The following is a 72089-nucleotide window of genomic DNA, read 5'->3' as shown; positions in this document are numbered from 1 at the left end:
GTGTTGTGTGAAGCATTTTAGGCATCACACTTGGGGTGCTATGCTCACAAGGTTTCAAGGAACATAAGCAACAACAAGGTAAGTTATTCTATCTCTCATTCAAGTTAGAAATTGTTCCCCATGTATGCTAGATAGGAATATAACCTTGGAATTCAACTTTGCATGATAATTAGACAAACATAGATCCAAGGTTATTAGGGTTGCATGTACACTTAGGAAGTGTTAGAATGCTCAAAACCCATCATTCTTCACTTGCTCAACTCCTGAGCATTTGAAGGTTTGGTTCGCGCTGAACCAGCTTCGCTTGGGAGCGAAGGACTGGTGGAAGTTTGTGATGGCACACTTTACGCCTACTGAGCTTGCGGCAGTGACCTGGGAGAGGTTCACTGCCATGTTCCGAGATGAGTACGTTCCCCAGGTGGAGAGGGAGCGTTTGTCCTAGGAGTTTCTGACCCATAAGCAGGGTATTGAGTCTGTTACGGCGATTACCAGGATGTTCCATGAGAGTGCGATGTTCTGCCCTGAGCACGTGTCCTCCGAGCAGGCACGTATGAGCCAATATCTGAGTATTTTGAGGAGAGAAATTTGGGAGTTCGCGGCGAACTCCTCGTACCGGACATTTGCCGAGCTTCAGGCAAATGCCCGGAAGAGGGAGATTGAGATAGAGACTCAGGCTAGGGAGGAGGCGGAGTCTCAGGGGAGGGATTGGCGACCGGCACAGTCTCAGCCGGCAGCCAAGCGGGCCAAGCCCGCTGATCCCAAACTAGGGAGCCAGAAGGGCCGCACTTATGGGAAGTGTGGCAAGGGTCATGATGGAGTATGTAGAGCGGGATCTTGCTACAAGTGTGGCAAGGATGGGCACATGGCCAAGGACTGCCCCAAGGTTTTTGCGGTGTGTTTTCACTGCAATCAGACCGGACACCGGAAGGCAAAGTGTCCGCAGTTGCGAGGATCATCTCAGGGAGCACCTCAGGGATCTTCCCCTGCCGTCATCAGAGCTACCGAGAGTCGGCCAGTGAAGGTCGAGGCGCCGAGGGCACGAGGAGAGCTTTTTAGCTGACCGCGGAGGAGATCCGCGCAACACCCGATGTCGTGGCTGGTATGTATTCTTTCGTGTATTTATTTTGGTGTTGAAATATTATGCTTATATTATGTTATGCGTAGGTACTTTTCTTGTGAATTTTGTACCTGCCTTGGTGTTATTTGACTCGGGTGCGATTCGGTCTATTGTATCTTTGGCTTTTAGTCAGCATATCAGTGTTAGTCGTGAGGCGTTGAGTCGGCCTCTGACAGTTTCCATAGCTGACGAAAGGGTGATATATGCCATGGAGGTTCTCCGAGGGTGCGTAGTCGAGATTTTCAGTGTTGAGTTCCCGATTGATCTAGTTCCTATTGCGATGGGTGATGTCTGTGTCATTGTGGGCATGGACTGGTTGAGTAGATTCGGTGCGGTTACCGACTGCGAGCGACAGCTGGTGACCATATGAGACCCTAGTGGGGGAGTTCTTTCGGTGTACGGCGAGGGTACACGTTCAGGATCGGCGTTTTGTTCGGCCGCTAGGGCGAGGCAGTGTCTACAGCAGGCTGTAAGGGTTTTGTGGCGTATGTGATGAATACGCGGGTGGATTCCGAGAGACCGAGGTCAGTTGAGGAGGTTCCGGTAGTGCGTGAGTTCCCGGATGTATTTCCCGAGGATTTGCCGGGTGTGCCTCCTGTGAGGCAAGTGGAGTTCAGTATCGATTTGGTTCCGGGGGCTGCGCCTATCGCTAAGGTGCCTTATCGCCTTGCAACTCCAGAGATGCAAGAGTTATCCTCGCAGCTTCAGGACCTGCTGGGGAAGGGGTTTATTCGGCCGAGCAGCTCGCCGTGGGGAGCGCCTATCCTGTTCGTCAAGAAGAAGGATGGTTCACACCGGATGTGCATTGATTACCGGGAGTTGAACAAGCTGACGGTCAAGAACCGTTACCCGTTGCCGAGGATCAACGATTTATTCGATTAGTTGCAGGGAGCATCTTGGTTCTCCAAGATAGATTTGAGGTCTGGATATCATTAGTTGAGGGTGCGGGATGAGGACGTCCAGAAGACAACGTTCAGGACGCGTTATGGGCATTATGAATTTGTGGTGATGCCATACGGGCTCACCAATGCCCCGGCAGTGTTCATGGATCTCATGAACCGAGTATGTAGGCCGATGTTGGATCGGTCGGTGATTGTATTTATTGACGACATTTTGGTATATTTGAGATCTAGAGAGCAGCATGAGGAGCATTTGAGAGAGGTTCTCGGAGTTCTGAGATCGGAGAGGCTTTATGCCAAATTCTCCAAGTGTGATTTCTGGTTGCGGGAGGTCCAGTTCTTAGGACATCTCGTTAACCAGGAAGGGATATTGGTCGATCCGGCCAAGGTTGAGGCAGTGATGAGTTGGGAGGTGCCGAGGTCACCCTCCGAGATCAGGAGTTTCCTAGGGTTGGCAGGGTATTATCGTAGATTTATCAAGGACTTCTCTAAGATCACAGTGCCACTCACCAGGTTGACCCGGAAGGGTGTTGCTTTTTCATGGGGCCCCGAGCAGCAGGCCTCCTTTGAGACACTTCGCCAAAGGTTATGCGAAGCCCCAGTGTTACCCCTCCCGGAAGGGATGGAGGAATTTGTGGTATACTGTGACGCATCGATTCTGGGATTGGGGGCGGTGTTGATGCAGAGGGGGCATGTGATAGCATATGCGTCGAGGCAGCTGAAGCCTCATGAGATGAGATACCCCACCCACGATCTTGAGTTGGGGGCAGTGGTGTTCGCCCTCGAGATTTGGCGTCACTACCTGTATGGGGTTCGGTGTACGGTATACACGGACCATAAGAGTTTGAAATATTTGATGGATCAGCCCAACCTAAATATGCGACAGAGAAGGTGGTTAGATGTGGTCAAGGATTATGATTGTGAGATCCTATACCACCCGGGCAAGGCTAATGTTGTAGCCGATGCACTGAACCGCAGGGCGGAGAGCACCCCGCTGCGGGACGTATGTTTGAGATTGACCGTGTTAACTCCAGTGTTGGACGCCATTCGTGGGGCACAGGCCAAGGCTGTGCAACCTGAGATGCAGAAGAAAGAGCGGGTTGTTGGTTTGGTTTTAGAGTTCGTTACCGATGGTCGGGGGCTTATGACATTTCAGGGGCGTATCTGGGTGTCGTTTGTGGGAGGAACGCGTACCATTTTGATGGAAGAGGCTCATCGGTCGAAATTTTCGATCCATCCTAGGGCCACTAAGATGTATTTGGACCTGAGAAAGGAGTATTGGTGGCCCTGTGTGAAGAGGGATGTTGCGTGGTTTGTTGAGAGGTGCTTGACCTGCCGTGGGGTTAAGGCCGAGCACCAGAGGCCGCATGGTAAGTTGCAGCCATTGGAGGTTCCCGAATGGAAGTGGCAACAGATCACCATGGATTTCATCACCAAATTGCCAAGGACTGTCAGAGGAGTTGATGCAATTTGGGAGATTGTGGACAGGTTGACGAAGAGCGCTCATTTCCTTGCTATCAGCGAGAGTTCTTCAGCAGAGAAATTGGCAGATGTGTATGTGAGGGAAGTGGTATCTCGGCATGGGGTGCCGATCTCTATTGTTTCAAACCGTGATGTGCATTTCACTTCCAGATTCTGGAGGAAGTTTCATGAGGAGTTGGGTACTAGACTGCATTTTAGTACCGCATATCATCCCCAGACAGACGGTCAGAGTGAGCGAACAATTCAGACGCTTGAGGACATGCTCCGGGCATGTGTGTTGGATTTCGGGGGTAGCTGGGATGCATATTTGCCTTTGGCAGAGTTTTCCTACAACAACCGCCATCATTCGAGCATTGGTATGCCGCCCTTTGAGCTGTTGGGAGGAGGTGTCGGACCCCCATTTGCTGGGGAGAGGTTGGACAGCGGGTGATGGGCAGTACAGAGATCGTGCTTCAGACGACATAGCAGATCCAGCAGGTCAGACAGAGGTTGTTGACCGCTCAGAGTCGTCAGGATAGTTATGCAGACAGACGCCGGTCCGAGCTTGAGTTTCAGGTCGGCGACCTTGTACTCCTGAAGGTCTCTCCTTGGAAAGGAGTGATTCGATTCAGGAAGAGGGGCAAGTTGGGGCCCAGATATATTGGCCCATTCCGAGTGATCGCGAGGATAGGCCGGGTAGCCTATCGTTTGGATTTGCCAGTAGAGTTGGGGCAAATTCACGACACTTTTCATGTGTCGCAGCTGAGGAAGTGTATAGCCGATGAGTCGGTAGTGGTTCCATTAGAGGATATTCAGGTGGATGCGAGCCTGAATTATGCTGAGAGACCAGTGGCCATCAGAGATCGAAAAATCAAGGTTCTGAGGAACAAGGAGGTACCCCTGGTTTTGGTTCAGTGGCAGCATCGGAAGGGGTCCGAGATGACTTGGGAACCAGAGCGTGAGATGCGTGAGCAGCATCCAGAGTTATTTGCAGAGCGAGACTTTGAGGGCGAAGTCTAGTTCTAGTGGGGGAGAATTGTAACACCCCGGATTCCCAGGTATTATTCATTTTTATATTTTTGGTAAATTGTGAGGAGACTCGGCGAGTTGGAGCCTAGACTCGCCGAGTATGATCGCGGATTTGGACGCGGGTTCGCGTCCGGACTCGGCGAGTCCATGCTGTTTAATGAAACCCTAATTTCCCGGCCTTGAGCCCAATTTAAAGGACCTTATACCCCTTCATTGCGGCTACCTTCGACCTTGAGAGCACCAGAGCAGCTGAGAGTACTTGTGAGTGAGATAAGAGGCCATTGTTCACCATTTTTTGTGTGTATTTGCAAGAAAGGAAGAGGAATGCCAAGCTAGGAGAGTTGGGGAGCTTGGATCTACTTCCATTTCGGCAGAAGAAGCTATTTGAGGTAACATTCAGAGCTTATCCTCGTGATTTTCTTGATATGGTCAAATCTAGGGTTTCTTCATGCCTTGTTTGCCTTGTATTTGGAGTGTGAGAGGTCCCATGGGGAAATGGTACCTAGATCTGGACCTTAGTAGGTCCAGAGAGTCCCAAATGCTCTGCTTTATGCCTTTCCTTTTGAGTTTGGGGCTTAGGTTGCCATTTTAGATGTCATTTCACCAAAAGAAGCCTTGTAGGCGTTGCATGGTAGCCAAGATTGTGACTTTACGTGATGAATGTGCTTGGGAAGGCTAGATCAATGAGTTGTTAAAGTGGATCTGACCTCAGGAGCGAGATTGAGTTGATGCATGGCATGGACTCGCCGAGTCCGAAGAACAGACTCGGCGAGTAGCATGAAGATTGTCCTTAACCACTCAGCGAGTGGTCTTGCCGAGTTAAGGGTTGACTCAGTGAGTCAGGGAGAGTAGGAGAGGGTTGACAGATGAACTGAGTCGAGCTGGAACTCGCTGAGTTGTTCTTGAGACTCAGCGAGTTGAGTAGTGGTGGCCTCGCGATTCATGCCAGGTGGAACTCGTCGAGTCAGGTAAGTACTCGACATGTCAAAAGAGGATCCTAGGGAGTCAGTGAACACGTATAGACTCGCCGAGTCGCTTTAGTGCACTCGCCATGTCCGGTCAAAGTTGACTGTTGACCGTTGACCAGAGTTGACCATTGTTGACTTGATAGGGGTAGTCAACCTTAGTTGAGAAAGTGTTAATTAGAGATATATTGTGTTATAGGAGGATTATAGCTCGGAGCATTGAGCGCGAGTGATTTCCGGGATTTGCGAGTTATCGAAATACGCAAGGTGAGTCTTCTGACTATACTTTACCTTGAGTAGGTAATCAGAGTTATGTGATAGAGTATTTGTATGTTGTATGTATGTTATGTGTTGTACTGCATTATTTCTATGTGATTTATGCTGTGCATGTGTATAGAGTTGGAACCGGAAGGTTCCCAGAGTTAGAACCAGTGGGTTCCCAGAGTAGGGTCTCCGGACCCACAGAGTTATAGCCTCGAGTGGCTAATATGTGTTATGTTTGGTATTTTGGGGAACTCACTAAGCTTGGTGCTTACAGTGTTAGTGTTGTTTGTTTCAGGTATTAGTGATGACCGTGGGAAGGCGCTGGCTTGATCTGTACACACGCATGGGATTTTTATGATATATGATCTTGGGAATTTTGTATGATATGGATTGGAGTTTTAAAACATTGATGTTTTATGAAAATCAAATGAAAATGTTTTTATAATATGCGAAAAATTATTTTGAAATTCACGGTGTTACAGTAAATGGATTAGCATAAACATTACACCATCAAAAATAAGTTTTATAACACCAAAACAGTTTAGGGTAATGTTTCTAGTTCATTTCCAGTAGCAAAAGTCGAAAATCTGCATTCTGAGGCTCCTACTCGGCGAGTGCACGAACCTACTCGGCGAGTAGGATGAATTTACACATGAACTCGGCGAGTCCCCCCATGGACTCGGCGAGTTCAGCAGGCAAACAGCACAATATCGACTTTTTCAACAATTTTGCACAAATAACAAACAAACAAGCCTAGGATCTGATACCACTGATGAGTTATGAGCATTCTAACACTTCTTAAGTGTACATGCAACCCAAGTGTTGTTGCTTATGATCCTTGAAACCTTGTGAGCCAAGCACCCCAAGTGTGATGCCTCAAATGCTTCACACAACACCAAATGTAAAGGAGTAAACTTTGAGAGAATATTACACTTGAAAAAATCGGCCTAACCCTCACTTGTTCATGTGTAACCGATTTTGGTGGAGAACATGTTCTTTATATAGTGTTGACACATCTAGGGTTACACCATGTAAACCCTAATGTGTGATGACTCTTCATTTCCAAGACCCATGGGTTTGTAACTCTTATGGAGCATCCATGGAGCATCCTATGGGTTTAATCCAACTTGATAATCCATGGAGCCTCTTAGCCCACTATACAAGTTATGGATGATTTACATAATCAACCCATATATTTAATTAGTTATCTTTTGATCACTTAATTAATTCTTGATCAAACTAATTAAATAATACTATTAATATATTAGAACTTATAATATATTAATAAACCACAAGTGTTATTTCTCTCATTTAGTCTATCCAATTGCATGGTGCCATGCAACCCAAATGGACCATGCCGGGTCGGGTCAAGTACATACCAGAAATAGTTATGGACTTAGACACCTTATCCAACAAGAAGAACTTCCTCTCGTCCTATGGTCATATAGGACAACTACAAAGGTGTACTCCTTGCTGTTTGGAATACAATTCGTGATCTCTACTAAAGTAGTAATCCCATCGACAAGATATCAATTTCAGGATCAAGAGACTAATGATAGGATCCTAGCCCAGGGTCTCAACACTATTGATGAACTCAAGGATCTTGCCAGGATCTGCATTGCTGCTCATCAACAAAGGACCACTAAAGTATATAACAATAACATCAAGGTTAGAAGGTTCTAGTTAGGTGAATTGGTACTTAGGAAAACATTCCAAAATACCAAGGATCCTAGTGTAGCTAAATTGGTAGAAAATTAGGAACGATTGTATCTCATTGATTCAAAAGCAGGAAAGGGGGCATATTGGCTAGCCACCCTTGGAGCTAACATTCTGCCAAGATCCTGGGATGTCATCCACCTAAAAGTATAGTTCATGTAAATTATGTTGACCATTTTTAAACAAACTCAAGTCATACTCTCTAAACCCTCTACACTTATCTGATTCTTTTTATTATTATGAAATCCAATACTAATGTAAGCATCGGAGGGGATTTAGCTAGGTTAACACTCAACCCAACCTAACATTTGCTTTGATCAGGAAATCAAAGATCCTAACATCTAATGATCCCAACATTCTAGGATCCTAACAGGTAGAGATCCCGACGTTCAATGATCCTGACATTCGAGGATCGTAGGATTCAGGGATCCCAATAGATACATGTTTCTATAGTCTTGACGATTGGAATAGTTACTTATCCAAATAACTACGAATAGAGATTGATCATCTCTTCTATGACTAAGGGTACTTAATCCCCTCTAAGGTTTAAAGATTTAATTACCTCTTTCATACGAGTTAAGGTTTCTACTCCTCGCTTGGACACACAAAATACTATTGTGGGATGTGAATAAGGGGATCATTTCACACCTTAGAGACTTGGAAACCCTCTTATTTCTGAACATATGTCGAGATCCTAACATTTAAACATAATTTCTGTAACACTTACGTGCTATCTTCAGTTGGAATCTTCCCCAATGATTTCTTAAGGTTAATAACGCTTACTGTTATCCAAAGTTGGGATCCTCCCAAGAAAAACTTAAGATTTATAACATTTTCATATTATCATCTGATTTGGTATTCTCCCCATTGATTTACTAAAGCTTGTGACACTAACGTGTTGCCTTGAAATTGGGATTTTCCCTAGTGATCTGCTAAGAACTATAACATTAATGTGTTGTCTAAATTTAGGATACTCCCCTAAAAATATGCAAGGCTTGTCACATTATCATACAAAACAAGAGTTTCCCCAGTTTCTTCTCCAAGATGGAGGTATTTCCAATTGATTCTTAAGGTGGGATCCTTCCCAGTTCACTAAGTTAAGGATCCTCCCTGATGAACTCCTAAAGCAAAGATCTTTTCCATACGGAAGCTTCTAGACTTATCATGAGTCAATTAGTCGCAAATTCTAAGGATGACCTAATCTTATCTATCATTTATAATTATATTTCCTACATCAAAAGGTTTATTATCCTAAAAGATCTTAATTATTTTAAGATCACAGTTTGATGACTAATCATTTCATGATAATCAGATCTTAAAAGATTCTTGTAAGATTTGAACTTTTTAGGATCCTAACTATGAAAGAATCCTCAGAAATCCTACAATCATATCAAGCAAATTAACCATGCAAGTAGAGAAGTATGAAACAACCACATACAAACAAAGAAGTGGTACATCAAATCCATCAGAAACAGACATTTTCTTGTACAAAATCATGCAAAATATTCTTATCTAGCAGGCTAGGACCTTGGCTTGGTCATCATTGTCTGGGGTGTTCTCCTCCTCACGTGCTTTCGGCTGCATCCCTATAGGATCCTCATTGGTGTTAGCAGGACCACCCATTAATTTGGCTAAGGCTGCTTGCCACCCAGACAGATTCCAGGATCCTGCATTGGCCACATCTTTGGCTAGTTTGACCTTGGCCTCCCAATCAACCAAGGCAGTTCTAGCCTTTACCTCGATGATCACCACCGCCATCTTTGCCTCGTGCTCATCCTCTTTATCGACCTTCTCTTTTCTCAAGTGTTCCATCCTTTTTAGGAGTTCCTCATTGGTTGCTTTCTACTTCTTCTCTTGCTCTTTGAGGACTTTCTTGGCCCTCTCAACCCGAATCCTAAGATCAGCAGAGATATGGTCAGAGGCCTGAAACAAAAAAGATATTAGAAGCAATAAAAAACAAAATGTGAAAAGAAAAATCATGTAGGTACTTACAACCTGAGAAAAGGAAACCATCTGATGGAGTGCATCCTTTACCCCGAGATTCTCCAAGCTCAAATCCGCAGGACCGACGTTCTTTTTCTTTTTAGATACCTGAGTTTCCAACGATAGATCTATGGGAAATCTCGTGATAGGAAGTGAGGATCAAGTGTTCTCTTTCTTTACCACTATTTGACCGTTGGACATGGTTGTATCCAGGTCAACAAGGGAGAAGTGGCAATCAGAGTGAGTACTCTTAGATGATGAGCACGAAAAAAGAAACACTATGAATTCAGGATCCCTCATAAAAAAGGAAAATGTAGGAAGGATCCTTACCTATCAACATGGAGATAGTTACAGAGGAAGTTTCTTGATGATTAAAATGACCAAGTTTAAATGAACTCTTTGACTCGGAAAAGGTTAGGAAACTCTTGATTCTATCCTCGATATCTTCAGCGAGAGGAACTAGCTCATCGAACTTGAAGGTAGAAAAACTTCAAACAAAATAAGAAGTGTGAATTTCATGTTTCTTAATATAGAAAAAAATGATACCCTATCCTTTTTAATCCAAGATTGTTATTGAAGATTTCCATCTGGAATCGAGTCATGTTTCACGAAGAGATATCTCACTTTCCAAGTACTATCATTGTGCTTGGATTTCAACACAAGGAAATTTATCAGTTTTGACCTTCAACATGAAGCGATAGTTCCCAAAATTTGTAAGATCACAAATATAGGCTAGCTCATTTAAGCCAATGGTAAGATCCCTAGAGTGGTTCAAATGATTGATCCAATAGACGATCCTCCAAACCATTGTCATGGCTTGAATGTACGAGATTTTAGTGATCTCAAAAAAATCATAAATGATTCCATAAAAGGAGTAAGAAAGCCCTATGGGGAAAGGATATTCGGGAAAACAAACCCAAGAGGGAGAGACAAAGTCAGGTTGGATCCTAGAATCTGTTGAGTTATTAAACAAACTTGAAGATCGATTAGATCTTTGTAACAGGTAGTGCGAAGAACATAAAACAATAAACAAGACAAGATTGAATCACAATGTGTCGAATGATTAATTCAAACAATCCTCAGCAAAGCTCGACTAAGAACTTCCCCTGTAGAGGATTTAGGGTTACAAGAACGATAATAAAACTTCTTTGATCAATCTATTCTCTCTTTTCTATCGTTAACCTAAGATGCATGCAAGCACCTATATTTATAATAAACCCTACTATACTCACGGATGGTTAGGCCCATACCGGAGATACAAAAACAGACTAACAAACGAGCCCAATAGACGTAACATACAAAACACGACCCAACAATCTCCCCCTTTGCGTCAAATTGGAGCGAGACTACTTCTTCTTCTTGCTTGGGCCAACAACGGGAACTTTCTTTGTGGTGTCAAACAGACGAGTGATTAGCGAAAGGATTGTCTGTCTGAACCGAATGTACCAGTGTATCATGTCATCGAAGTACTTGACATCATCCGCTGAGTTTTGCTTACATCTGTGGATGATCCCCAAAACATGCTCTAAGCAAGTAGTAGTGTACAGATGTTTGTCAGCCAAGGCAAAAAGACATTTCTGTCCTTCGTTCCTGGTGAACATGACCGAATTCCTTCTCGAGTCAATTTTGCCCATCTGCATTTGGTTCAGATTACTGGCAGAGCCAACAGGAGATATTGTTGGTTTCTTCTTAAATACACTTGCTATCTCCTAATCCATCAGCGCAAATTCCATGATATAGCACACGAGCATCCTCTTGAAATGGTCTATGATCGGACCGTATTCAGCTTCATTGGTTAGAAGGATGTTGTGCAAGATTATCCAGTCATGGGGATTGAGGTTCGGAAGATCTGCAAGAGAAATGGCATGTTCGGTTTTGGCAGATCCCCGAAGTACCTTGAACCGAATGTTGATGAAGTTCCCTTCACTGTACGGCTTCAAGACCCGAACGTTTACAATTTTCTAAGCGCTCCAAGTCTGATATTGAGGATGATTGGCCTTCAGATAAAAATTGATCAAGTCCCGATCAACCTGTGGATGAGGATGAGGGAACTCTGAAACGTTGGCGAAGGCGTGAAAGATGAACGACTTTCGGGTCAGAGGCATGTCGAATTGAGAGTCGACAGTGTTGGAACAATCAAGCGATATTACAGTTTCCAGCCACAAGATACTTGGAGTGTCGATGGCTTCTTTTATCATCCTCTCGAGAGTCCAAGCAGGAAAAAGAGTTTTCCTACTCTCAAGAAGGTCGTGGGCTTCCTTCTGTTTTCTTTCTACTTCTTTAGCTTCTCTAGCCACACGAGCACTGATATTAGCATCATCATTTCGACGTTTTCGCTTTAAAAGATCAGCGATAGTCTCTTCATCTTCATCTTCAGCAATGTTCTTGCCTTTATCTTTCACACCAGAACCGGAGGCTTGGCCTACTGGAGGAGGTTCGGTTGTGTGAGTTGCCTTTGAGGATGGAGGTGGTTGAGACATGGAGTGCTTCACTCCCCCTTGTTTCGGAATGGACACGAAATCAAGTAACCCTTCAATTTTGCTTAGCAGGGCAAGGGCTGGAGCGAGTTTCTCTGCAAGATCACTCCTCACAGTGTAGTTAAGGATGGGATCATGTGCTTCGAGGATGTTGGAGATGGCAGAGTGGACATCCGAAACACACGATTTTATCACCTCCCTTTCGGACCGAAGAGAGTCAATCTCCTGTTGAGAGTGAGAGAGTTGAACACTCTTGACCTTCAGAGCAGTGGTCTTCTTGGCTAGAACATCCATCAAAGAATTCTCAGCAGCCAAATCTTCTTGTAGCTTCAAGAGACGCTCGTCAATGGTTGCACGAAATGCTGAGTTGTCGTCGGAAAGCGTTTGACGAAATGAAGTGAAGGACTTCAACTCAGTTGAGACAGACGTTGTCAACTTTCGAACAATTGGTTCCAACGTAGTCTTATCAACATTTGCACTCTCCTGTAAAGACTGTAACAGGACGGAGGCATCAGAAAATAGTTTATCGACTTTTTCGGTCGCATCCTGACAAGCTTTCGTTGAGGCGTCGATGGCGGAGGTGGCAGAAGCAATGGAATCTTGCTGAGCCTTGGAGAAAGCATCAACAATCTTCTGAACTGCATCTTCAGAAAGGGATGACTGAGTAATGGAAGAGGAGGCGATGAGCAAGTCAATCTTATCATGAAGCTCCTTGAGATGTCGCTTGGTTACGGGAGCATCGTCATCGTCATCACTCTGAACTTGAAACGGACTGTAGTAGACCGAGTCAAACGTCATATCCTCTCCGCCAAGGAGTGTTTCTTCTCCTTCTGAAGCATGATCAGGGGGTGGGGGTGGTGAAGCTGAAGTATGGGTAGGTTCGGGTTGGTTGGTTTCGGGCGTTGGTGTAGGTTCGGGTGCTTTTGTGGTTTCGGGTGTTGGAGTAGCTTCAGGTGCATTAGTATGAACCCCCCGTATCAGATACATTGGCTCTAACATCTGCAGTGGATGTTGTGGTTGCTTCGGTGAATATTGGTGTTGGTATGGGGATCGAAGTGGATGGTATTGAAGTAGTGGAAGTTATGGGGGGAATAGAAAAAGGAATGGTTCTAGGTGGAGAATTAATGGGAGAAGTAGAGACATGAACCTCTGGTGTAGGAGATCTGGGTGGAGTGTTGCCTCGTGGAGATACGTCAGAATCTGAACTCTCACCCTCAGACTCGCTTGAGGAGGAAGCGATGATCAGCTTTCGTTTGGGCTGAGTTTTTCGGCGCTTTTGCTACGGAGACTGAGCAGCCTTGGTTGGTTTCCTCTTCTTTGGAGAAGGGCCTTTAGCCCCTTTCGCCACCTGTTTCCCTTTATCAGCCTTCTTGCCTCTTAGAGCAGGCTTGTCGGCGTCATGAATGGACTTCAACATCTCCGGAGTGAGATCCCTCGGACCAGAACGCTTGAATTCTTTGTATGTTCTGATAATCCGGCTATCAGCAGGAACGTTGCCATACATAGTTTCCGGTATTGAACCGTTGAATGAAAACTTGGAAGCGTCCAAGACAATGATCTTCGTGGTATGGAATGTACCAATCGAAGACATTGGAGCACCAGCGACAATGGGAACATGGTACTTGTCCATCACCCATTTCGTGATCAAGGTCCAAAACCTAGCGTAAGAAACCTCTGAATGCCTGGAAGTAGAGGAGAGACTCTGGATGAGCTGATTCCATAGAACAGACCCATAATCTACATTGATGCCATTGTAGATTCCATACATTATTGATAAAAATAACCGACTGGCACCATCAGATCCAACACTTCTTTCAGAAAGCCCTTTGAATAGAACAGTGAACATCCCGTTCCACTGTGGAGGTAGGGACGACTTCTTGAACTTCGCGACTGAAGTAAGCACCTCCGTATAACCCATATTGTAAAACATGTTGAACAAGTGCCCCAGTGGAATCGTCTCAGGGTTAACCCTCATAGAATCAGCGTCAAACCCTAACAGGGAGCAAAACCTTTGCTTTGAAATTGAGGCTTTGTGCTGAAAAACATCAAAGAAGATTCTGTCAACAGCCTTGTCATAATGAGCAGTCGCAAAGATTTGCGACAAGAACTCCATCGGAACAGATTCAGCTCTTTTAAGTGCAGGAGCGATCGGAGAAAACTTCAAGCACTCGATAATGGGGAACATCAAGGCATCGTAAGCTTGAGGAGTTAAATCAATGATGAGGCTTTGTTGTGGGCGAATAGGTAGTATGTGGGATGTTGCATGAACAGAAGAAGAATTTGCCATTGCTTGAATAGAATGGAGAAGATGATGAACAGGCAAGTATTAAGGAATTTTTGCTCTCTGGAAATTTTGATTGCGGTAAAGAAGTAAATGAAGTATTATGTTGCCTTTTATGCTGTGGATTTAGGAGAGAGAAAGATCTTCCCAAATCTTCAATTAAAAATCGAAGAGTTTTCCGGAGTTGACTGATGCGTGACAGTTGGGGTAGCCGGTGATCACGCATGAGAGAGAGTGTCAGACCCCTAAGAGCACGCCTCCCATCAAGCGCCGTTTGGATATGAACCGTTTCAGATTCACACGCGCCCCTTCAGCATCATTTGGAGAGGAGACGGTTCCAATTCGCACGCTTTCCCTTTTGCGCCGTTTGAAATCAAATCGATTAGACTCCCGCCTGAGTCAGCATGTCTTCATCTTATCCCTTTAAAGTGTAAAGGCATCTTTCAAAAAAAAAATTCCCCACGTGGATTAAAATCAACCACAGCCTTTAATCAACCATTAATCCAATGAAAATGCCTGCAATTAATAGAACCTGAATTTTCGAAAATCAAAGATTTTCGTGCTAAGGGTGTAAAAGAAAAGAAATAAAGCAATTATTTTAGGAAAAATGTGATGTCAATAAAGACACGAAACAAATGATCCCGGGCACGAATCTCTTCCTCCAAAGTCAAGAGAGACCTTAAAGTGTTTGTGTGGTTTCCCGTTGAATAACGATCAAACACTTATTAAGAAGTGTTGAAAGGCTCCTTTTAACTAGGCTTATTAGGGTGGCTTTCGCTTCGATTCAACATTCCTAATCTTGATATAAGATAGAAAGTGAACGAAGTACTTGTGAGACCGGTGTAGTCTGTTGAACAAGTAGGTTGGGAATAATTTAAACTGGCTGGGAATATAAAATCTCAAAAAAAAATTAAAAATGGATCCCAAGGGAAGAAATGTTATTGGTTGTAACAATTTCATAGGAATCACACAAAAGAAAAAACTTGAGATGGCATTAAGTTACATCCGTCAATTCAATGGTGAAAACTAGAGCATATTAATTGTTCACCGTCAATTCGTATTGGGTATTGAATTTTGGGTTTCACTTAGCTCGTAGTGGCACGAAACTAAGATCATGAACACAGTTATTGTGTAACCATAAACCTCAGTAGTAATTTCTGAGAGTCTCAAGGGTTACGTTTGTGAAACGATTGTGATGGAGAAATGAAATGTAGATGGTGTAAGAAACCAAAGTACCTCTGCTGTGAAAAATAGGACCAAGCAGAAAACTCTTATCTCATGTGAGAAGAGAGTTAGGTAGCTCATGATTAGAATAAATATGATAGCCTAATTGGGAAGACAAGGTTTGTGTATACCAAGTCATTAAGGCTATTATTCAGAATCAGGTGAGGCTTTGGACACATACAGCAGCATGCTTCTAGGGACACTTAGCTAATTTCAACAATTTCCCCATAAACGAACACACAAATAAAATTAAAGCCAAAAAGAAAATAAAGAATAAAATATTTTTGGAGTTTTTGATAATAATAAAAAAAAGGAAAAAAAAATTGGAACCGAACCCGAGCGTTCGGTCTATTTCGGGTTGTGAAAAATTGTGAAACCGAACCCGAACGTTCGGTCTATTTTGGTTACCAAAGAAAATAGATTTTCAAAAAGAGAATAGTTTTGACAATAAGAGAAATGAATTTGGAACAATGATACAAAAGATTTACAACCAAGAAAACTACCTTTGATTGAGGAGCGAAAACCAGATGATTCAACCGAACCCGAGCGTTCGGTTCATTTCGGTACATTAGTGCAAGACCCGAACCCGAACGTTCGGTCTATTTCGCTTTTTACGTTTGAGAATGAGTGGTAATTTTTGGTACGGACTCCGATTCCATCATGCCTAGCCCTTGTAGAATTTTGTTAAACGACGCTTCAGGAAGAGCTTTGGTGAAGATGTCAGCCAATTGATCAGAGGTTCGAACAAAATGAATTTCGACGTTCCCATCTTCCACATGATCTTTAATGAAGTGATGCCTCAGTGCTATGTGCTTGGTCTTGGAGTGTTGCACTGGGTTATGACAGATCCTAATTGCACTTTCAGAGTCACAATATAGTGGGATCTTTTTCATATTGAGTCCATAGTCCCGGAGTTGACTTTGGATCCAAATCACTTGAGAAGTACAGGAGGCAGCTGCAATGTATTCTGCTTCAGCTGTAGATAAAGACACACAGGTTTGTTTCTTTGATTGCCAGCTAACCAACTTCCCGTCAAGTAATTGGCAGCCTCCCGTGGTGCTTTTCCTGTCTAGTCCACAACCTCCAAGGTCTGCATCTGAGTAGGCTTGAACGAAGAAGCCTGAGTTGGATGGATACCATAGGCCTAAAGAGGTAGTTTGCTTGAGATAACGGAGTATGTTCTTCACTGCAAGCATATGAGGTTCAGGTGGATTCGCCTAGAATCTAGCACAGTAGCATACAGAGAACATTATATCAGGCCTGCTAGCAGTAAGATACATCAGAGAGCCGATTATCTGGCGATATAGCGTAATATCAATTGCTGGCTTATCCAAGGATGGAGTGAGCTTGGTGCCGAACGCCATTGGAACTTTAACCTTCGAATCTCCCATCATGCCAAATTTTGCAAGGAGAGTCTTTGTGTAAGCCTCCTGATTGATAAAGTTGCCTTCGGGTCCCTGTCTAATATTTAAACCAAGGAAAAAGTTGATTGGACCCATTGAGCTCATTTCAAATTTAGTCTCCATCAGCTTTCTGAATTCAGCCGTTAAGCTAGGATTCGTTGAGCCAAAGATGATATCATCGACGTAAATTTGAACAATCATAAGGTGGTTACCTTCCTTTTTACGAAAGAAGGTTGGGTCAACCGAACCTTGTTTGAATTTGGACATCTTTAAAAACTTGGTAAGCGTTTCATACCAGGCTTTCGGAGCTTGTTTCAGTCCATATACGGCTTTGTCCAAAATGTAACAATGATTGGGGTACCTTTCATTTACGAATCCAGGAGGTTGCTCCACATACACGGTTTCTTCAAGTTCTCCATTTAGAAATGCACACTTGACATCCATTTGGTAGACTTCAAAGTTTTTGTGTGCAGCATAGGCAAGAAATATTCTAACAGATTCCAACCTAGCTACAGGAGCAAAAGTTTCTTCATAGTCAATTCCTTCCTCCTGAAAGTATCCTTTCACCACCAAATGCGCTTTGTTTCGTATGACGTTGCCTTCCTTGTCCATTTTATTTCTGAAGACCCATTTGAGACCAACAACTGAGGCATCTTGAGGAGTTGGAATGAGGCGCCAAACTTTATTCCTTTCGAATTCATTCAATTCATCTTGCATAGCTTGAACCCAATCGGAGTGATCAAGAGCAGTGTTAACTGTCTTTGGTTCAACTTTTGAGACGAAGGAGTTAAACATACAAAATTATACTTTTTAAAATAAGGAAGTTTGTTTTGCCTTAAGTTGTGATCGGGTCAGAACCTTTTCAGAGACATTACCGACAACCTGGGAGACAGGATGATCTCTGGTCCATTTGACAAGAGGAGGGTAATTTGGATCATAGGATGGATCCAATTCAGCGTTTACCAACTCTTCTAGTTCGGATTGAATGTCATCGTCATAAAGCATATCAACATTCTCCCCCTCAACAGATAACCTTTCAGGTATGTCTTGAGTTTCTTGAGCTACAGGGGTTTCGGGCGGTATCGAGTTTTCGGGTGTTGACGCACCTTCGGGTGATGTAGCACTTTCGGGTGTTGTAGCACCTTCGGGTGTTGTAGCACCTTCGGGTGTTGTAACACTTTTGGGAGTAGCTTGAGAACTGTCCTCCCCCACAACATGTGAACTCTTCTGTAATGAAGAAGATGGATCCTCCCCCTCGATTGAAGCATTGTGCTGTAGAGGTTCATTGGAACAAGATCCCCCTTCATTCATTTGTTTGGCAGCATCTTCGATGAGTTGCTTCAAATGATCTACTTTATTGTCTGCTGCACTGACTTCCGAGAGAGTAGCCTTTTCAGGTTCATCAAATAACTCGACAAACTTCTCAAATAGATTTGCGATCGAGGCTGTGACTTGGCCTGTTTGAGGAAAGATTTCTCCAACTGCGTCTTCGTTGGCCTTTAGCTTTTTGACATAGCTATCATCAAAAGTCACGTAATAAGTCTCTTCTATTTTTCTTTATTGCTTGTTTAATACCCTGTACGCTTTAGAAGTGAGAGAATAGCCCAGAAATATCCCTTCATCAACTTTGACATCGAACTTGTTACGGTGTTCTTTAGAATTGAAGATGAAGCACCGTGAGCCGAACACATGGAAAAATTTGACATTTGGCTTCCTGTTGTTGATGATCTCATAAGGAGTGAGAGTGAATCGCTTATTGAGATATGACCTGTTCTGCGTAAAACAAGCTACAGCAATAGCATCAGCCCAAAAATATAAAGGTAAAGAAGCAAAACTTAGCATGGTTCGGGCCGTCTCACACAAAGATCGGTTTCGTCTTTCGACAATCCCGTTTTGTTGAGGAGTGTAGGGAGCTGATAAGTTATGACTGGTTCCTTTGTCGGCCAAGAATTCTTCGAATTCTTTGTTTTTGAACTCCAGTCCATTGTCGCTCCGGATGTTACGAACGACTTTCTTCAGTTGTACTTCAACCTGCTTGATTAACACCTTTAGCTTGAGAGTCGCTTCAAATTTATGCTTTAGAAAGAACACCCATGTAAAACGCGAGAAGTCATCAACAATGACAAGAATGTACTTGCTACCGCCGATGCTTTCGATAGATGATGGACCACACAGATCAATGTGAATTAACTCTAGTGGTTCAACAACTTTAGTGTTTATAATAGAAGGATGACTTTGACGACTCTGCTTCCCCATTTCACATGCAGCACACAAATGTTCTCTATCGAACTTGAGCAATGGAAGACCTCGAACATGACCTCCAGTGACAAGTTTGTTGATGTCCTTAAAGTTGAGATGAGAGAGCCTTCGGTGCCACAGCCAGCTTTCGTCAGATTGTGCTTTGGATAACAGGCAGATAGTTGGATTCCCTTTGATGGGTTTGAGGTTCAGGGGAAACATTTCTCCTTTGCGCTCCGATTTGAGAATGACTCTTTTCGTTTTCTTCTCAACTATTACCGAACCCTCATCATCAAATGAAACCTTGAGACTGGTACCTCCAACAAGCTGAGATACACTGATGAGGTTGTGCTGTAGTCCTTCAACGTATGCAACCTTCCTAATCGTAAAATCACCATTTGTAATCATTCCATATCCTTTTATGGTGCCGAAGGAGTTGTTCCCGAACTTGACATTTCCACCGTTTGAAAGAGACCGAAATTCCCTCAGCTCTTCCTTCCTTCCTGTCATGTGACGTGAGCAGCCACTGTCAATGTACCATTCTTCGTCAAACTGGTCACTAATAACCTGCAAAAATTAAGCAGATTTAGGAACCCAAAGTTTCTTGGGGCCACGTGAGCCTTTCATAGGAATAGGAATAGTAAGAGAGATATCAACAAGATATGTTCTTTTTATTAACGTTGTTTCATCTTCCTTTTTAATTGTGAAAACCTTAATTTTATTGGTATTTGTTTCTTTCGGTTTGGATTCTGGTTTAGGTATTTGGACTCTGGGATTATTTTGATTTGTTTCAACTGATGAAAACTTTGATTTTCCTTTCAGATCTGTTGATGATTTAGGTTTTTGAGTGCGAACTGAATTGAATTTACAAAGAGGTTGAGAGTAATTAGAAGAATTAGAAGAAGAAGAACAAGAGAAGTTAGACTGAGATGATTTCTTGGCTTGAGATTCTAAGTGACCCTTTTGTTTTTGATCATTAGTGGGACCGAACCAAGATCTTTGGTCTCTTTTGCTCTTGGAACCGAACCTCTGCTTTCGGTAGATAGTGTTTTCTGAACCGAACCTTTGCTTTCGGTTGTCAAATTTTTCAGAACCGAACGTATCCTTTCGGTTGTTTTGACCTTCATAACCGAACCTCTCTCTTCGTTTGTTATGACTCTCGTGTGACCTAACAGTGTTTTTCTTTGACTTTAAATTTCTGTCATGACAAGAGAAATGGGCATTTTGAGATTGCCAGAACTGTTTTCTTTCAGAGAGATTCTTCTTGTATCTCTGATTCCTTTGCTGTTTTTGATTTCTCACCTGCTTCGGCTGACGATGGACATTCGCTTTTTGTTTTTGCTTTCTTTCAGCTGATTCACTTTGAACTGATGATGTGTCGCTTGACGGAGTGACTTCTTTTGCTGATACTCCTTTTTCTTCAGGAACATTTTTTGTACCACTCGTACTTGGCACGTCGAAGATATCAGGCTTGTTCAAAGGTTCTGGCACATATCTGCCTTTGGTTTTCCATGAAGTCCTTTCTGACAAACCAACTGTTTCGTCAGCATTGTCGATAGGAGCAGACCAGAAGAACTCATCACAACCATCAACATTATCTTCGTTTACAATAGCTGTGAGTTTGGCTGTCTGATGTTCTATTACGCCTGTGACTTTATACACCAGATTTGGAGTTGTTCTAACTTTTTGGTATACAACAGCCTTTTCTTCAAGGATCGGGGACTTTTGTTGGGACAGACGAGCAAACTCCACATAATTTTCTGAACAGTCAACTGTGTCTTCAACAGAAATTCACTCATATCATCGTCCTCATTGAGCTCAGATGCATTTTCAACATCAATTTTATTTTCTGAGCTCAGGTTGGCATTCAATGAGTCAAACTTTTGTATGGTTTCGGTTCTTAGTTTTAGTTTATCATTTTCATCCAAAAGATTTTTCAGCATGTCTTTATGGTCCTTGGACTTTATGAAAGATTCGATTTTGTCTAGACCATACATATATGTCGGATTAACATCCTCAGACGAAACAACAATTTCACAGTTATATGCTTCAGTGTCAATTTCATCCTCCTTAAACTCAAGGAAGGGAAAAATCATTTGATGATTTTTTTGCCCTATTTCACAGTTTAAATGAAGTTGAGTGATATTAGTGTAAAGACGCTTAGCAATTAAACAAAAGACATTTCTCTGTTTTAAAAGTTTTAAATTGTCTCTTTGTAAATAAATGTTTTCATCCTTGGATTTGATTAACTCTGACTCCTTTAGCTCGATCCACATCCTCCGTTCCTCATTCTTTGAAGATACCCTGCTTATTTGGTCAGTTAGGTTAGAATTGGTGACCCGTGTTTGAGTTAAACTGCTGTCTAGATGAGAGATTCTTGAATTAACATTTTTTAATTCCTTTTCATATGAACTTTGTGGGACTTTGAATGAAACAAAAACTTATTGTACCTTCTTGATTAATTCATCAAGCTCGTTAAACTGCATGCTGAGAGGTTTTGCTGTGAAGCACAAGTCCTCTCGCTCCTTTGTGTCTTCATTCCCACCATCTGTGTTGTATCCCCTCATCTAAGACACGTCTGACACCATTAAACACTTTCCACCGCTCCCTTCACCTTTCGCAACATAGGCCTTTCCATGAGATGGCTTCCTGACTTTATCGTCCTCAGAATCGGTTGACCAGACCTCCACGCCACCGAACTCATCATCCGCTACCGAACCCTGCACAATTAAAGCATTCATAGAGGGGTTAGCAGTGGATTTCTTTCTTTTGATCTCTTCCAGCTTTTTCAACAGCACAGTTTCTTGGTCTTTCTCCTCATCCTTTTCTGCCATTTTCTTGAGAACACAATCTTTGGCATAGTGGTTCTTTCCTCCATAATAATAGCAGCTCACACCCGAATCTCCTTCAGCTTTCGGTTCCTTCTTTGGTTCTTCTGCCTTCGGTTCTTCCCTAACCTTTTCAGAACTGTAACTTCCCTGCCAGTTTCGGTTCTTATTTGCAGGGAACCTTTTCTTGATGAACCTCTTTGGGTTTGACACCATCATTGCATAGTCTTCAGAGGTAAGGTCATAATCCTCTAGGTTGAGGTCTTCATCTTCCATCACAGCTTTGCTTTTGGACAGAAGAGCCAATGATCCCATGCTTGAAACCACATTTTTCTCCTGTAACACAATCTTTTCTTGGGATTTCAAAATCCTTACCAGTTTCGCCAAAGAGTAAGATTTGAATTGCTCATGCGCTTTAACAGTGGACACAACCGCTCTCCACTCAGATCTGAGACCATTTAAAAATGTAACCTTTTGTTCAATCAACTTCCTTTCAATATCATGTTTAATCATTTTACTAAGAAGATGATTGAAGCGATCGAACGTCTGAGTTACAGTTTCTTCAGGACTCTGCTTGAATTCACCAAATTCAGACAAAAGCAAGGTTTGAATGGAATGCTCGAGATCTTCGTCCGTAGAATATAACTCTCGCAGCCTATCCCATATTTCTTTGGCAGTGCTTCATGAACTCACCAGCCTGAAAGTGTCAGATTGAAGAGCGAATCTGATTAGTCTCAATGCTTTAATATTGCACTGAAATTTATCTTTTTCGTCTTGAGCAATATCTTTAACATCTTTCAAAAGATCATTATACTCCTTCTGAGTTTTAATAATTCTTGAAGTTGCTGAATGAGCGAATGGTCCAGATATGATTGCTTCCCAGATGAGATATCCATTGTCCTCAGATCCGATGACATAATCTTCAAAGTGATGTGTCCAGACCTCGTAATCCTGGGTGTAAAGGATGGGAATCTTTGTCGTTGATCCAATGTTGTTTGAGATGTTAATGGGATTAGATTGTGACTCGTCCATGCTTGATCGAAAAACCTATTTAAAAGATCAGACTTGTAATATATTAAATTAGGGCAACACAAATAAATGTTGAGTTACGTTAATTATGGGATGACGGCTCAATAAATATCAGTAAATGCGGAATAACCCTAATCGCAACCTTTTTCACAGAAAAGAAGTGTATGAATTACACAGCCTCCTGTTCTGATACCAATTGTTGAGTTATTAATCAAACTTGAAGATCGATTAGATCTTTGTAACAGGTAGTGCGAAGAACATAAAACAATAAACAAGACAAGATTGAATCACAATGTGTCGAATGATTAATTCAAACAATCCTCAGCAGAGCTCGACTAAGAACTTCCACTGTAAAGGATTTAGGGTTACAAGAACGATAATAAAACTTCTTTGATCAATCTATTCTCTCTTTTTCTATCGTTAACCTAAGATGCATGCAAACACCTATATTTATAATAAACCCTACTATACTCACGGATGGTTAGGCCCATACCGGAGATACAAAAACGGACTAACAAATGAGCCCAATAGACGCAACATACAAAACACGACCCAACAGAATCAAAAGCACTAAAGATGGTACCGTTAGGAAAAGTTCCAGCCGACTTCAGGTCCTCAACATCATCGTCATTGAAGGTACAAGTTTCCACATAAGATAGAATTTTCTAGTCCTCGAAATCATCATCAGGAATAGCGATGATGTTAGAGTGAGAATGAATAGACTTTTTTTACCATGACTAAAGACAAGAAGGAAAAAAGGGAACAATATTAGTACCTTCGATGGTATATAACTGACGACGGAGGGAAAGGTAGAAGAATGAGATAAAACGAAGGAGATGGACGTCCTATTTATACAGGATTCACTGAAAGGTAGAAGGGTGATTTGACCCATTCCAACGACTACATTGAAATCCATATTACTCCATCCGTTAGAGATTTTTACTTAAAAATTGTACCTCCAAATATTTAAACACTAACGGTTATATTTCACATGTACAATTTTGGGGTAGTTGTTAGGGGAAGGATCCTTGAATCATATTCAAGGTCCTCAGATATTTCTGAAGCCTCAAGATCCTGGGATCCTGACTGTTACTACTAATATTTCTAACATTTTTAACGACTATATTTTATTTATTTTTCTCACATGTGCATAACTAGTCAACACAAGACCCATTCTCAATGGAGAGTCATCTCAACCAGGGAGAAGACTTGGAATACTAAGTCAAAGAATGTTCATATGTTGATTCCGGAAGATCCCAAAATTATCAGACTTCTTCTTACTTATGCTTGACTACAAATATCATATGTATCTAGCACACAACATAAGTAATTAGCCCTAGCAATACTCTTGTACTCGTATTACTTTCACAATCTTTGTAACCAATCCATCGTGGTGAGGATCTAAAATGTCTTGACTATCCGCTTCGTCGAAGGTGATCTCCTTCTCATTTGTGATTGGCGTATTCTTTCATAGCCTTTTTTATTTTTCTGTTTATGACACTTTGGCTTGCATTTTTTGCTACAGAATAAGAGGTACCACAAATGTCAGATCCTCTAGAGATCACATTGATTACCTTGGCGACAAAATGAGGAGATCCTAGCTTATCAAGGATCTTCTGAGGATCCAGATCTTTCTCTTTGGATTTTTCCTTTATGCTTCCAAGGATTTTTTTGAGGTATCCTTTTCTTAAGACGTAGCTGATCTCCTTCCTGAGAGATCTGAAATCCTCTGTGATATGACCAAAGTCTTCATGGTATGCACACCATTTGGATTTGTCTTTCCAAGTGGTGGATTTTTCTCCCTTCCTTGGCCATCTTGCTTTGTCGTCAAGATCCTGCATAACAAATATTACACCTAAAATATCCATAGAAAAGAAATAGTCAGTAATCTTAGGAAATTCTTCTTCCTCACCTTCATTTTCAAGGGAATTAACGCTATGATGATCAGGTTTTGGAATATGGTTTTGACTTGTAGGATCTTTGTGCCGATGAGTCGGCCTTCCTGTTAGGGTGATTGTATGATCTTGTTGGGTTGCTCCTTTTTTGGATTTCCTTGTTTTCTTCGAGCCTTATGAATCTTAATGCTCTACTTCGGACTACATCCATTCTCTTGCATGGGGTCATTACAACGTCTTCGTAGGAAGGAAAGTCCTTTTTTAAGCCTATTTTAAAGGCTTCAACTGCATTCGCCAAATCAATGTTGGGTATACTCAGAGTTTCCCAACCAAACCTGTTCACAAAAGTCCTAAGGGATTCCTTAGGATCCTAAGTCACTTAATAAAGATCACTACTGATCTTCTCGAATGTTCTGCTACAAGAACATTGATTGTTAAACAAATTAACTAGGTGAGAAAATGAAGTAGTAAAGTAACGAGGAACATTAAGGAGCCATTTTAAGGTTGATCCTATGAGGTTCGAACCAAAACCCTTGCACAAGCAAGCTTCCTATAAGTGTGTGGGAATGGGGATGATTTCCATTCTTTCCCTATACTATGCGACACGCTCCTCAGGATCCGTGGTCCCATCGTAAGGCTTTATGTTGGGTGTTTGGAAGCGCTTTGGGACCTTGGTGTCAGAGATTGCAGGAGCGAATATCAAGATCCTGTGGCTTGTGGCGGATACTTCTGATGGGTTATGAGCATTCTAACACCCCTAAGTGTACATGCAACCCTAGAAAACCTTGGATCTATGTTTGTCTAAAATACATGAAAATTTTGATTTCCAAGGTTCATAATCCTATCTAGCATACATGGGGAACTTTTAATCTAAAAGATGGCTAGAATTGCATACCTTGTAGTTGATTTGATTCCTTGAAAACCTTGAGAGCCTATCACCCTAAGTGTGATGCCTCAAAGGCTTCACACAACACCAAATGCTTTGGAATAACTTTAGAGTATGTATAACACTTGTAAAAATTGGCTTGCCCTCTCTTGTTCTTAGTGTAGCCGATTTTGGTGAGTATCATGTTCCTTATGTAGTGTGTCACATCTAGGGTTACACCATGTAAACCCTAATGTGACATGACTCTTCATTTCCATGACCCATGTGTTTGTAACTACCATGGAGCATCCATGGAGCATCCTATGGGTTATAACCCAACTTGATAATCCATGGAGCCTTTAGCCCACTATACAAGTTACAGATGATTTACATAATCAACCCATATATTTAATTAGTCATCTTTTGATCACTTAATTAATTACAAATTAATTCTTGATCAATACTAATTAAATAATACTATTAATATGTTAGAACTTATAATATATTAATAAACCACAAGTGTTATTTCTCTCATTTAGTCTATCCAAATGCATGATGTCATGCAACCTAAATGGACCATGCCGGGTCGGGTCAAGTACATATCAAATATAGTTATGGACTTAGACACCTTATCCAACAGTCTTCCACTTGGATAAGTCTAATAACTATATCTGTAAGTATGACTACAGGAACCGATCAGCAATCATAGCTCTTTCAATGTCTATCAGAACTGAGAAGATGATGATACACCATTTAGATAAGTGATCATATAATCCTCTGTTGTAGATATCAGCTGGAAAAATACATGGAACAATGTCTTTCTTATTGTCCAGCAGTTTGTTTCCCGATTTCCGATTTATTTGACATACAACTAAATTCAACACATCAATTTGGTTCTGACCGGGCCCGATACATAGTTCAAAAAACAATCATCGAGGGGCCCATATATCGCTTCTAATCCAAGAAGGAACAGATGAACTTCGACTTATATGCTTATTCTACTACTTGCTGAATCACACAAAAAAGTACGTTTTATAACATCGAGTTACTAATGCGGTTTCGTACAATCAATGCATAACCAACTCATAGGCAACAAGTCATATCTCTAGGTTCGAGGACTTATATGATAAAACTGTCTCACGATCACTTGAGATAAATTCCATGAAGTGATACCAGTGAGGTTGGGTTGAATCCAATGCTCATAACTTATGAGCACTCATGAGTGTTGTAGCCATGTCCAACAACTTAGACCTCTGCAACCATCTCATTACAATCTTGATTCATACCTACTTCCAACATATGACCGAATGTGGAGAATTCGAATAATATGTTATACATAACATAGTTATTCTGGAAGTCAAAACATGCAAAAGAAATATAGTAAACGATTGACAAAAGATAGCAACACTTTACTCATAAATAAACACAACTTTTATTCATCATCAAATGTCAATTACACTTTACAAATTTCAAAATTATCTAACTACCAAAACTAATATCATCCTTCAGCCCTATGCTCTGAGCATGCTGGAGATGCTTAACCTGATTCAGTCCCTTCGTGAGGGGATCTGTTGGGTTCTAATCCGATGATACCCTCTTTGCCACGGGGAGTCCTTCTTCTATTCGATTTCTGATGAAATGGTATTTTCAGTTGATATGTCTGATCCCCATGATCCCTTGGTTCCTTGGCTAAGACAACTGCACTTTCACTATCACAGAAAATTTCCATTGGCTCCTTTATAGCTGATACAACTCCAAGGTCTCCAATGAAGTTCTTCAGCCGTATCGCCTCCTTTTCTGCCTCGCTTGTTGCTATATACTCTGATTCGCAAGTTGAATCAACCACTGTTTCCTGCTTGGAACTCTTCCAAGTAATTGCTCCTCCGTTTAAGGTAAAGACCCAGCTTGACTGAGAGCGGAAATTATCCCTATCAGTCTGAGAGCTAGCATCACTATACCCTACAACTCTCAAGTCATCACTCCCACCGAGGGTAAGGACACAGTCCTTAGTCCTCCGCAGGTACTTGAGGATATTGTTTACTGCAGTCCAGTGAGCCTTGCCAGGGTTCCCCTGATATCTGCTAACCATGCTCAAAGCAAAGGCTACATCAGGACGAGTGCAGGTCATAGCATACATGATCGAGCCTACTACAAAAGCATAAGGTACTCGGCTCATTTCTGCTATCTCGGCCTAAGTACTCAGGCTCTTATTTTTACTCAGTCTGGCAATACTCTGTATGGGTAACTCTCCTTTCTTGGAGTCCTGCATGTTGAACCTCTTGAGCACCTTCTCCAAGTAGGTACTCTGGCTATGTCCAATTATTCTTTTACTCCAGTCTCTCAGAATCCTTATCCCTAGAATAAAGGCAGATTCTCCAAGGTCTTTCATAGAGAAACACTTCCCAAACCAGGATTTCACTTCCTGCAAGGTTGGGATGTCATTTCCTATGAGTAGCATGTCATCCACATACAGTCCAAAAAGCTTACTATACTCCCACTAGCCTTGACATAGACACAAGATTCATCTTCACTCCTTGAACAGCCAAATTCTTTGACTTTCTCATCAAAGAAAAGATTTCGTCTCCGAGGTGCCTATTTCAATCCATAAATGGATTTCTCGAGCTTACACACTCTATTAGGGTATTCTGTACTGACAAAACCCTCTGGTTGACTCATGTAAACATCTTCAGCCAAGCTTCCATTAAGGAAGGCGGTTTTGACATCCATTTGCCATATTTCACAATCATGAAATGCATTGATGGCTAACAGAACCCTAATGGACTTAATCTTTGCTATTGGTGAAAAAGTCTCATCAGAATCAACTCCAGGAGTTTGAGAAAAGCCCTTTGCAACTAGTCACGCCTTATATGTGTGTACGTTACCATCCATGTCGGACTTCTTCTTGAAGATCCATTTTCACCCAACTGTCTTACGACCTGGTACATTGTCAACCAAGTTCTTTTTCCTCGTAACGAGTCACCACCCTGATGTTCCGGATCCAATCCATGAAGTTGGAACCATCAAAGATGACCCTCCCACATAGGTTCATGAAGGAGAAGGAGCCAGTAGGGTTTTAGCCAGAAGCAGTGTTGTTGGAAGACATCTGAAAAAGAAGAGAACAAGTTTAGTTTAGATATAAAAATGGTCCTTAATAAAACACCCAAATGTAATATTAAGCCTAGGATCCAATCACAATATATCATAACTTAGAAGAGGTATATCGTAGTCTAAGCTATAACATATTTGAAAGGTAGGTGAATGACGATTCACCAATTTCCACCAAAAAATCAAAATATAAATTATTAGGTTTTCATTGTTTCTTAGAAATTCCTAGATTCTTTTGAGATTCAATGAACTTTTCAAAGGCATGTTTCAATCACGAGTGTCCCCTCCAAGTAACTAAGATTGGGAATTTAATAAGACGTTTAGTTACTTTATAATATTCATCATACTTTTAATGAGAAGTTATAAGTCCTTGTCCTACCCGTTCGGCTAACGACCCTCCACCGATCAAGGAAGCGGTGGGTGAGAGTGGACACCCATTAAGCTGCCATTTTATAGGCAGCAACCTTATACCCCCTTATAGACCGGCTTTGTGAATGAGGCCTACTAATGGTAAGAAGACTTGCTCTTATACATATATATATATATATATATATATATATATATATATATATATATATATATTATTAACTTATAATATTATAAAGTATAAGGGTTGATTTTTAACTTTTAAAAATCTAGGGATTGGAACTAAAGTTTATTAGATGACTTTACATCTTCCAAAACTTGAGGGTAAGTTTTGTAACTTAACAAAACTCTTCAGTTCATAACTTATGAGTTATTAAAATGAAGACTCTTCATTTTTGTAACTTATGTGTTCTTTTAATTGTTTTTAACACAAAGAGACTTTTGGTTATCCATAACTTGAGGAAAAAGTTATGGACTCCATTAAAACACATAAAGATCATGAATTAAGCATTTAAACAAGTAATTCCTATGATCTATCAAGAACTCATAAGAACATGAATATCCATATCAAAATTTCAAGAACATATGAACACATATAATCATGTAATTTTGATATTAGCCATTGTAAATGGATTAGAACAACCATTGCACCATCTAAAACAAGTTTTACAACACCAAAATAGTTTAGGGTAATGTTTCTAGTCCATTTCCAGCATCAAAAATCAAAATTATGCACTCTGCCTGGCCAACATGTCGAGTGCACGAACTGACTCGCTGAGTTGGTTGCATTTTCACTTGGACTCGTCGAGTCCACCCATGGACTCATCGAGTCCCCTATGCAGACAGCTCAAAAATCAATTTTTTTTCACTATTTTGCATCAAGTATTAACAACCAAGCCTAGGCTCTGATATCACTGATGGGTTATGTGCATTTTAACACCCCTAAGTGTACATGCAACCCTAGAAAACCTTGGATCTATGTTTGTCTAAAATACATGCAAAATTTGATTTCCAAAGTTCATAATCCTATCTAGCATACATGGGGAACTTTTAATCTAAAAGATGGCTAGAATTACATACCTTGTAGTTGATTTGATTCCTTGAAAACCTTGAGAGCCTAGCACCCCAAGTGTGATGCCTCAAATGCTTCACACAACAGAAAATTCTTTGGAATAACTTTAGAGTATGTATAACACTTGTAAAAATTGGCTTTCCCTCTCTTGTTCTTAGTGTAGCCGATTTTGGTGAGCATCATGTTCCTTATATAGAGTGTCACATCTAGGGTTACACCATGTAAACCCTAATGTGACATGATTCTTCATTTCCATGACCAGTGGGTTTGTAACTCCCATGGAGCATCCATGGAGCATCCTATGGGTTTTAACCCAACTTGATAATCCATGGAGCCTTTAGCCCACTATAGAAGTTATGGATGATTTACATAATCAACCCATATATTTAATTAGTCATCTTTTGATCACTTAATTAATTCCAAATTAATTCTTGATCAATACTAATTAAATAATACTATTAATATATTAGAACTTATAATATATTAATAAACCACAAGTGTTATTTCTCTCATTTAGTCTATCCAAATGCATGATGTCATGCAACCCAAATGGACCATGCCAAGTCGGGTCAAGTACATATCAAATATAGTTATGGACTTAGACACCTTATCCAACAACTTCCGGTATAGGTTGAACTAATACATGCACGCTTGAGATCATTTGTCTTAATTGTTGAAGCTCCTTAGCCATGATCGAGCTTAAACCTGTATGAAGGTCCATATAGTTAGTAGTAAATATATTATCGTTGATGAAGTTACCAGGATCCTTGTTATTCGGAGTAATAAAGGTTTCGCCGAGATCCTGCTCTTGGAGTTATGCCCCAAGCAGGAATAGAGGTCAGTATTGAGGATCCTATCTCGCGGCAATTTGTTGAGGATCCCGTGTGATCAAAGTTTAGGATCTTGGGCTGCAAGATCGAGGGTCACGCTTCTTGAGGCTTGTGGACTTCTGCCCTCATTCTTTCCACTTCCTTGAGAATTGTCCTGCTAACCTCGTGTTGTTGAGTGACTTGTCGTTCCAATCTCTTCATCATATAGAAGATTTCATTATTGGAAATCAACACAGCAGGATCGTGAAGACCTTGGGTAGTGACCAGAGAAGTGTTTTTCTTCGGTGCCTCAGAGACTTTCTTCGGAGATCGCCCTGGGGGTGGAGGAACGTTTTTATAGGAAATGGTTGGATTGGAGGAGGAAGATATGGTTGGTTGTGTAGACATAATTTTCTGAAAGGTTTTTAAAGCCATAGCCCCACGGTGGGCGCCAAATTGTTTTGGTCAAAAATCAACTAAGTAGAATCCAACCAAAATGTATGTGAGGCTATGATGTTCATGAAAAATCAAGTAAGAAATGATATCAAAGTGACACAAGTGAGTTACAAAGAAATTCCTTGATCCTTGATAGTATATCCGACATAATACCTTGGGAGGTAATAATGATCACCTGCCTTGATGATTTTATTTTATTTAAATGTTTAATACATAGATAAGTGTATAAATGTTGATACAAGTATCGTGGATGTGCTCAGTGTGTCCCTAGTGTGCTAATTACATGTGCTATTTATATTCTAACGCTAAAAACAAGAATTCAGATAATTCCGGGATCCTCTAGAATCAACATGTGAACGTTATTTGACTTGGTATTCCGGGTATTTTGCCTGGTTGTTGAGAATGGGTATTGACTCGTTCTTCACATGTGAGAAAAATAAAGAGAATATAGTCGTTATAAGTGTTAGAAATATTAGTGATAATAGTCAGGATCCAGGAATATGTTTAAGGATCCTGAGGCTTCAGAAGTATTTGAGGATCCTGAATATGAGTCAAGAATCCTAGCCCAAAAAATAATCTAAAATGATAAATGGGTAGAGTAACGATTAAGCATATTTCTATCCATAAAAGTTGGTCAGAGTAACAACTAGGCATAATATTGTCCATAACATTTGGGCAGGGTAACTACCAGACATAATATTATCCATAAAAGTTAAGCATAGTATTGACGTACAATAAATACTGATTTATAATATAGTAATCAATTGTAATTATATAATCTATTATTTATTAATTTACATGTACCACCTCCCTCCCCCGGGTAAAATCTTGGATTTTCGGAAGGCTATAAGTTTCGCATACGAGCTCTGTTTTGGCTAATTCAAATTTTATTTTTAGCTCATATTTTTTATAGGGGTATACCCTAAATGATTTTTCAAAAATCATATTTTTCTCACACACACTTTGTTTTTGGCATTCTTTGGGTCATAGGTTTTGTAATGAGGAGTATTTCTATCTCCCTTTATATAGTGTTGGCTAAAATTAGACCGATTTTCCTTTAACTCTTTGTGACACACATCCTTATGCACAACTGATTATTAAAACTTAGAATAATTATAATTTCTCCATATGAAGTCAAACTTTTGCGAAATTTATAATTCCGAGATCATGAAGACACGTACATTTGTAATATGTCATTATTTATACATAATAACACAACTTTTTGTGTACGTAGTTCTCTAGTTTTCGCACGATTTGACCGGTTTTCTATTATATTTATTGTTTAAGGTTATATTTTCATTAAGACTTTATCTCGTATTGTATTTTAAGTCAATAATTTTGATTATTGGTTGTTGGTCGTTGACCAACTTTAGACGGTTGTCACAGAGTGACAAGTGGCAAGATAGATTATATTCGATCACCATGACATGGTAATAGATGTACCAAGATGTGGTATGAGGCGAGTCACCGAGACACATGGCAGAAGAGTGCGACACAAGGCAAAACCAGAGTTTATTTGATCACCACGACGTGACATGCTTATGGCCACCACGTGGCACACTTCAAAGTACAAATGTGTGTGTTTTCGTGTCGTTTGAGAGGTTTTGGTATGCGTGATCACAAATGCTTCTTGGGAATCGTTCTCCAGAGATTATAATGGAGGAGATATACCTTTGTACGTGAGATACGGGGTCGTGTATGAGATTTTTTGAGGTATCTTTTACCCTATTAAATTGTAATTATGATATGTGATAGATATTGAGATTTGATAGACTTGAGTATATGTTACTGTAAGGTCAAACCATATAATCTGATGAGTCAAACCTTTATCATGTTGAATGAAAAATCAGTGTCGGTTCCATGAGACGTTGATCAGGTTTCATAGACAACGTGATATGTTTCTTGTTACTTAAGTCATATGATCTGTTATCTTTGTAATAGGATCTGTTTTGTATAGTATATATATTTAGCATATGGTAGTTATCATATTTATTCAAATCCCTGATATGTAGAGATTATAATCTAGAATAGTCGTCAACCTAGTATATAAGTTACACTAGGTTATGATGTAATTAAAACTCGGTGCATTCTCTATGCATGAGAGATTTATTTAATCGAAATTGGTTTTCGATCAACTTTGTTCTTTGTGCTTTGTTCTTTACATTTTTTATATTAACTATTTTATCTTTATCCTTCAATTGGTATCAGAGTAGGCTATTTTATCAAACAATTATGAAACCATCTTCTTCTTATTCTTCTTCTAAAACTAAACCTTCTTCTGGTTCCACTTTAGTAAACAAAATCCCTCAATTCAATGAGAAAAAATTTTCCATGTGGAAAAAAAGCATTGGTTGTCCTTGAAATCATGGATCATGATATGATGGATCATTGATGAGGGTCCACATGTTCCCACCTTTGATGAAACAAAAGATGATGCTAAAACTAGTGTTATCAAGAAGACTCCTAAACACCAGGTCATCGAATATGAAAAGCATTTATATAATATTGATGTTCGTGCTCATGCTCGAATAGGAAATTCTCTTCCTTATGATATCTAACACCCTGTTTAGAATTGTGTTTATGTTAAAGAGATGATTGCCATGCTGACTGTTGTTTTGGTCAAAAAATGATCATCTGTAATTTAAAGAAAATATATATGAGAGTTTGTGGTGTTAGTGTAATGTAAGTGTAGAATAATGATCAAAGTAATACAAGTGAGTTACAAGAAAATCCCTTGATCCTTTATAGAATCTCTGGAGTAAAACCTTGGGAGGTGATAATGATCACCTGTCTTGATGTGTTTTATTGATTTAAATATGAGATTACAAAGATGATGAAGGTAATACGAGTACAAGTGTAACGGTAAAGCTAATTGTGTTTGTAGTGTGCGATTTACATGTGTTATTTATTGTCACAACTAGCATTTTTAGCTAGGAAATTTTGTTTTCATATAAACATCAACTCTTGTAAAACTGGTAATCTAAGAGGATATCATGTACTATGCTCATTCAAAATCATACATTTGAATTAAAACTCCTGAGTGAAGTTCAAAACCAAATACAATGCATCTCATATACTTAAATATGGGTTCAAACTCAAAATGAACCAGGAACCCCTTGTTGGGCCTAATGGGCCCGTAAACTCTCAAGTTGGTTAATTTGGATTGAGGAACCCTATTTGGGCCTTAAATAGACCTATATTCATTAAAAAAGAGCCTTTTGAGCCATAAGGCTTCCCATGGGCCTTATTGGGCCTAAAATGTCTCACCTTGTTTTCATGGGCCTTAATGGGCCGTAAACGCCTTTCTTCGTCACTATTGGGCCGTAAACTCTCATATTGGCCCAATGGGCCGAAATTTCCATATTTGATCCTATAACATTCGAGTATATTCATAAATGGACCAAACTAATTCAATTCTCTTTCTCCTTAATCCCTTCTCGGTTTTAAAAGAAATGAAAAAAGAAAAGAAAAGCCCATGGATATAACAAGTTGACACCTCACTAATGACCAACAACTAACAAGGTAATTACCACTCAAATATCCATGCAATACACAACAATTATCCATGAAAACTCATGTTTCCATGCAATATCTTGTCACTCTCTTCTTCTTCTTATATTTCTCGGCCAAAGAGCAGCACCATCACTCTCATTTCCTCCTTCACTCTTAAAGAGAGACTCTCTTTTCCTTTCCTCCTCTAAAACCGTTGGTGTGTGTATATGCTCAAGGAGGTCTCCAAACTTGCAAACTTGGTAAGCTACCTTTCATTCAAGATACTTAACTTCATCTTATGTTATGATCCTTCCTAAAAAATCACACTATTTCGTGATTTTGATCCAAGAATTCGAAAACTCATTTCAAGGAAGCATCTAGGACCGAAATCTCCTTCAAACTATTCATCAAACCGAAATCATCAAACCAAAGTGAGTTCATACTCCCTATTTTCGGTTTTTACTATGTTTTGGGGGAGAATACAAGTTGTTTGGTGTAGATCTATGTGTGTATGCATGATATTATGTATTTTTCATGATATATGTGTGATTATGTGTTGTAAACTCCATGAACTTGAAGATCTACTAAAATGTGATGATATTTGTACAACATAACACTCATTTCAACTTATTATGCAAAGAAAAGGTTTTAAAATACATCAAAATTACTTAAAACTATGATATTTGCATTAAAGGGGCCAAAAGTGACAAAATAACCAAAAATAGGGTACTTTATGTAACTCACGGTTTTTAAGGGACCAAAAGGAATGTATTTTCATAAATATGAATCTTTATTATCTTTGTGACCTTAAAAAGGGCTAGAAGTGTAAAAATTCATAAATGGGCTTCTTTTGGGCTTTTTCGAGTTTTTGGGCCAAGTTTGTAAATTTTTGGACTTTTGTGGGCTTAAATATCATTTTCAACAAAGTTGTGCCAAAATGTAAATTTTTTATAAGAGGGACAAAAAATGTAAATTTATTAAAACTTGGGCCAAAAAGGTGAATTTATTTATAAATCGGCCAAAAATGCACATTTTCATAAAAATCAAGCCAAAAATGATATTGTGTTAACTTGTATTCTCAGGAAACCGTTGAACAGGTTGGGCATAAAGAATTCACGGATATTTTGTTATATTTCATCCTACTTTGACTATTTTGGCATGTAATATTGAAACACAATATTTCATATAAACAATGAATTGTTATATTACATGTGTGATGATGATGATGTTATGTTTCGATTATATACTCTGTGATGATACTACAAAAATGAAGTCACCCAAGCCCCCGGACGTTTCTGCCGTCTGGTTCGGGGGTGTGACATTCATAGTCTAAGTTAATCAACAAGAAGTCAGAGATCTTCGGGATCCTCCTTGAATAGGTATTTGCACGATGTTTGACTTGGTATCCCGGGGTCTCAAACTTGGTTGAAGTGACTTTCCATTGAGAATGAGTCTTGTGTTGACTAGTTCGGCACATGCGAGAAAAATAAAGAAGAACATAGCCGTTATAAGTGTTAGGAAATATTAGTGGTAATAATCAGGATCCTGAGATATGTTTAAGAATCCTGAGGCTTTAGAAATATTTAAGGATCCTTAATATGTTTCAAGGATCCTGCCCCTAACAATTGCCCCTAAATTATACCTTTGAAATATAAATGTTACTGTTTAGATATTTAGAGGTATAATTTTAAAGTAAAAAACGAAGTAAAAATTTCTAACGCATAGGGTAATTTGAATTTCAACAGATAGATTTCTAGTCGTTGGAATTGGTCAAATCACCCTTCAACCTTCCCTTGGTTCTTGTATCAATAGGGTATGTAGCCTTTTAACTTCATCTTACTCTTTAGCTTTTCTTCTAGAAGTTCATCGAATATCGTTGAAGGTACTATCTTTGTTTACTTTCTCCTTCCTAGTTTTCTTTTTCTTCAAAAAATGGTCAAAAAAGGAGCTCGCTCTTGCACAAACATCATAGCTATACCTGACGATGATTACGTAGATCATAAAATCCTTTCCTACATTAAAATATTTACCTTTGATGACAATAGTATCGAAGCTTTGAGTCTGAATGAAACTGTAACGCCCGCAAATCCGGGCTAGTCAATTTAGAGGAAATAGGGGTCGAAAACGACTTTTCGACAAAAGATTATTTAGAATAAATAATCTTAACCAAGTTGTTGAATATGTCTCAAGGTTTCCGTACATATAAAGAACGCCGAAATCCGAGTTATAACGAAGAAGTTATGACCCGTTGAAGTTTTACGGCAAAACCGGTACGGCACCGGGAAGCGTAAATAGTGAATTTAAGATAGAGAAAGATTTAGCCTTAGCAATCTAAACAAAATTTGTAGAATATGTTAAACTAAGAGCGTCGATAAAAAGAATTCCCAAATCTGACTTCGTATGAGGAAGTTATGATTTTTCTAAGATTCGGCTTAGCAGTGCACGACCCGAAACTCGAATTTTAGTTCGAGCGGTTTTTGGCTTATGCGACCTAAATGAGAGTTGAAGATCTCATTAATAGGAACTCAATGGTAAAAATATGGACGGAAACGGAGTTCGTATGAAGGAGTTACGAATTCTTCGCGGTCATTTAACAGTTTAAACGCCTCCTACTGTTAAATTTGAGATCGGTCGAGAATTAGCCGAGAAGTCTAAATGAAAGTTGTAGATCTTGTTTTTACCTACGCGTGGAAAAAAAGAACGTCGAAAAAGGAGCTCGTATGCGAATGTTACGGGGTTTAGAAGTCGGCAGGGTGCTACTACAAAAGGGGTGACGTGGCTGAATATGGGCCAAGGCTTTCTCCCCAAGGAAAGCCATCAGATGATGACATGTGTCACTGACTCGGCGAGTCCGTCAGGATTTCACCCTATAAATAGAAGTGTCGTGTTCTCTCATTTCTCACACCTTTCCCCACTTTTTTTCTCTCTCTACACTCTTTCTCTAGCCTATCCTAACCCCCCTAAAGTCTAGGTAAACCCCCTAGCACCCGAAGGAAGCCCCGAGGCTCCCGGAGTCCCGAGAAAAGAGCCTTTCGGCTCGGGAACGCTGCTCCAACGAAGCCCGGTTTTCGAGAAAACCCGTTGTAAGTAAGCTATGCCTACGCTATCTTTAGTATAGCTTATGTTTCAATACAGTAATGTTATTAGGACCTTATAATAAGTATTTGGGCTATTATTATGAGTTATATTGAGTGTTATTTAACGCTTATATAATAATAATAACAATAATAATAATAATAATAGCTAGACTATTAATTTGTCGCGGTTAACGTCAGACTAAACTCTAGTGGTAATGATACTAGGTTTTGTCGAGGAAGTTGTTTTAAGAGTAACGAAGTGTTGTCCGAGTGCCGAGTCACCACCTTCCCAGGTGAGTGCATAGTCCGTTTCATGAACATGATTTTAATACAAGTATTGATTGAAGTATTAATTATATGTTTATGTGCGAGTTAATTGATGTTGCCTGAAATACATGTTAAAGAACATACCTGATTATATATGATGATTTAGGATGAAGAGTAAACCTAAATTAATTATGAGGAATATTGGGTAGTATTTTCTTATGAGTACGAGTGACTTATACTCTGAGAATAGAACTTTAGTATATGTCATTGATCCGAGAGCATGGATTAGACATAGTCATTGTCCCTAGTCCGAGAGTATGGATTAGGCATAATCATTCATCATTAATCCAAGAGTATGGATTAGTCATTTGTCCCTAGTCCGAGAGTATGGATTAGGTAAAGTCGTTCATTTCTTATCCGGGAGTATGGATTAGGTAAAACGGCTAATCTTAGGTCCGAGAATATGGATAGTCTCGTTGTGAGGATCGACGGGGTGGGATAAGAGTTGTTTATATATATGGTGAAATGGTATATTTTGTGAGTTTTAAACTATATATATGGTATAACATTGTGGAATTGAAATCCCTATGTACTCACCAGGTTTCCCAACCTGACCCACTCAGTTTATTTATGTCATAGGTGTTGTCATGAAGTCACATTACACCGAGAGATTAAAGATATGTAGATCACTAGTAAGTTCTGTTTATGCATATGTTTATGTATTAACGATGACATCCCAAACGTTTTAAAATAAATAAAATACGATTCTTCAAAAATGTTTTGATAACGTATTTATCATGTTCTTCTGGGAACAAATTTCGCAACATTTTTATGAAAAGAAGTATTCTGATTTTTATAAAGCATAAACAAAATCGGTCTTTTCTGGCCGTGAAAATGGGGATGTCACAGTTGGTATCAGAGCATTAGTTTAAGCGAACTAGGAATCTGGATTTATTTCTAGACTTAAACTTAGAATGCTAAGCGATGATTGTGAGGTGTGAGCACTAGCTTATTTTAGGAATGATGCCTAAATTGCTTTTATGTGCTAAATGCTTTGTGCATGATATGTTGTTATTTGTTCGGATCTATGGTCTGTTGCCGACCAGATCTGGAAACCTTATGTGTTTAGGATTCTAAGCGTTTAACTACGATATTAGAACTAGCATATAAACGTTTCGGGGTGATAAGGATGATTTAAGACGTCAATCCTGAATTAAGATCTAGATTCACCTTATTCGGTGTATAGATCAAGATGGCAAGGACCCGTAGCGGAAACGTGAATGCAAATGGGAACCGAGATCAGCCCCAAGTGATTGAGCAAATACCAGTTGTGGTAGCCGCTGCTGAGCCAATAACGATGACCGGAGTGCAAGCATTGATCCAAATGATGTTGGATCGTCAAATGGAGGAAACCAGACGTTTGCTCCAGCAAAATCGAGAGGAAGCGGCTATTCAGATCGAACGGCCTGAGTTGAACGAAGGGCAGACTGAGGAGGAGAACTACAGTGGAACCGTTGGTCAAGCTGATCCCCCGGTGATTAGGAGGAACAATCAAGATGAAGGAGTCGAGAGGAATGGATGCAAGTACAAAGATTTTGTAACTTGCAAGCCATCGACTTTCACCGGGAAGGAAGATCCGATCGGGGTCATGGATTGGATCTTAGAGATGGAATTGGCCTTCATGAAATGTGGTTGCAAAGGCAAGCTACAAACCACGTTTGTAGTACGTCAATTCAGAGGAGGCATTGTTCGCTGGTGGAATACCCTAGGGAAGACTTTGAGCTCCAATGAGCCCCTGCAACTGACATGGGCAGAGTTTCTGGTGCAATTCAAACGAAAGTACTGCTCGGCTCAAAACTTACTCGAGCTAGAGAACCAGTTCCTAACCTTGAAGAAAGGAAGCATGTCAATCGATGAATACACGAACAACTTCACAGAAAAGATGGAGTTCGCCTTGCGTCTTGTTCCGGATGAGCTGGCGAAAATTGATAAGTACACAAAGGGACTTCCATGGGAGTACGCGGTGCCAGTGCGTCAGGCACATACTCTGGAGGCAGCTATTTGGGCTGCCAAGTCTGTGGAGGATATGATTAAGGGAAGAGCTGCCAACAAGGTTGAGGTTGGCGAGAAGAGAAAGTTTGAAGGGTCTTCAAGGTCCGACGAGAAGAGAAAATTCTCGAAGTCTGGTTCAAAGAAGTTCGAAGAAGGAACACAATGGTGTGACAAGTGCAGAAAGAAGCACGTTGGGAAATGCTCTAAGGAGATGACCTGCTTTAAATGCGGGAAGACTGGTCATTATGCTAGAGAATGCACAACCAAGAGAGAAGTTTGCTTTAAGTGTGGTGAAGAGGGACACTTCAAGCAAGACTGCCCAAAGAAAGAGGGGGCTACAAAGCCAAATGTGCCGCCAAAACCAAAGGCAAGAGCATTTCAAATGATCCTTGACGAAGCAGCTGGCGATGCAAGGAATCAGGAGTAAGGATGGATATATAGAGATCGAGTTATGAAGAAGCCATATAGATAGTGTCATATGATGTAGCCTATTAGAGGCATAATTAGGGTGAACTTGAACACCTATGTAATCGTTTCAAGAAATAATATGAAACCTTTGTTTTTTTGATCTGATGTGTTAAGTTGTTGTGTGGTTTTCTTGTATGGTGACTTGGAAAAACTGCGGGACAATACTTGGGACGAGTATGAGTAGGTGTGAATGGTAGTAGAGGCCTATACTACCGGAAGCACAGGACTCACACTTGGATCAGGGAAAGTCACAAGGTTACCAAAAACCTAGTAATTGATTTTGTTTTATTCAAGTGTGTCGTTACCATCGTTCGTTAATGACTAAGAAGAGTGTTGATGTTCCGACCCTAGTGGTCATATCGAATTGAGTCCGACTACGCTAAGTGTGCTATGTGGTTTAGAAAATCAAGATCGATGTAGCGTCCGACTTAAACCAAACGATAGAAATCAAAGCCATCAATAGAAATATTGCGCTCGTTGTTAAAGAAGTTGGTAGCTAGAAATGCCAAATGTTAAAGTGTGATTATATCACATTAGAACATGAAGGAAGGCATAGTCTGTTTTAGAATTTAACTCTAAGAGACCTAAGTCTAAGTGTTGCAACATACGATGATAGGTCATTAGAATATGACACATCAATCCATAGTAGTAATAAAAGAAATCATCTCAAGTTCATATCCATTAAGGATCGAGATTGTGACTTGAAGGTCATAATTGGGAGTCTAGCCTGAGGTAGAGAGCAGGTGCACGATCGAGTACTGCATACAGTCAATAAGTCTGAGAGATAGACTTGAAGGAATGTAGAAGTTATAATTATTACCTAGGATGAAGAGATGACGTATGGAGTCATTATATGACCCTATTTCGTTGATGGTTCCGGGACGTAATCATCCTAAGGGGGAGATAATTGTAACGCCCGCAAATCCGGGCTAGTCTATTTAGAGGAAATAGGGGTCGAAAACGAATTTTCGACAAAATATTATTTAGAATAAATAATCATAACCAAGTTGTGGAATATGTCTCAAGGTTTCCGTACATATAAAGAACGCCGAAATCCGAGTTATAACGAAGAAGTTATGACCCGTTGAAGTTTTACGGCAAAACCGGCACGGCACCGGGAAGCGTAAATAGTGAATTTAATATAGAGAAAGATTTAGCCTTAGTAATCTAAACAAAATTTGTATAATATGTTAAACTAAGAGCGTCGATAAAAAGAACGCCCAAATCTGATTTCGTATGAGGAAGTTATGATTTTTCTAAGATTCGGCTTAGTAGTGCACGGCCCGAAACTCGAATTTTAGTTCGAGCGGTTTTTGGCTTATGCAACCTAAATGAGAGTTGAAGATCTCATTAATAGGAACTCAATGGTAAAAATATGGACGGAAACGGAGTTCGTATGAAGGAGTTACGAATTCTTCGCGGTCATTTAACAGTCTAAACGCCTCCTACTATTAAATTTGAGATTGGTCGAGAATTAGCCAATGAAGTCTAAATGAAAGTTGTAGATCTTGTTTCTACCTACGCGTGGAAAAAAAGAACGTCGAAAACGGAGCTCGTATGCGAATGTTACGGGGTTTAGAAGTCGGCAGGGTGCTACTGCAAAAGGGGTGACGTGGCTGAATTTGGGCCAAGGCTTTCTCCCCAAGGAAAGCCATCAGATGATGACACGTGGCACTGACTCAGCGAGTCCGTCAGGATTTCACCCTATAAATAGAAGTGCCGGGTTCTCTCATTTCTCACACCTTTCCCCACTTTTTTCTCTCTCTACACTCTTTCTCTAGCCTATCCTAACCCCCCCTAAAGTCTAGGTAAACCCCCTAGCACCCGAAGGAAGCCCCGAGGCTCCTGGAGTCCCGAGAAAAGAGCCTTTCGGCTCGGGAACGCTGCTCCAGCGAAGCCCGGGTTTCGAGAAAACCCGCTGTAAGTAAGCTATGCCTACGCTATCTTTAGTATAGCTTATGTTTCAATATAGTAATGTTATTAGGACCTTATAATAAGTATTTGGGCTATTATTATGAGTTATATTGAGTGTTATTTAACGCTTATATAATAATAATAACAATAATAATAATAATAATAGCTAGACTATTAATTTGTCGCGGTTAACGTCAGACTAAACTCTAGTGGTAATGATACTAGGTTTTGTCGAGGAAGTTGTTTTAAAAGTAACGAAGTGTTGTCCGAGTGCCGAGTCGCCACCTTCCCAGGTGAGTGCATAGTCCCTTTCATGAACATGATTTTAATACAAGTATTGATTGAAGTATTAATTATATGTTTATGTGCGAGTTAATTGATGTTGCATGAAATACATGTTAAAGAACATACCTGATTATAGATGATGATTTAGGATGAAGAGTAAACCTAAATTAATTATGAGGAATATTGGGTAGTATTTTCTTACGAGTACGAGTGACTTATACTCTGAGAATAGAACTTTAGTATATGTCATTGATCCGAGAGCATGGATTAGACATAGTCATTGTCCCTAGTCCGAGAGTATGGATTAGGCATAATCATTCATCATTAATCCGAGAGTATGGATTAGTCATTTGTCCCTAGTCCGAGAGTATGGATTAGGTAAAGTCGTTCATTTCTGATCCGTGAGTATGGATTAGCTAAAACGGCTAATCTTAGGTCCGAGAATATGGATAGTCTCGTTGTGAGGATCGACGGGGTGGGATAAGAGTTGTTTATATATATGGTGAAATGGTATATTTTGTGAGTTTTAAACTATATATATGGTACAACATTGTGGAATTGAAATCCCTATGTACTCACCAGGTTTCCCAACCTGACCTACTCAGTTTATTTATGTCACAGGTGTTGTCATGAAGTCACATTACACTGAGAGATTAAAGAGATGTAGATCACTAGTAAGTTCTGTTTATGCTTATGTTTCTGTATTAATGATGACATCCCAAACGTTTTAAAATAAATAAAATACGATTCTTCAAAAATGTTTTGATAACGTATTTATCATGTTCTTCTGGGAACAAATTCCGCAACATTTTTATGAAAAGAAGTATTCTGATTTTTATAAAGCATAAACAAAATCGGTCTTTTCTGCCTGTGAAAATGGGGATGTCACAGAAACCTTTCCCGCTGGTACTATTTTCAAACGTTTTGATGTCAGGATCCAACATGATATTATTTCTTCTGTTTGGATTTTGTTTTCCTAAGTATCCTTGACCTTAGGCCTTACTTATCCCTTTTTCTTAATTGTCACACCCCAACACCAAGAACGGCGGAAACGTTCTGGGGCGGAGGACGTCATGTATAGTATCACAACAATGAAAAGTAGTAAACAAGCAACAACATCATCCATTGCATTAATAATATAATTATTATACAAGTGTGTTCTGTCAAATTTTGATAAACACTAAAGCATAAATCAAAATGAAAGATGAGTCTTGAACGAGCTCCATCTTCCCTAAACCTTGCATCGGTGCCTGTCTATGATGACCTGAGGATACAAGTAATTTTGAAAGCGAGTATCAGCTTTGAAGCTGGTGAGATCATAAGTATTTTAGTGTCTTAATTTGTATGTAAGAATTTGTATGTATATGAATTGTAAGTATTGAAAATGTGTATGAACTGTAAGTGTAAAAATGTTTTGTAAATCAACTGAAAATGTTTGAAAAACCCTAGAAATCCCTATGATTCCTACTATTATATAAGGGTGTCTTCTACTAAGACCTAACTGCTCTAAATGTAGTCTTCTACCAAGACCTAACTGCTCTGAATTTTCGTTTCTTGTAAAAGTGTGTAATTTTCCAAGTGTAACTATCATTAACAAAATATAGTTTTTATATTTAATGTTTAAGTGAAAAGATCACTAAATATATGTAAGGGAAAATTAATGTAGTACTGTAGTGTTGTATTATACGAACTACTGTTGTACTAACTACCTTAAACCGAATTTATATTAAGGTATCATGTGATTAATTGCACCATACTATCGACTGGTAACAACAACAAAGGTATGGTCGTAAAAAGAAATGACGTTTGGCACCCGCAGACCTGCAGGTCCGGCTGTAGCTAGCAGCAAGGTGTAGGATAGTCAATCCAGTATAGATCTATACGCAAACTCACGCTCTCCCTCCAAGAGACTCTGGCTACAACTCGGGCCATGACATTTAAGGCATGCTCCGATACAGTGGATCACAATTTTGTCAATGTATATATGTATATGTAATGTATTGTTACTCGTTCTAGTATCGTTGTATATGTTCTCTTTCTAGTATAGTTGTATATGTTCTTCCTCTAGTATAGTTGTATATGTTCTTCCTCTAGTATAGTTGTATATGTACTCATAGTAATGTAATGTATATGTTCTCATAGTAATGTATGTTCTCTCTATCTAGCAAGTATTGACTCATGAATGAACTGACTCATTGTATGATATCGCATTCTAGTAATAGTTCTAGTATCTTCCTAAACTACCCATATGGTAGTTTACTAGTAATCTAACTGGTACGTATGGACATGGATGTATACCCTTGCTACCCAAGGGCATTGGATGAATTGGAAGGATCTTTATGACTATATATGTACACATGATATATAACTAATATTTAAACGACCTTCGGACGGGTACCCGATATCCCATCAGACCACATCTCAAGCGCGAAAAGGAAATAGGGTGGATAGCCTTCCTAAGTCTTTTAAACATTTCTTATATAACCATACATATAGAGGCATGCAATTTATAATATAAAAGCATAAAATAAGTTTTGTAAAACCTTTGAACATAATTATCATCTAAGAAAAGATCGACTTGATGTCAATCTATAAAACGGTTTGAAGGCATGGGTTTGATAAAACAGTTTAGTATAAAAAACATTTGTTTGAAACACAATTGTAAATAAGTTTGAAATGTAACATACAGAGTAAAATGAACAGTTTAATAAGGAGTTTTAAACATATAAAGTGTTTATGAAAATCATTTGAAGGAAACTGTTTGGTAAAACGGCTAATGAGTAGTAAATCATTTGAATGCTGCTTATTAATCACATGTGATTGATATAATAAGTAGCATGATTCTACTTGTATCCCCCCCCCCATAAAACATTTAAAAGTAGTTAAAACATTGATTAATGGGTATGAACTCACCTGTGGTGAGTGGATTGGATTGAAGTGTTGGATATTGTGTTAGGTGGCAAACAGAGACTTGTATACATGCACGAGCCTAGTTATCATATAATGAACATATATATAACTAATTAGCCAAATAATAACTAATAAATTAAGTTGGGACACTCTAGAACATTTAAACACTTTGTATAAGTGTTATAAGTCCTAAAGGTTGCATCTAAGTTGTTGTGGGATAATGCTAAAGGGGTTTAGGGTTCCAAAAGACCTTATGTATGTGTTTACTCTTCATTAAACTACACACAAGGAGTTTGCAGTCGTAAACCCTTGTGTTTACAGCCGTGAATTCCTAGAATTAGTGTCATTTTGTGTTTTGAAGTCCTAAATGATTTCTAGAAGCAATTTGACTTGGTGGTTTAATCTTTGGAAGGGTTTAGGGCATCAAAACACTCTTTTCAGGAGTTTTCGGCCCAAAGGCCATTTCCTTTTGAGTTTACTGCCGTAAACTCATATGGAAGTGGATATTATTGTGCTTTCAAGTCCCAAACTCATGTAGGATAGGGTCTCTACATTTATCTAAGGCTAATGAAGGCCTTAGGCACACATTGGTGCCCTTCTTTCATGTTTACGGCCCAAGAGCCTTTTCCCTTAGAGATTACGACCGTAATCTCTCTCTGGGAGGGGTTTATGATGTTTTAAGGTCCCTCGAATAACTAGGAGTAAATCTAGGTAATTTTCCATAGCTTTAGGAGTGTTAAAAACACTTTTTGGTCCTTGTTTTTTGAGTTCACGGTCCAAGAGCTTCTTGGGCCGTGAACACCTAAACTTTGGTGTTTCTTTGATGTTTTCTTGTCTTAAATACACCTATATACAAGCCTAATTTCGTTATTTAACAAGAGGAAGGGACTAGGCATCATATAAGCCTTATATAAGAGTTTACTCCCCAAGATGTTCTTGGGCGGTAAACTCCCGAATCTTGCAGTTTTGCTATGTAATCTATTTTATTAAACATGTTATAAGCCATATAATACAACTAGACAAAGGTACTCACAATTTGGGATGAAAACCCGACGATCCGAGAGAGAGAAAATGGATTTTCTCTAGTTGGAAATGCAACAAATGAATGATTATGGCTCAAAATTCTATATATAGTCCTGAGATTTTTGGAAGAAAATATTTTATTCCCGCAATGAACTCTAATGTAATAGAGTCTTAGAATAACATAGTTGCACAAAACCCTAGTGCATCCACTCTTCTGATACCTCCTTAAGTGTAAATCCCGAAATACTCAAACTTATACGGAAAAGTCTGAAAATTTACTATGACTCTTATAACTTCTATTGGCTTGATATGGTTTGCTCAGAATGGAAATTTCGGGTTGTCACATTAATCATCTATGATTTTTCTGATATTACCAAGATTTCATATATCCAAGTCATGCCAACGGTTTGGAGGATCCTTTATTGGATTGATAATTTGAACCGCTCCATGGGTCTCAACATTGGTCTAAATGAATTAGCTTCTGTTTACGACCTTTCTACCTTTGGGAATTCTCACTTCCTGTTGAAATTCAAAACCGATGGATCAACTCTTATACTAAAACGCATGCATAACGATGGTGCTTGGAAAGGGATATACTTTTTCGTAAAATGTGACTCGATTCCCGGTGGAAATCTTTTACCTAAATCTTGGGTTAAAAAGGGTAGGGTTTCTTATTTTTACATCGAGGATCCCAATATTCACAATTCTTAATTTGTCTAATTTTTGCAGCTTTCAAGTTCAACGACATAGTTCCGCCCACCGGAAGACACCGAATATCGGATCAAGAGCTTCCTTGCTCTATCCAAGATTGAAAAGACATTCAAGCTCAATCCTTCCAGTCATCAAGAAAGCTCAGATGCTATCATCCCTATAGTTACCGGTAAGGATCCTTGAGTACTTTCATCTTTAGTCATGAGAAATTTTAAATATTTCTTTGGATTTCCCAGGATCCAAAGCCACACGCGCTTGTGCTCATTTCTCCCTTTCAGATCTTGATACAACTATGTCAAGTGGCCAGATATTCATGAAGAAAGAAAATACTAGCTTCTCTGTTGCCTCAAAAAGGCCCATATCGATCTGACTATGAACACCCTGGGATCCCTGAAGAGGAAAACTTCTGAAGCTACGAGCTTGAGCTTGGAAAATCTTGGAGCTAAGGATGCACTACAGAAGTTGGTTTCCTTTTCTCAAGTTGTACGTGTTAGTGTTACTTTTCCACCTTATGCTTTTCTTTTCACTCTTTCTGATGTTACTCTTGTTCTAGTTCTTTGATCATGTTTCCACAAACTTGAGGATCCGGGTTGAAAAGGCTCAACAAGCTTTAAGGGAACAAGAAAAAGTGTGGAAGGAGACCAACGAGGATCTCCTGAAACGAGTGGAACTTCTGAGCAAGGAAAAGGCTAAGAAAGAGGAAGAACATGATGCAGAGATGGCAGAGGTGATCGTCGAAGTGAAGGCTAGCGCTGTCATGGCTGTTTGGGAATCCAAGATCAAATTAGTTGAACATATGACCAATATAGGATCTTGGAACCTAGCTGGGTGGCACACAACCCTAGCTGATTTAAAAGGTGGACCTTTCAAGACCAGTGAGGATTCTAAGGGGCAGCAGCTAAAGGGGAATGAGGAAAATAAGACATCAGGAAATGAATACCAAGCCACGGTCTAGGCCTGTTAGACAAAAACATTTAACATGACTTTGTACGAGACAATTTTCATTTTTATGGAATTGATGTGTAACTCTTTCTTTTATCTTGTTTTCTTTCATATTCTTTTGTTTGCATGGTCATTCTATGTGGTTGTAGCAATATGATTTCTTGCATAATCATAATCATAGAAAGTACTCTAAACAACCTGAAAATAGGTTGTCATCAAATTGAGATATTAAAATTGTTAAGATATTTTTAAGATAATAAACCTTTGAACATTACGTAGAAAATATGATTTTAAATGATAGATAAAACCTAGTGTTCCATAGGGTTCATGATCCCATGAATCAGGATAACATGTCAGCGTTATAATTTTTAGCAAATTACTAGGGAAATCCCAACATAGGGTAACACGTAAGCGTTATAAACCTTATGAAATGATTGGGGAAGATCTCAACTTAGGATAATGCGTAAGTTTTATAAACCTTATGAAATTACTGGGGAAGATCCTAACTTAGGATAACATGTAAGTGTTATAAACCTTATGTTCAGAAATAAGAGGGTTGCGAAGTCTAAAGCATGAAATGATCCCCTTATTCACATCCCATAGTAAGATTATGTGCATCCAAGAAAGGTGTAGAAACCTTAACTTGTATGAAAGAGGTAATTAACTCTTTAAAAACCTTAGAGAGGATTAAGTACCCTTAATCATAGGAGATATGATCAATCTCTGTTCGTAGTTATCTGGACAATTACATATTTCAATTTTCAAGATCATAAAATCATGTATCTGTTGGGATTCGTAAATGCTAGGATCCTCGAATTTCAGGATCCTACAATGTCAGGATCATTGAATGTTAGGATCCTTATGTGTGAGGATCCTCGGATGTTGGGTTCCTTATGTGTTAGGATCCTAGATTTCTTGCGCATAGAAAATGTTAGCTTGGGGTGGGAGTTAGCTTGGCTAACGCCCCTCTAATGCTGAAGTTAGTATTGGCTTTCAGAAGAATAAAAAGAATCAGATAAAAGTAGAGGGTATAGAGAGCGTACCTTGAGTTTTTTGAAAATGCTCAACATAACTTACATGTAGTATGCTTTTAGATGGATGGCATTCTAGGATCTTGGCAGGATGTTGCCCTCAAGGGTAGCTAGCCAATATGCCCCCTTTCCTGCTTTTTAATCAATGAGATATAATCCTTCACATTTAGGTGCCAATCTATCTATATTAGGATCCTTAGTATTTTGGAACATTTCCTAAGTACCAGGTCACCTACCAGGAACCTTCTGACTTTGATGTTTCTGTTATGTGCTTTAAGTGATCCTCTATTGATTAGCAACAATGCAGATCCTGGAAAGATCCCCGAGTTCATCGATAGTGTCAAGATCCGAGGCTAGAATCCTATCGTTGTTTCTCTTAATCCTGCAATTGATATCTTGTTGCTGGGATTGCTACTTCAATAAGGATCATGGCTTCTGTTCCAAACACCAAGGTGTATGGATTTTGGCCAGTGGCTGCGTTAGAAGTGGTTCTATCTACCCATAGGACGAGAAGAAGTTCATCTGCCCATCTTCTTATTTTCTAAACTAAGCTCTTCTTTAGATTGTTGACTATAATCATATTGTTGGATTCAGCTTGACCATTTTCTTGAGGGTGAAAAAGAGTAGACATTACCAGTTTAATCCCCCAACTTGTGCAAAAGTATCAAGTCCTTTTGCTTATGATTTGGGATCCATTATCGCATATGATCTCAAGAGGGATCCTGAACCTAGTCATGATATTCCATTTGATAAACAAGACCACTTCTGTGTCTCGTACTTGAACAAAGGCTTCAGCCACTATCGATTTCTAGAAGTAGTATGTCGTCACTAGCATGAACACCTTTCCACCAGGAGCTTTTGGTATCTTGCCAACTATATTTATTCCCCATTTCATGAATGGCCAAGAGAAAATGATAGGATGCAACGGTTCTGTTGGTTCATGAAGGATGTTACCATGTCTTTGACAAGCATCACATCTTTGGTCATGTGAGAAAGCATCCTTTTTCATTGTTGGCCACTAGTATTCGGTTCGTAATGCTTTGGATCATAAGGATCTACCCCTAGTGTGGTCGCCCCAATCTCCATCGTGTATAACTTTTTGGACTTCTGCAGCTTCTTGATCTTCTAAGAATCTAAGGTATGTACCTTCCATGGATTTCTTTTATGGTCTTCCTTGGATTATCACAAATAGTGAGACCCTCATCTTGAATGGTCTCTCGGTTTTTTCCTCTCTTGGGATTGTGTTCTTTTGGAGATATTCCACTATGGGTTGGATCCAAGATTTGGAGTGTTGCAGAGGATCATGAATATTGAGATCCTGATGAATAGGATCCTGAGGAAATGGTTGAGGGTCAAGATCCTTGATTATTTCCATGTTGGTTGTTTGACCATGGTGATTGTGATCATCTGGTTTATTGGAGGGATCTTCAATCCCCGAGATCAATATATGGGTTATAGGCATTGTGAACTTAGACGAGATCCTAAGGGAAGATCCTAGGTTGGCTAGTGCACCTGCCTCAACATTTTCTTCTCTGGGAACTTGCCTTAGGCTGAAAGTCTTGAATTTGGAGACCAACTTTTTGAGGATTGGGAGGTATAGTACTAGTCTTTCACCTTTAACTATGTAGGATCCATTAAAATAAATTAATAATAAGGAGTCAACAAATACATGAAGATCATTGACTTGAAGATCCTTAGCCAGCTGCAATCCCATAATCAATGCATCGTATTCAACTTTGTTGTTGGTGGCATCAACTTCACAATAAACTGCATGGGGGTATGATGTCCCCCTGTGACGATTTTAGTATGATCCCTAGACCTGTTCCACTAAAGTTTGAGGATCCATCTGTGAAGAACGTACATTTTCCCATGCTTTATTCTTTTTGGAGTTCTTTGCTTTCTAATTCCACTTTAGGTTGTACATCATCACTAAAATCAGCCACAAAGTCTGCTAGTGCTTGTGACTTCATTGTTGATCTCGGTTTATATTTTATATCATATGTTCTTAGCTTCACAGAACACTTTGCCATCCTACCTATCATCTTTGGTTTTCGTATAACCTTCTTAATGGTGTAATTAGTTCTCATATATAGTGTGTGTTTCAAAATAGTGTCTTAATTTTGTGGGAGAAGTTACTAATGCAAGTATTAGCTTTTCAAGATGGCAATACCTAGTCTCAAGATCCAGGAGACTTTTACTTACGTACTATATGGGATGTTGATCCCTATTGAGATCCTCGGCTAAAACTATGTTAGATTAGGTATCTAAGCCCATAACTATAATTGGTATTAACTTGAACTGATAGCAGCATAGTCCTTTTGGGTTGCCCTCAAACCTAGCAATTAGACAGGATGATTTTTGGAGAGAGAGGTTCATTTATTATTTGATTAATAAATTGAAATAAATGATTTATTAATATATTATGAAAATAAAGTATTAATTATAAATAGTAATTGTTACACCCCAAAACCAAGAACGGCGTAAACGTTCTGGGGCAGAGGACGTCATGTACAGTATCACAATAATGAAAAGTAGTAAACAAGCAACAACATCATCCATTGCATTAATAATATAATTATTATACAAGTGTTCTGTCAAATTTTGATAAACACTAAAGCATAAATCAAAATGAAAGATGAGTCTTGAACAAGCTACATCTTCCCTTCTCCTTGCATCGGTACCTGTCTATGATGACCTGAGCATACAAGTAATTTTGAAGGCGAGTATCAGCTTTGAAGCTGGTGAGATCATAAGTATTTTAGTGTCTTAATTTGTGTGTAAGAATTTGTAAGTTTATGAACTGTAAGTATGGAAAATGTAAATGAACTGTAAGTATAAAAATGTTTGTAAATGAACTATAAACATTTGAAAACCTCTAGAAATCCCTATGATTCCTACTATTATATAAGGGTGTCTTCCACCAAGACCTAACTGTTCTCAATGTAGTCTTCTACCAAGACTTAACTGTTCTAAATGTTCGCGTCTTGTAAAAGTGTGTAATTTTCCCAAGTGTAACTATTATTAACAAAATATAGTTTTTACATTTATAGTTTAAGTGAAAAGATCACAAAATATGTGTACAGGGAAAATTAATGTAGTACTAAAACGTAGCGCTATAAGAACTACTGCTGTACTATTTACCTTAAACCGGATTTATATTAAGGCATCATGTGATTAATTGTACCATACAATTGACTGGTAACAACGACATAAGAATGGTCGTAATAACGGAATGACGTTTGGCACCCGCAGACCTGCAGGTCCCGCTGTAGCTAGCAGCAAGGTGTAGGATAGTCAATCCAGTATAGATCTATACGCAAACTCACGCTCTCCCTTCAAGAGACTCTGGCTACAACTCGGTCCATGACATTTAAGGCATGCTCCGATACAGTGGATCACAATTTTATGAACGTATTAATGTAAGTGTAATGTACGGAAATGTTCGACGTCTGCTAGCTGTAATGTGTGTTCTCTCTTTATCTAGCAAGTATAGTAATGTACTCGTTCTAGTATCGTTGTATATGTTCTCTTCCTAGTATAGTTGTATATATACTCATAGTAATGAAATGTTCTAGCTGTAATGTATGTGCTCTCTATCTAGCAAGTATAGACTCATGAATGAACTGACTCATTCTATGATATCGCGTTCTAGTAATAGTTATAGTATCTTCCTAAACTACCCATATGGTACTTTACTAGTAATCTAACTGGTACGTATGGACATGGATGTATACCCTTGCTACCCAAGGGCATGGGATGAACTGGAAGGACCTTTTATGACTATATATGTACACATGATATATAACTAATATTTAAACGACCTTCGGACGAGTACCCGATATCCCACCAGACCACATCTCAAGCGCGAAAAGGAAATAGGGTGGATAGCCTTCCTGAGTCTTTTAAACATTTCTTATATAACTATACATATAGAGGCATGCAATTTATAATATAAAAGCATAAAATAAGATTTGTAAAACATATAAAATGTTTATAAAAATCATTTGAAGGAAACTGTTTGGTAAAACGGCTAATGTGTAGTAAATCATTTGAATGCTACATATTAATCACATGTGATTGATATAATAACTAGCGTAATTCTACTTATTAATCACATGTGATTGATATAATAACTAGCATAATTCTACTTGTACGCCCCCCCCCCCCCCCATAAAACATTTAAAACAGTTTAAAACATTGATTAAGGGGTATGAACTCACCTGCAGTAAGTGACTGGAATTGAACGGACTGTTATTGTAAGGAAGGATCGGACAAGTGCTTGGTGTCAAGTGAATACTTTAGACACACACAATGATCCTAATTACATATGAAAACATATGTATATAAATAATTAGTGATTAAAACATTAATTATACAAGTATAAACATTTTAACGCGAGGAAAACACTTTTGGTCAAGTGCTAGGAGGCTAATGGGTTGCAACAAAGGAGTGTAATACCTCAAATGGGAGTTTAAGGTCTAATGACCATATTCTTTGGAGTTTACGGCCCAGGGGAGTAAACTCCTGGCCGTAAACTCTACATTGGTTCATTAATTGAGGCTTAAAGTTGTTACAACTCAAGTGGTAAATTGTTCCAAGGTTAAATCAAGTGGTTGGGCTTCCTATTAACTCCTTTAAGGAGTTTACGGCCCAGAGACCATATTCCCTTGGAGTTTACGGCCGTAAACTCCCTTGGGAGGGTGTTTATGGTGTTTTCAAGTATCTAACATTTCAAGGTTATGATCTATGTTGGGTTCTAGGCATAAGGAAGGAGTTAGGGTGTCATTTGACCCCTTTATAGGGGTTTACGGCCCAAGAACTTATCTTGGCCGTAAAATCCTCAACACTTGTGATTCCTTATGTTTTCTAGGCTTTAAACACCTTAGGGTACATGTCTAAAATAAAGTCTAAGCCTTGGGTGCCTTAAAAGCACCATTTTGAGTATGCTTTTTGGAGTTTACGGCCTAAGATATTCTTGGGCCATGAACTCCCAAACTTGGGTGATTCTTGGTTGATTTCATGTCCCTAACACACTCCTATACAAGTCCAAGGTAGTTACAAATCACGGGGGACAATCTAGGCTTGGTTTCGGGAGTTTACCGCCCAAGAACACCTTGGGGAGTAAACTCCTAAATCGAATGATTTAGCTATGTAATCTATGTTATGAACACATTTAAAGCTTTCTAACACTACTAGAAAGAGTTACTCACAATTTGGGATAAAAACCCGAAGATCCGTGAGAGAGAATTTTGGCTTTTCTCTAATTGGAATTCAACTAATGAACTATTTGGTTCAGTTTTCTATATATAGTCCTGGAAATTTTAGCAGAAAATATTTCTATTCTCGGAATGAACTCTAATATCCTAGGGTATTGGAATAACAGTGTTGCACAAAACCCTAGTGCATCCACTCTCCTAATATCTCCTTAAGTGTAAAATCCTGAAAACTGCCAAACTCATACTCGAAGTCTGAGTGTTCACTGTAACTGTTCTACTTCTATTGCCTTCAAATGGTTTGTTCAGAATGGAAATTTCGGGTTGTCACAGTAATATTTAATTAATAACTAATTAGAAATTAATTGGAATTAATTACAGGATTAATGGAATTAATTAAAAGTGCAGAGGTTAAAGTACAATTGTTCAATAGTTGAACAAGAGTCATTCTAGAACCTCCTTGGAGCCTTGGACAGTTTTGAGGAGGGTTTTAGGGTTCTAGAATTATCCTTGGAGGATAATTAGGAAGCTAGATAATTACCAATTCACAATAATATTATTATAGTGGTTTTGGGCTTATCTAGGGTTTCGCAGTTGCACTATATAAGGACCCATAATCCTCCATATTTTGTCCATTACTGGCTAGGCCAAAATTATACTCCCCTCCCTCCTCCCTCCTTAATATCCTTCTTGCTAGCATGGGTATGAACCATTAGAGGCACAACGCTTGTGGTGCTTGCTTCCAAAGCTTCAACAAAACAAGGATCATTTTTATTTTCTATAATAACAATAAGGTATGTAATCCTAAAACCTTAATGTGATTTTCAAAAATAACCTAGGGTTTCTAGGGTTCTTATTTTGATGTTCATAGTTATAGCTTCAATAGTGAAAACATATATCTTCTTTTAGGTTGCATGTACACTTAAGAGTTTTAAGTTGTCTTTGTTATGCCTAAAATCCATCAGTGGTATCAGAGGATTAGGTTTATTTTCAATTGACTTTGCTATAATTTTTGAATTTGATCAAATTAGGGTTTATGACAATTAAATTCTACAAGGCAACAAATTTTCGAAATTGGATTAGGGTTTCTTGCCCCCTAAGTTTCAAAATTAGGGTTAGGGTTTTTAATCCCTAACCCTCCTCCCCAAAAAATTCGAAATTAAGGTAAGGATTTGAATCCCTTACCTTCATCCCCAAGAAATATTTCAAAAATGTTAAATTAGTTTTTTTTTCGAGTTTGGTAATTATCATTTTACTTGCCTAAAAAGAGATAATTAAAATTGGATAAATCTTATACCCAAGTCAGTTGAACCGCTAGTACGCCTCATTCATGAACCTAGTCTATAAGGGGGTATAAGGAAACTACCTATAAAATGGTAGTTGAATGGGTGTCCACTCCCACCCACCGCTTCCTTGATTGGTGGAGGGTCGTTAGCCGAACGGGTTTGATAGGACAACTAACTATCATTACAAGTATAGTGTTATTAAAAGTAACTAAACTTTTTGTTTAAAAAAATCACAATCTTAGTTACTTTAAGAAAATATGAATTTGTATGCTAACCCATGAAATTGCACATTATACTTTATACTAGTTAGTGGAACCCACTGGCACACTAATAGTGACTATAAAGAGAAATAATGGGCATCTCGAAAATTATCGTTGACTAATGGAGCGCGTGTGGTTAACCGGCATATTAAAATGAGATGATAAATGAACTCGAGAGTGACAAGATAATTTGCATGGATATTCACATCTTGTTTGTGATCCTCGGTATCCCAGTCACAAATGGAAGAGAAATAACTAAGATTAAACATGTCATTGAATAGTTTCAATGAATCTCAAAAGATCTAGCAATTTTACTTAGCTTAAGTCTTTTTAAATTTCGTTTCTATTGGTGGAATTGGTAATCGTCATTTACTTACCTTTATAAAATTTACAATTAGCTTACGACATCCTTTTTCTAAGTTGTGAATTTTTTAGATGACCCTAGCCTTACTATTTCATTTTTGGGTTGTTATATTAAGGATTATTTTTATCTCGATAAAACTACCTTCTTTTTACAGATGTCTACTTTAAATGATGCTTTTGGTTCCTCCTCCTCCTCCCATAACTTTTCGTTGCTGAACATATAATTGAAGGTGATGTTGGATGACACCAACTACAACGACTATATGCACAACATTAAGATGGCCCTTTGTTTCGAGGACAAGGAGTATGTCCTTGAGAAAGAACTAAATGAGATTGACGAAGAGAATACCACCCCTGCAGAACTAGCCGCCTACAAGAATCACTACAATGATGCGATAAAAGTTGCTTGCATCATGGTAGCCACCATGACTCCTGAGTTACAAAGATTCTGTGAGGATTATTGGTCATACGAAATGAACAAGGACCTTATGGAAGAGTACCATAAGCGAGATCGTCAAGAAAAGTACGAGGTGGTAAAGCTCGTCATAGTAAGCAAAATGAAATAGGGAGAGTCTGTTAGCAGCCACGTGCAAAGGATACAACGATACATGGATCGCCTTGTTAGGCTTAATGTACATTTTGATGAGGAGTTGGCTATTAACATAGTCTTGAACTCCTTACCAAGTTGTTATGATCGGTCCATCTTGACCTATCATCTGAACAACAATGAGACCACCTTGGCTTAATTACACAACCTCCTGTAAACAACTAAAGCAGTGATGAAGGGAAAGAGTATTGCCTCCACTCCTGCTAGTGCTCCCGTTGTGGCCATTGGTCAAGGGAAGGAGAAGAAGAGGAAAGGTCCTCCAAAGCAAAACTGGAAGGGAAAGTCTCAAGCTAGGTCGTCAAGCAATGGACCTAAAGGTAAATCCAATTATGATGATACTCCTATCTCTGATCCAAAAGAGGTCACTTGCTTTTACTGCAGGGACAAAGGGCAATGGAAACGTAGTTTCCCAAAGTATCTGTAAGACATTAAAGATGGCAAGGTGAATCCGACTTCTACAGGTATATATATATATATATATATATATATATATATATATATATATATATATATATTATCTCATCTAATAACTCATCATCTTCTTGTTCTTGGGTCCTTCATACAGACCGTTGTTGTCCATGTTGCCACTATTGCTACCACTCCAGCACCACCAAAGCAATATGCTGGAAATCTCCCCAAGTGCAACAAGTGCAACTACCACCACAATGGTGCTTGTCGGGAAATGCACTGCAAAAACTACGACAAGAAAGGGCATACCGCTCGTTTCTGTAAGGCGCCAGCACGACCGAACAACCAAGTTGCCAATGCGGGGGCAAGCCAAACCTGCTATGGATGTGGTGAAGCAGGACACTTCAGGAGAAACTGCCCCAAGGCACAAGCTCCTAATGCTGGTGGTGTAGGGAGAGTCCTGATGATGGGACACGGAGAAGCAGTCAAGGACCCCTCGGTGGTTTCTGGTACGTTTCTCCTCAATAACACATATGCATGCGTACTATTTGATAGTGGAGCAGAGAGGAGTTTTGTGAGCCATCAATTCAAACAATTACTAAAACAAACCCCTCATTCATTAAAAGATACATACGTAGTAGAAATGGCTAATGGGAAAGAAGAGCACACTAATGATATATACTCAGGGTGTACCCTCACTCTAGACAACCATTCGTTTAAAGTAGACCCGATTCCGGTCACAATAAAATGTTTCGACATAATCATCGGTATGGATTGGTTAAGTTCCCATCGTGCCGACATTCTATGTTACGAAAGGGCCGTTCGCCTTAATCTTCCAAATGGCGAAACCCTCTTCATCTATGGCGACAAACCCAGTTCAAATTTGCAAATCATCTCTTACGTCAAGGCCCAAAAGTATCTCCGAAAGGAACATCACGCATTTCTAGCCCACGTAGTAGATACGAAACAAGAGGTGAAGGATATCAACGACATGCCCAAGGTGTGCAACTACCCCGATGTATTCCCCGAAGATCTTCCAGGTGTACCCCTCGCACGACAAGTCGAATTCCGGATCGACTTAATTCCAGGAGCTACCCCCGTCGCCAAAGCTCCATACCGCTTAGCACCGGCAGAAATGCAAGAACTTTCCAGCCAGTTAAATGAATTGTTGAGCAAAGGATTCATCAAGCCAAGCTTCTCACCCTGGGGAGCACCGGTCCTGTTTGTAAAGAAGAAGGACGGATCTTTTCGCATGTGCATAGACTACCGAGAGCTAAACAAACTCACTATCAAGAACCGATATCCCCTACCCCGAATCGATGACCTCTTCGACCAACTCCAAGGAGCAAGCTACTTTTCAAAAATCGACCTGAGGTCGGGTTATCATCAACTACGAGTTCAAGAAGAGGATATTCCCAAGACTGCGTTCAGAACTCGCTACGGGCACTATGAGTTTGTGTGATGCCCTTCGGATTAACGAACGCATCGGAGGTATTCATGGACCTGATGAATCGAGTGTGTCGGCCCTACTTAGACAAATTCGTGATTGTATTCATCGACGATATTTTAATCTACTCCCGAAGCGAGGAAGAGCACTGTCAACATCTCTGACTAATCTTGGAAACACTGAGGGCTGAGAAGCTTTACGCCAAATTCTCTAAGTGCGAATTCTGGATCAGAGAAGTGAATTTTCTTGGCCATGTGGTCAGCGAGAAGGGGATACACGTGGATCCCTCTAAAATCAAAGCTATCGAAAACTGGTCAGCACCTACAACGCCGACAGAAATTCGACAATTTTTAGGGCTCGCCGGCTACTATCGAAGATTCATACAAAACTTCTCCAAGATCGCCAAACCACTCACCACCTTGACTCAGAAAGGTGTGGTATTTAAGTGGGGAGATAAACAAGAAGTCGCTTTCCAGACATTAAAACAAGCCTTATGCAGCGCACTAGTTTTGTCTCTTCCAGAAGGAACCGATGACTTCATGGTATATTGTGATGCCTCAAAACAAGGCCTCGGATGCATGCTCATGCAAAGAGGGAAAGTCATCGCTTATGCATCAAGGCAACTTAAGACACACAAAGTTAATTACACTACCCATGACCTTGAACTGGGGGCGGTAGTGTTCGCCTTAAAGATCTGGAGGCACTACCTCTACGGCACAAAATGCACCATCTTCACCGATCACAAAAGTCTTCAGCATATCCTCAATCAAAAAGAGCTCAACATGCGGCAACGAAGATGGGTTGAACTGCTAAATGACTACGAGTGCGAAATTCACTACCACCCGAGCAAGGCCAATGTAGTGGTTGATGCCCTAAGCAGGAAGGAATATTCGGGCCGCCGAGTAAGATCCTTAACCATGACCATCCATTCCCACCTGGCCACGCAAATCAGGGAAGCTCAACTAGAAGCCTTGAAACTAGAGAATGTGGCAGGTGAGGCATTAAGGGGAATGGATAAGAACTTAGAAGTCAAGGATAACGGAACTCGTTATCTCAGGAACCGAATCTGTACACCGAAGTTCGGTGGGATCCGAGATGTGGTCATGAATGAAGCACATAAGACTCGATACTCCATCCATCTAGGGTCAGATAAGATGTATCTAGACCTCAAAAAGCTATACTGGTGGCCGAACATGAAAGCCGAGATTGCTACTTATGTAGGCAAGTGTCTGACTTGCGCCAAGGTCAAGGTGGAATACCAGAAACCCTCAGGACTACTACAACAGCCTGATATACCGGAATGGAAGTAGGAACGGATAACCATAGACTTCATAACCAAGCTGCCTAAGACTCCAGGTGGGTTTGACACCATATGGGTAATCGTAGACAAATTGACCAAGTCTGCGCACTTCCTGCCAATAAAGGAAACCGACAAGATGGAGAAGTTAACCAAAACGTACATCAAGGAGATTGTGTGACTGCATGGTATACCAATATCCATTATCTCCGACCGAGATAGTAGATTCACCTCGCGATTTTGGCAGTCTCTACAGAAATCCTTGGGAACTAGGCTTGACATGAGTACGACCTACCATCCAAAAACCGACGGACAAAGCGAGAGAACCATCCAGACATTGGAAGACATGCTGACAGCCTGTGTGATAGACTTTGGAAAAGCATGGGATACCCATTTACCGCTTATCGAATTCTCCTATAATAACAGCTATCACACTAGCATTAAAGTCGCTCCGTTCAAAGCTCTCTATGGCCGCAAGTGCAGATCACCCCTGTGTTGGGCCGAAGTGGGGGATACTCAGCTAGCTAGGGGGCAAGTCCCTAATAGCACCCTCACTGGTCCTGAAATCATAAGGGAGACCACAGAAAAGATTGTTCAAATCCGAGAAAGGCTGAAGGCCTCCCGAGATCGGCAAAAGAGTTACGCGGATAAGCGACGCAAACCTTTGGAATTCCAGGTTGGTGATCGAGTGTTACTAAAAGTTTCCCCTTGGAAAGGAATGATACGTTTTGGCAAGCATGGGAAACTGAATCCAAGGTATATTGGTCCATTTGAAATCCTTGCCGGGATTGGACCAGTGGCATACAAACTTCGATTACCTCAAGAACTCGATAAGGTACATCCCACCTTTCATGTATCGAACCTGAAGAAGTGCCTGTCTGACGAGACACTTGTAATACCACTCGACGAAATCGAAGTTAACGAAAACCTCCACTTCGTGGAGGAACCAGTCGAGATCATGGACCGAGAGATCAAAAGAACGAAACAAAGTCGCATTCCCATAGTGAAGGTTTGTTGGAACGCGAGACGAGGACCTGAGTTCACCTGGGAACGCGAAGACCAAATGAAACAAAAGTACCCGCATCTCTTCCCAAACCCTTGAAGTCCCAGTCCGAGTTTAAATTTCGGGACGAAATTCCCTTTAACGGGGGGATGATGTGACAGTCGTCAATTTCGAGTCAAGTCAAAGTCAACAAGTCAAACCGATCGACTCGTTTAACCTTGTGTATTGGGGCGTACTTTATGTAATTACTGTATAACTCATTATTTTAATGAGAAAACATCACTTGGAAAAGTTTGTGTGTTTAAATTTCCTAAGCCTTAGTGCTAAACAATGAACCAAACTGATAAAACAATGTTACATACTCATCGGGAGTGGGTAAGATCCTTAAACATGACTTAACGGGGTTCACGGACCTTGCGTTGCGGATCCAAACACTCACCCTTGTCACACATGAAACCTCTCTCAATCGTTTTCACTCTATCTTTCTTTATCGAGAATCTCTCCCAAATCTCTCTTTGCATGATAAATCTCTCCCAAATCTCTCTTTGTATGAGAAATCTCTTCAAGAATGTGAAATCTCTCCCAAATCTCTCTTTGTATGAGAAATCTCTCCAAGAATGTGAAATCTCTCCCAAATCTCTCCAAGAATGTGAAATATCTCCCAAATCTCTCTTTGTATTAGAAATCTCTCCAAGAATGTGAAATCTCTCCCAAATCTCTCCAAGAATGTGAAATTTCTCCCAAATCTCTCTTTGTATGAGAAATCTCTCCAAGAATGTGCAATCTCTCCCAAATCTCTCCAAGAATGTGAAATCTCTCCCAAATCTCTCTTTGTATGAGAAATCTCTCCAAGAATGTGAAATCTCTCCCAAATCTCTCCAAGAATGTGAAATCTCTCCCAAATTTCTCTCAAAAGTTTCCGTAACTTTTTGAAGTCATACGGGTCATTCCGACCCTTAACCGGGTCAAAAACCGCTTAAAACGGGGCAAGAACGGGCAAAAAGGGCTTAAGGAACCGAAACCCTCTTATTGGGGCCGAAGCCTCTTAGGACCCAAAAGTCCTCTTAGGGACCGAAACCAAGAGGACCGAACCCGAAGGTGTGCTCTCGGGCCCGAACCTCACTCAAAGAACCGAACCCGAAGGCTCCTGGAACCGAACCTCGCACACCACCCGAACCCGAAGGTACTGTTCACTTCGGTCTATTTCGCTCCTTACGCCTTCGGAACGAGCCTTCGCTTCTTGCTGCTTTCGCTTCCCTTCGCTTCCGGCTCAGCATCAGAGGAGACCGAGCCTCGGCCAGGACCGAGAGGTCTCGCTGGGAAGTCCATTTTCTCCCGGTTTTCGACTAGTTTTGCGTTTTAGGCCCGTTTTTAATTGTTTTAACACGGGATTTTCACCCAAAACTTTATTTTAACATATAAGACCCCTTAATTAATGATTAATCACATTTTAAGGATAAAACCTTATCCAAGAAGAGTGGGTGAAGTACAAAGGTTGAGTGTTGACTTTTCCTTGTATTATGACACAAGCAACCCCCATACCCACTCCATGACCAACCCACACTCCTCCCCACCATACCTTGTCACTTCCTTGTATTTTGTACCTCTCTCACAAGTTATTCTCACGTTCATAGAGCTGGACATTCATCCTCTCTCCTCATTCTCACTCACTTGCTCTCATTTCACCAAAAATCAAACACAATTTTTCTCTCAAACTTTTCTCTCTAATTCGAGATCCCAAGGCTGATCATCAAGTGTTCTCCCACTCTTGGTAAGTATAATCCATCCTTCTTGTGATTTATACACTTCATTCTAATCCAATCATCGATTCCATACACAAACATCATCACGTTCATGTTAGATTTTTGAATCTCCAAGTGATCTTTCAAGTGTTCTTGAGTTAAACACTTCCATTCTTCAACAATCACCTACTGAAATCACTCAAGGTGAGTTCATACCCCTACATTTTCATGTTTTCTCAAGTTTTTAGGGGGGGGAATACAAGTTAAAATACCAAGAACATAACTAAACTTTTCTAACAGCTTTCATCAGAAAAGTTGGGCTCCATTCACGGACTGTTTTGGACAACTTAAACATTTTTGTTTTCAAAACTGTTTTAGGTGCATGTAGTTCAAGTTTTTAGCTTTAAAATGACTACTTTAACATCTTCATACGATTTTTCTACAATTTATGGTGATTTTTACAAAAATGTTTATCATTTCAAACATCAATCCGGACCAGTCTGTGATTATAGACTTGTTCACACAAGTTAGAGGTCACTAAAAATTATGGAAAAATTTATGAACAAACTAGACTCATTTTACAAACTCTCAGAAGATACAGAACTTGATTTAGACATTTTATGATTTTTCTATAAATTTTCCAATAACAGTTACAGAAAATATTATTAACAGAAAAACACTATAAATTTCATTTCACCTTGTAACATGTTGAGCAAGGTATATACCATTATGTGATTATGTGTTGTTACAATATATGACATTTTTGTACTAGTATCTAGATATACACCAGTTAACAAATGAATTTTTACTAGGTAATGCATAGAAATAACAAAGTGTTATAATTAAAGTACACCCATTACATACAAATGTTTTATTAAACTATGTTAAGTATAGTTTATGTACTTTACTATTTCTACCCTTGTTTTGATAAACTATAATAGGTATAGTTTATGATACATTACAAAATACATATATTTAAGAAGGGTACATTTATACAAAAGGGAACTTTCATTACGTTAAGTGTAAATTCGATAATGACTTCGTGAGACATTCCCTTCGCATTAATCATAAGTCATGTATTGTAACCAGAGTCTCCTGGAGGGAGAGCGTGATAGTTGTATATAGATCTATATTGGGCATGACAAACCCACACCTGAGCTTCATGCAACAGCTAGACCGGCAGGTCTGAGGTGATAAATGTCATAACAGTTCCGACGCCTGAAGAACGTCGTTTTCAGGCCATCTAGGTCATAGCATGGTTATAATAGCTCACAGAAAGTATTAACAAACATAAGAATTTATGGGAATTTCATTGACATCATACGCGTTATGTTGAATTAAACTCATATTATTTTCTGTAAAAAAGGAAGATTACTTATACGTTACGGTCGTTGTATATATAAGACTACAGTACACATTTTTAAGGAAAATTATCGAAATTTTCTGGAACAACCATACATATACGAAGACAAGGTTTTCATAAATTGCATACAAAAGCTTATGAACTCACCAACCATTGTGTTGACACTTTTTCAAACAACTTGTATTCTCAGGAAATCGCTAAACAGGTAACAAAGTGCTTTTGAGGATGGGACGTTGAGGCGTCAAACTTATCATATTTTGTCAACATATTGTAATTGATTTTGAAACATGTAATTCATACAATGATGTAACTCTTTCAATTATATATATGTTGGTTGTGTTTACTTTCATCACTATTGCCATTGTTGTTATGATACTACACATGAAGTCCTCCACCCCCGGACGTTTCCACCATCCTTGGTTTAGGGGTGTGACAGAGAGCTCATATGGAAAGAGGACAATGGGAGTACTATTGATCTTGAAGAGATCCAAGAATCAAACGATGCAGGAACCTTTGAAGACGCTAGAGTTCAACCAGAGAAAGAGATTCCAGTTGAACCAGTTGACGATTCATTACCTCTTAGGCATTCCAGTAGAGTTAGAATGCCACCTGAGTTCTATGGTTTCCATATTAGTATATTACTACCAATGGTGATATGTTTATTAGTGATAGTACACTGGTAAATTTGGATGAACCGGATAACTACAAGGAAGCAATGGAAGGCCCTGAGGCATGCCAATGGAAAGAGGCAATGGACAGCGAGATCAAGTCCATATATGTCAACCAAGTTTGGAATTTGGTTGATAATTTACCAGGTCGAAAGATAGTTGGGTGCAAATGGATCTTTAAAAAGAAGACCGACATCGATGGAAAGGTACACATTTTCAAGGCTCGACTGGTTGCGAAGGGATTTACTCAAACCCCAGGGGTTGACTATGATGAGACCTTCTCATCAGTTTCTAAGATAAAATCTATTTGGATCATGCTCATCATAGTTACGTTTCATGACTATAAAATTGGCCAGATGGATGTCAAAACTGCTTTCCTTAATTGAAAGTTGGCTGATGATGTTTAAATGAGTCAGCTAGAGGGTTTTTTTGATGCAAAGTATCCATATAGAGTGTTCAAGCTTGAGAAATCCATTTATGGATTGAAACAAGCGTCTCGCAGATGGAAGCTTTGCTTCAACGAGAAAGTCAAGGAATTTGGTTTCTCTAGAAGTGAAGATGAGTCTTGTGTATATTTTAAAGCTAGTGGGAGTATAGTAAACTTACTAGTATTGTACGTTAATGACATACTTCTTATAGGAAATGGCATTCCGACTTTGCAAGAGGTCAAGTCTTGGCTTGGAAAGTGTTTCACTTTGAAGGATCTAGAAGAGGCTGCTTATATTCTACGGATAAGAATTCTAAGAGACAGGAGTAAAAGGCTAATTGGACTTAGTCAAAGTACATACTTGGAAAAGGTACTATCCTGCATTACCAAAGTCTAGGATCCTTGGCTGCGCAACTGTGGGCGTTGTTTCTTGGGATTTCTAAAATTCCGCCTTCATCATCTCCACTTCTTTCAGTAGTGCTCTATTCTCCTCTTGCTGTTGGGTCACCTGTTGCGTCATGTTCCTCATAATAGTGAAAAGCTTTGCGGTAATGACTGAGGCAGTTGGATCTTGGAGCCCTGAGGATCCCAAACTCCATGCATTAGCGATTGAGAGGGTGTTTTTCTTGGAAGTGTCAGGCATTTTCCTCTGAGCAGGGGGGGCACTCGGAGGAGGTGGTAGGGCTTTGGTTGTAATGGAAGGAGCAAAGGACGAAGAGAGGATCGGTTGCGTATACATGATTTTTTCGAGGATTTTGAAGACCAAGGCCCCACGGTGGGCGCCAAATTGTTTTGGTCAAAAATTACACAAGTACTAATCAACCAAATAGAATGAGAGGTTGTGATGTTCAGATTATGTAATAGAAAATGGTAAAAGAAAGTGACACAATGGTTTACAAGGAAAGCCCTTGATCCTTGCTAGGATCTCCAACATAAAACCATGGGAGGTGAAAATTATCACCTTCCTTGATGATTTTATTGATATAAAATGATGATTACACTGAATTCTTAGAAATAATGTGTCACACCCCAAAACCGAGAACGGCGGAAACGTTCTGGGGCGGAGGACGTCATGTAATGTATCACAACACAGTAGTAGTAAACAAGCAAACAACATCATCCATTGCATTAAATATATAATTTTAATACAAGCATGTTCTGTACAGTTTTAGACACCAAAAATATAATGTAAATCAAAATAATAAGATGAGTCTTGGATGCGCTCCATCTTCTCAAAGCTGGTCTCGGTACCTGTCTACTGATGACCTGAGAATACAAGTTATTTTGAAAGCGAGTATCAGCATTAAGCTGGTGAGTTCATAAGTATTTTAGTGTCGGTGTTTGTTATCAAAACGTTTGAACATGTCTCAAGTGTAAGTTTGTAAAATGTATGTAAATGTTTGTAAGTGTTTGTAAAAGTTTGAATCTCTTAGAAAAACCTATATTTTCTATTAAAGTAGCCGTCTACCAAGGCTTAACTGTTTTGTATGTTCGTTTGTTGTAAAAGTGTGTAATTTCCCAAGTGTAACTATCATTAACAAAATATAGTTTGTACATTAATGTTTAAGTGAAATAATCACTAAATGTATGTAATGGGTAAATTAATGTAGTACTGTAGTGTTGTATTATAGGAACTACTGTTGTACTGACTACCTTAAACCGGGTTTATATTAAGGTATTATCTGATTTAATTGCACCATACTATCGAATGGTAACAACGACATAATGAATGGTCGTAACACAGAATGATGTTTGGCACCCGCAGACCTGCAGGTCCGGCTGTAGCTAGCAGCAAGGTGTAGGATAGTCAATCCAGTATAGATCTATATGCAAACTCACGCTCTCCCTCCAAGAGAATTCTGGTAACAACTCGGGCCATGACATTTAAGGCATGCTCCGATACAGTGATTCACAATTGTAAACGTATTCATGTATATGTAATGTAATGTTACTTGTTCTGGTATCGTTGTATATGTTCTCTTCTTAGTATAGTTGTATATGTTCTTCTCTAGTATAGTTGCATATGGTCTCATAGTAATGTAATGTATATGACTCATAGTGATGTAATGTATATGACTCATGAATGAACTGACTCATTGATCTAGTAATAGTATAAATGAAATCTTGTGTTACCCCGATGGTAACTTACTAATGATGTAACTGAAACGCATGAATAATGAAAGTACTTTGATGTCTATATATGCACATATGATATATAATTAATATTGAAACGACCCTCGGACGGCTACCCGACATCCCACCAGACCACATCCAAATCGAGGAAAAGGAAATAGGGCGGATGGCCTTCCTAATCCTTTTAAACATTTCTTATATATCTATGCATATATGGACACGCAATTTATAAGAAGTATAATAAAGTTTAAATAAAAGTATTTGATAAGTAAAAGAGTTTGTAAAACATTTTGAAGTAAAACAGATTGATAAACATTTTGAAACAGTGATGAAATCATTGGTTTTGTAGTTATTAATCACATGTGATTGATGTAATAACTATAAGTATTCAACTTGTATTCCCCTCCATAAAAGCATTTAAAACATTTAAAAGTATTTCAAAGGTTAATTAAAGGGGTATGAACTCACCTGTAGTGAGTGGTTCTGATGACAATGTTGGATTAGACGCTAAGTGCCAAGTGGTGACTTGAGTACACGCGCGAATCCTATTTAGCATATATTGGCAAATATATGGATTTAATTAGTGTTATGAACAACTAATTGATGATTTTGGGACCACCTTAGGGACTAGCAAACACTTATATGAAGTGTTATAATCATATATGATTGTATGAGGGTTTATAAGGCTATACAAGAGGGTGTATGGCCAAAATACACACTATATGTGTGTGTGCGGCCTGGTGTGCGGCCTAGTGTGCTGCCAGCACATGTGTGCGGCCATGTGTGCTGCCAGGTGGTGTGTGCTGCCATGTGTGCGGCCATATGAAGATCTTGGTGTTCTTGGTGTTCTTGGTACCTTTTATGAAGATCTTCAAGGAGAATGGATGATACTTGAGAGGATTTTCGTGTTCTATGCTTGAAGAAGTGAAGGAAGTGTTCAAGAATGATATAAGGGTGGCATATATAGGTAGAGTGTGCGGTTGGGAAGGTGTGAGGCCGCAAACAAGAGTGTGTGGCCGCACACTCCATGTGTTGGAGTGTTTGGCCCGGTTTTGATTCCTACACTTCGAGTTAACCCTTCTTAACACTCCTACCTTGGTTATATCACATTTAGAACGCTTCATTAGACTCTAAAGGGTATTCCCATATAGTAAAATAAGTCTAATATTGGAAAGAATTGAAGAGTGCACGCGAGAAGTTTTTCGGGTTGTCACATAATGAGTAAAGAATTTCGTAGAGTAAGCTTGGACTAAAGAACAGTGTGTTGTGTGCAGAATATAAGTGTCAATTTATAGTCTAAACTAGCCAACAAGATGTCTGATATTTTTGGGATCCTTTATGACCAGCTTCATGAACATTATTTGACCAAGTATTCCGGGTCTTTAGCATTGTTGAGATGATTCTTCATTGAGAATTGGTCTTCCCTTGACTACTTCTGCACACGTGTTAGTTTTAGACAAAATATGATCGTTATAAATATTAATAAAAATAATAACGCTAATTAGCCGGGATCTTGAGGTAGCTGAGGATCCTGAATATTGTAAGGATCCTGGCCCTAATGGATATAGTGGCAAATTGTCAGTAGCCCCATGGAGGAAAGGTCTTCATGCTAGTGATGACTGACTACATCTCAAAATGGATAGAAGTCGAAGCCTTCGTCCAAGTAAGAGACAAAGAGGTAGTTTCCTTCATCAAACGTAACCTCTTGATCGGGTTTGGGATCCCTGTTGAAATTATATGCGACAATGGATCCCAATTCATAAGAAAAAGGATAAAGGACTTTTATACGAGTTGAGGAATCAATATGGTAATTTCTTCTCTTGTCCACCCTCATGCCAATGGCCAGGCAAAATCCAACGACAAAATTATACTAAACAACTTGAAGAAAAGGCTGGATGACAAGAAAGGGAAATAGGTAGAAGAGCTCCCTTTCGTATTGTGGGTAGATAGGACTACTCCCAAGGTAGCTATGGACCAAACCCCATACTCATTGGTATTTGGAACAGAAGCAATGATTCCTACTGAAGTGGTGATCCCAACAACAAAATACCTACTTCAAAACCATGAGGACAATAACATGATCCTAGCCCAGGATCTTGACACTATATATGAACTTAGGGATCTTCCCAAGATTCGTATCGCTGCTCAGCAACAAAGGATCACCAAGGCATACAATAAAAATATAAAAGTTAGAAGATTCCAAATAGGAGACTTGGTACTAAGGAAAACATTCCAAAATACCAAGGATCCTAGTGAAGGTAAACTGGCACCTAAATGGGAAGGGCCATATATCATAGACGCTGAAGCAGGAAAGGGGGCATATTGGTTGGCCACCCTAGATGGAAATATCTTACCAAGATCCTGGTATGCGATACATCTCAAAGCCTATTTTATGTAAGTAATATTAGTTGTTTCCCAACACACTTAAGGTACACATGTTATTTATCTTTTACCTTTCATTTCTATTAATATTTATTCTCTTCAAATACCATTACTAACTTAAGCATCGGAGGGGTGTTAGCTAGGCTAATGCCCACCCCCAACTAATGTTTGTTGCATGCATGGACTTAAGGATCCTAACCTATAAGGATCTTGACAGATGAAGATTCAATTATCCTGACACTCAAGGATCCTGGTGCTTAAGGATCCTGATCTCTATGGATCTTGACAGATGAATATTTGAGGATCCTAACGTTCAGAAGACCGCTGGTATAAAGAAGTTCCATGACTACAAACATCCAACAATTCACAATGTGAATTTCCCAAGAATAAATACTGATCACCTCTCCTACAAATAATGGTACTTAATCCCCTCTAAGGTTTAAAGAGTTAATTACCTCTTTCACACGAGTTAAGGTTATACACTTTGCTTGGATGCAGGATATCCAACTATAGGATATGAATGAAAGGATCATTACACGCTTTAGGTACTTGGAAACCCTCTCATTTATGAACATAATTTGAGAGCCTAAAGTTTAAATCTAAGGTTAATAACATTTACATGTTATCTCAAGTTGGGATCTTCCGCAAAAAATTCCTTAGGTTTATAACATTTACATGTTATCTCAAGTTGGGATCTTCCCCATGAAATTCCTAAGGTTTATAACATTTATATGTTATCTTAAGTTGGGCTCTTCCCTAGAAACTACATAAAGTTTATAGCATTTTCATGTTATCATACGATTTGGGATTTTCCCCAGTAATTCACTAAGACTTGTAACATTAACGTGTTACCTTGAATTGGGATTTTCCCCAGAGACTTGCTATATAGTCGTAACATTAGCATGTTATCTGAAGATGGGATACTTCCCAAAAAGTAAACAAGATTTATAGCATCATCATGCAAACGCTTTCCTCAAGTTAAAGTTAATTTCATTAAAGGATCCTTCCTGAAGTTTGCTAAGATGAAGTCAAATAAGGATCCTTCACAACAAACTTCGAAAGCAAAGATCCTTTTCCGTAAGAGCATCAAGTTCGTACGAAGATAAGGAAATCATAACTTAAAATTTTTCCTAAGTCAAATGATCACCAGGTTTTATCTATCCTTATTTTTGAAAGACTTCAAAACATTTTCTAAGTAAATTCTAGGGCTAGGATCTCGGAACTACATTGAGATCCTGAAGTTTAAGGATCCCTAAAGGCTCAGGATCCTCGAACCTCAGGGTCCCAAATAAAATCCAGGATCCTGACTAATGCTTTTAATTATTTATAATGGCCATATATTCTTTTGTCTTTCTCACATGTGCAGAAACAACCAGTCAAAGTCATTCTCTCAACGAATAGTCGTCACAACCATGCAAAAGACCCGGAGGAACAATTCAAGTAACGACTATAAGTTGATCTCAGAGGATCCCGAAATTTTCGGAGTTCTAGTTATTAGGTTTTAACTATATAAAACACTTGTATTCATCACATTACACATGATTTTTTGACAGTATACTAGCATTTGTTTTCATACTCATTTCATTTTCTCTGTAATAATTCATTTCAATCAATGAAATAATCAAGGAAGGTGATCATTATTACTTCACAACGTTTTATGTCAGAGATCCTAACAAGGATAAAGGGCTTTCCTTGTAAACCACTTGTGTAATCTTGTTCTAATTTCACTGATCAATTCATTAACAACACCACAACCTCTCATACACTTTGGTTGATTTTCATTTAGTCGATTTTTAATCAAAACAATTTGGCGCCCACCATGGGGCCGTGGTGTTC

The sequence above is a fragment of the Lactuca serriola genome, chromosome 1 (assembly GCF_051521515.1).
Source record: "Lactuca serriola cultivar US96UC23 chromosome 1, Lser_US96UC23_V15, whole genome shotgun sequence".
Taxonomy (NCBI): domain Eukaryota; kingdom Viridiplantae; phylum Streptophyta; class Magnoliopsida; order Asterales; family Asteraceae; genus Lactuca; species Lactuca serriola.
This window is presented reverse-complemented; position numbering follows the sequence as displayed.